General features: G+C 35.4%; 5 protein-coding genes across 6 annotated transcripts in view; 2 read left to right on the top strand and 3 right to left on the bottom strand.

The window, feature by feature from the left end:
• Window positions 1-2,143, top strand: part of LOC143545387 (BEL1-like homeodomain protein 11) — a 2,641-nt gene extending 498 nt beyond the window's left edge. Inside the window, exons 1-4 of the mRNA XM_077037303.1 lie at window positions 1-243; window positions 915-1,297; window positions 1,828-1,888; window positions 1,965-2,143. The exon at window positions 1-243 is cut by the window's left edge and continues 498 nt beyond it. Of these exons, the coding sequence (XP_076893418.1) occupies window positions 1-243; window positions 915-1,297; window positions 1,828-1,888; window positions 1,965-2,069 (792 nt within the window). The 3' untranslated portion in view covers window positions 2,070-2,143. The remainder of the gene's footprint in view (window positions 244-914; window positions 1,298-1,827; window positions 1,889-1,964) is intronic.
• Window positions 2,144-27,329: 25,186 nt separating this feature from the next.
• On the bottom strand, window positions 27,330-29,029 carry LOC143546496 (peroxidase 9-like). Its single transcript, XM_077038159.1, has 4 exons — window positions 28,696-29,029; window positions 28,424-28,615; window positions 28,180-28,345; window positions 27,330-27,749 (listed from the first exon to the last, which is right to left on the bottom strand). The coding sequence occupies exons 1-4, from the start codon at window positions 28,981-28,983 to the stop codon at window positions 27,337-27,339; spliced, it is 1,059 nt and encodes a 352-aa protein (XP_076894274.1). The 5' UTR covers window positions 28,984-29,029; the 3' UTR covers window positions 27,330-27,336.
• A 1,788-nt stretch (window positions 29,030-30,817) lies between these two features.
• LOC143546478 (uncharacterized) lies at window positions 30,818-34,644 on the bottom strand. Of its 2 annotated transcripts, none has more exons than XM_077038143.1 (13): window positions 34,291-34,644; window positions 33,180-33,322; window positions 32,975-33,091; window positions 32,777-32,891; window positions 32,547-32,684; window positions 32,379-32,474; window positions 32,172-32,285; window positions 32,006-32,074; window positions 31,859-31,929; window positions 31,670-31,763; window positions 31,436-31,564; window positions 31,259-31,348; window positions 30,818-31,172 (listed from the first exon to the last, which is right to left on the bottom strand). In XM_077038143.1, exons 1-13 carry the CDS (start codon window positions 34,636-34,638, stop codon window positions 31,044-31,046), a joined length of 1,653 nt encoding a protein of 550 aa, XP_076894258.1. In that variant the 5' UTR covers window positions 34,639-34,644; the 3' UTR covers window positions 30,818-31,043. The 2 variants fall into 2 exon arrangements, with proteins under 2 accessions (XP_076894258.1, XP_076894266.1); XM_077038151.1 differs by having other exon boundaries at window positions 33,180-33,294; window positions 34,291-34,387.
• An 18,974-nt stretch (window positions 34,645-53,618) lies between these two features.
• On the bottom strand, window positions 53,619-57,895 carry LOC143546469 (mitogen-activated protein kinase homolog NTF3-like). The gene is made up of 3 exons (XM_077038139.1): window positions 57,804-57,895; window positions 57,083-57,581; window positions 53,619-54,305 (listed from the first exon to the last, which is right to left on the bottom strand). The coding sequence occupies exons 2-3, from the start codon at window positions 57,503-57,505 to the stop codon at window positions 53,619-53,621; spliced, it is 1,110 nt and encodes a 369-aa protein (XP_076894254.1). The 5' UTR covers window positions 57,506-57,581; window positions 57,804-57,895.
• A 9,035-nt stretch (window positions 57,896-66,930) lies between these two features.
• Window positions 66,931-68,391, top strand: LOC143545377 (uncharacterized). The gene has a single exon (XM_077037292.1). It carries the CDS (start codon window positions 66,987-66,989, stop codon window positions 68,361-68,363), a length of 1,377 nt encoding a protein of 458 aa, XP_076893407.1. The 5' UTR covers window positions 66,931-66,986; the 3' UTR covers window positions 68,364-68,391.
• The last annotated feature ends 3,698 nt before the right edge of the window (window positions 68,392-72,089 follow it).

Genomic DNA, 72,089 nt, shown 5'->3' with positions numbered 1-72,089 from the left:
TCATCAATATGTGGTTCAAGATACTTAAAGCCAACTCAATCTTTACTTGAGGAAATGGTTGGAGTCAATGGGAAGGATCTTGAGTCAACCAACAAGTCATATGCTAGGAAACTATCAGGTTCTGATGAACATGGGTCGTTAAGGTTATGTTCTGAGTTAAAAACAGAATTATGCAGTGGGTTGTCAATGGAGAAACAAGAACTTCAAGCCACATTAGCAAAGCTCATTTCTTTATTAGAAGAGGTACTGTTTATTATTTATTAAGTAGTTTATATGTATTTATAAGTTTGATGATAATAAAAAAATTTATATATAGCAAAATGTGTATTTTTTTTGTTATTTTTCTCATATTTATGTAATAAATATATGTTAAATATGTAAAATAAAATTTATAGTTTTATACAAAAAATAGACTCATTTAAGCTTGATCGAGATCAATAAGTGAAGCTCGGGTTGGGCTATTTTATTAGGCAAGCTTATTTTTAGGTTTGATGGGCAGTGTATTATTTGTTAATTACTTTATATACAATATTTATATATATATATATATATATATATATGTTTTAAATTTAAAGTTATATATAGCATGGTATATATAAAGTGTTACATTAATTATTATTTTATTGATAATTATTAAAATTATAAAAAAATAAAATAAATAATAGATAACTTTATATAAATAATCTGCTCATTTAGGCTTGTGCGCTCGAGCTTGATAAATGAATCACGGGCTCTTTATTCAAACAAGCTTATTTTTTTGGCTTGAGCTCTTTTAAGCTCGGCTTGATTCGAGCTTTTAGCGAGCAGACCTCAACTAGCTCACAAGCGGCTTGGCTCATTTATACTCTAGGTTTAACAACTTAGTTACTGTTAATTAACTGTATTTTGGTGTTTAATTTTGGGTTATTTTTCAGCTTGAGAGAAGATATGAACAGTATTATCAGCAACTTGAGGAGGTGGTATCTTCCTTTGAGTTAAATGCAGGTTTAGGGTCAGGGAAATCATACACTGCATTAGCACTTAACGCGATGTCGGGCCACTTTTCGAGCTTAAAAGTAGCAATCTTGTCACAAATTTACGCAACCCGAAAGAAAATTATGCAAGATATGCCAAAAATTAACACAGGTTTTTCGCAACTAAGCTTGTTTGATAAAGAAACCAATAGACAAAACAGGATTGCCCTTCAACAGCTTGGAATGATCGGTTGCCCGAGACAGACTTGGAGGCCCATTAGAGGCTTACCCGAAACTTCTGTCATGATCCTACGGTCCTGGCTATTCGAGCACTTCCTTCACCCGTAAGTTCAATGGGCTTGTTGGCCCATTTCAGTATTGTGTCAAAACGGGTGGGTTGATCTGGCTGAGTATTGAATCAAAATGGGCTGGTTGGTGGGTTGAGTATTGGGCCAATCCGGGTCAGTTGGTCGAGTTGAGTATTAGGTCAAAACGGGTTGGTTGGTTGATTGGTTGGGAGTATTGGGTCAAATCAGGTTGGTTGGTCAGGTTGAGTATTGGGTCAAAACTGGTCAGTTGAGTATTGTGTTAAAAAGGGTCAGTTGGGCATTTGATCAAATTAGGCTGGTTGAGTATTGGGTCAAAAAGTGTTGGTAGGCCCGGTTGAGTATTGGGTCAAACGGGCCGGTCAGGTTGGGTATTGGGTCAAAACGTGCCTGTTGGACTAGGTTGTCTCAAAACGTTTATATATCATTGATGACGACTTTCAACCCGTTTGAAAACGTTTATATATCATTGATGACGACTTTCAACCCGTTTGACACCTCTGATAATACTTGTGCAGTCTTAAACGGGTTCTTGTAACTGGTGACAGGTACCCGAACGACAATGAAAAACTGATGTTAGCCTCACAAACAGGATTATCAAAGAATCAAGTAAATAGCTTAATAATAACTCATTAATATGCATGTGAATGGATTCTTGTTACTAATTTCGTCGAGCGTGTTTTAGGTGTCGAATTGGTTCATAAATGCACGCGTTCGACTATGGAAGCCTATGATCGAGGAAATGTACAAGGAAGAGTTTGCGGAATCATCGGAGGATTCAAATTTGTGACAGATCACAGAACTTGAAGATTGAAGAATGAAGGTTGTATCAATGTTGAAATATGTGTAGGGTTTCAATGGTGCTTTTGTTGTTGTTGTTGTCACTGAATGCATACTTATGTTACGTCATCAAGTTAATTGAATGAAACTGGCCTTAACTTGATCTTTCTGACCTCAAAAGGATAAACAAATAAGTGTGCATTAATAGATCTACAAGCATCACAGTTTTTTTTTTTTTTGGAAATTACCTGTATTTGATGAGTATTTTCACTTAAATGGATTTTCAACTTTTTGATCATAAGATTATCATGAAAGTTCACAAAACTATTGTAGTTGTAGTCTGATCTTACAGTTAAATCATCAATGTAACAATTACATGTTATACCTCTAAAGCTAAGATAAATGCTAGGGAAACTACAAAATAGAATGTAATAGAAAATACATAATATGTGTATCTTTTTATCATCTAAACAAATAAGTTATCATAGCATAATATCGAAAATGTGATAAAAGAGTTAAAGCAAATATTCATACCACATGCAAAGTATAGCTAAAGCAAAAAATCCAAGACTCACAACAATTATATAGGAATCAAAAATCAAATAACATAGAGCAAAAATGAATAAAGTTAATGAATGGTGCTTTTGAAGGCAATGAATGCATACTCATGTTATACCATCAAGTTAATTGAATCAAACTGTCCTTAAGTTGGATCTTTCTGACCTCAAAAAGTGTGCATTAATGGATCTACAAGCATCTCTCAGTTTTTGGCAAGTGGTACATGTATTTGATGAGTCGTTTTCATTTATGATGGATTTTCAACTTTTTTGAACGTAGAGCATATTGCCTTGGTATGTTCGTTTTGGAACTTTGCTAGTGTAGCAAACTAAGATCGAAGCATGTACACTTTATCACTTAATATGTCAAGTGGCAAGACTATGTCTTAAAATCAATATCACGTGTAAACTCGTTTGGCTAAAGTGGTTGTGTTCAATTAATCACGCGTTAAACTGCTTTACCCAATTGTGGTCCTTAACACATTCAAGCCATAAAAAACAGGAACCAAACAGGCTCCCACAACATCTTGCCGGTAAAGGCAAGGAAACCACCACAGCTTAAGTAATTTTAGCAAAAATCAAACTTACCGAAGGTCGATTTCAATTTGACTTAGAAATTACCAAAGGTTGTTGACATGATTGTCTATTGTGAGGAGCAGTGGGCATTGATCCACGCTATAAGCGCAGCTGTTGATCACCATTGGCACATAAGCTATTTAGTGTATGTTAATGCTTATGAGGCTCAGACATCTAAACAGTGGAAGAAACATCATAAAGCCACCATGGCTTCATTGTACCAGTGCTTCACAGTGGGTACTACGTCTTATATCGGAGTAACAGTTTTCCAAGAAGCTGCATCCGAGTAAACTTGCGCTTCTCTAAAAGCTACTCTTATTAACCGAATGCCATTCAAAATCGTATAGAAAACAAAGTTCAATTACAATTTACTTGATAAATAAGTTTAGGATGAATTTACCACAAAGAATAAGACACAGTTGTATATGTAATAGAAAACATGAATGTTATGATAAACCCTTAAGTAAAACATACCTGTTACAGTAGGGGAAGTAGTAACTGCCCGGAGAAAGATGTAGACGACATGATTGTCAGCTTGACCGAGTTCCCCTTTAGGATGTATATTAGTGATGGGAATTAGGGTTCCTAAGAAACCGAATTATGGAGAGATAGGGGTCACGAATTTCTTGATGTGAGAGTTAGGTTTTTCTTATTGTATGATGTTAATTAATCTCTTCCATATATTTATATACACCCAAGGGAAAACTCTTAATTAGCAAGTAATGGTAACATGGTCTATCAACAATTACCTAGCTAATTATTAATAAGGTATGATTTAATTAATTTTGATCTATTATTATATAAATGATAATGATGGCCACACATAAATATATATATCCATATATTTATTCTTACATTCTCCTACTTGGCTGAATAATCATTTATTATGAGTATTAGATTAGTCTGCGGATTTTAACACTCATTTTAGCTTTAAACTCAAACTGGAGCAGAGAAATACAGTCATTGAATTGAACATCAGCTCAAGACCCCCATTAATCATACTGCAGTCCTTGTTTAAAACCTAAGTAGTTATGATCAAAATTTTATAAGTAAGCCCTTCAAATATTTGATTTGTATATTAATTTGTCTATATGCCATTACGCATGCAGAACATATTAAGAGACATACAAAATCAAAACTGATGAGGAAAATTAATAATTAGTCAATAATAATTGGTCATTCATATAACGATATATTGTTATACATGGTCATAAATAATCCCGTCTTTATTATAAGCGCTTTCATAAGACTTATGGGTAATAGACCTTTAGTTATAGGATCCTTAAGCATATCATGAATGTATTCGATATGAGAATTTAGTTTCCTCAGATTCGTTCATAAACGAATAATTTATTTCATATCGAAATTTAATGCAGCACCTCTCGAACTGTCACTGTTTGAGAAAACATGGTAACTGACTTTATCACAATAAGTCTTCAATACATAATTTATATGGAGTTAATAAACTTATGAGTCTAATGATAAATTTCAACAACATTTATTGACAATTGCGTTGAGATTTCATCAACATATTATGTCATTAAAATTTATATTGTTGTTGTCAGTTTATTATGACTCCTCCATGAGATAGAAAATATATCCCAAAATTACATTTTCTTATTTTTGAATATGACGAAGTTTAGAGTAATTAACCGGTTTGAATTCTCACTTATTATTTTAAATTGTAGTCCCTCGTTTCCTTTTAAATATATTTTAATACTCTTTTAGATGCTACACATTAATCTAGACATATCTAGTGTGTTGCAATTTAAGTAATATCTGAACGAGTATAGACTTGTACCTAATAAGGCTTCTACTTAATGAAGCATAAGGAAATAATCTCAGTGATCCTATTATCCTCTAAAGGAGAGCGTTATTGTGTATTACATGCACAAAGACCCTTTTAAGTTAATACTTATAGAACAAAAATAATGTCCCTTCGGGTCTATCTCAGTATATTATGATATCTATCACGAAAGAGATATCTCTTGAGATTTATCGTATCAAAGTATGTACAAACAATACTTAGACTTATGTAACATATGCTTGTCAAAAGAATGTCATCTATATAAGGACAAGTTTGTTTTTAGTTGCTCCCACTCATCTTGAGGTAGGTACATTGATCCACTTAGTTGTTGATGAAAATTTTTGTATAAAGGTTTCATCACATTTCTAATGTTTGCATTAACCCATAAATGGAATATATTGACTTACAGACTAAGTGTTATTTGACCTTCAGTTTAGAACTTCAAGTTGCTTTATGAACATGTAAATATGCAAGCCAATTGTTAGGAAAAGTTGTTTAAATGTTCATGTAATGTAGCTCTTAAATATTATAAGCTACTTGAACAACAATGATGATCCTCAAAGAAATCTTTTGTAATATGGGAAAGATTCTTTGATGATTTATTCCCTCTTGAATATAACCTTTAATAATCAATCGTGCTTCTTAGTGTCTTAACATTTGTATTAGGATTTAGTTTAGTTATGAACACTCTTAGGTGATTCAACCAAATCCCAAACGTTATTCTGACTTATAGAATTTAATTTATATATCTAATAAGAGTTTTATTCCATTCAGAAGATTGATTGATATTAATGGTTTAATTAGAAAATGTAGGATCAGTAAACTTTTCATCATCCATTTCAACTTTAGTTAAGGAGGTTATATAATCATCAAAGTTAGTAGGTTTTTAAAACCAAGATGACCTCCTGAGTTAATTATTGGGTTTATTAGAAGTTTCAGCTTTTTATGGATTAGCTCTTGTTTAGGTTGCTATCATTTTCAGGATTCTAAGTGTATAAGAGTTGGTGCAGTATAGTGTACAAGAGGTGTAATCGGAGTTAAATTTGGAGTAAAATTTAATGACTCTTTCCCCCCCGCCTCTTGTACTTCTGATAAGTCATTTTAAGGACTTTTACTGCTCCCACTGACCTTAGAAACCTTTAGGAAATTAGCATGCTTAGGGTCAATATTTAAAGACTAATAGATTCTAATGGAGAAACTAGTCGTTGTAGTTTCTCTTGTTTTGAGGATTACTTTAGTTATGATAAGAAATCTGATTATGCCCATATTTAAGTATCAATGAAACTTTTGTAAGAGTATTGTTGAATTCTAAGGAGATAAGTTATGATGAAACAATTTTGTGTTGGAGCAATGTCTTGTACAAGAGGTGTAATTTAGCTAATATCAAGTTTTCACCCCCCCACCTCTTGCAAATCTTACAAGTTATGATTAAGACACTTAATGCTCCCACTGATCTTCGAATCTCTTTGAAAGCTACATGAGAAGTTTCAATGATGTACGTGACGTAGGAACATTTCATTCATATACTAGACTTGGTTTGATTTCCTTAACGTCCATATGTCATAAGAAACTTAGGGACATATTTAGAAGGAAGCATGTTAAGTATATATGAATGGATCTCTTTAAGACCGTGGACCATAGAAGTCAGATTAGATACAAGTAAATAGTCGTTAAATGACAACTTATGTCTGAATATTTCATTTGGAATAAGTTCTATGAATGTCAGTGAAATATAACTTTCGGTGGACCCATGCTTATTCCTTAAGCCTAGTATTATTGTTATGGCATTTAACACATGATTTTTATAAAATCACTTAGAATGAGATTATATGAAAATCATCCTCATCAACCATATCATGATTTCTCATGAAATTTTGGTTTCAATGGATGACTTTTATTGATCTCATTTATCTTTTGTAAAATTTTAATTTTCAGGATAACAAAAGTTGTGAAAGTATATAGTATCATCTAGTTCTAAAAAATTTCAATCCAAATATCGATAACAAATAATATGAGAGTTTAATGTAAGAGTGACTTTATGTTTGCTATGCAAACCTCACAACTGTCATAACGTAGCTTAAGTATTGATACTAAATTCTGATTAAACACCAGAATTTATAAGGTATTCTAAAGCATAACTAGAACAGTTTATTATGGTTTATGATAACTTGAACATTTAATTTTGTCACCAGCACTCATGTTAGTTATTCGTTGATTTTTGGTAAGGAAACATATAAAGAACTAAAATCAACTTATCATGTGTTAATTGGAATATAGAATTAGCAGACTTAAATATCATGAATATGTGACTACTGATTTTAGCTAACAGTTCTTTTAAATTATGGAAAATCTCGTTGCTTATGCCTAGTAAAATGGCATATATATGAAGTGAGGCTTCTCTTTAGAGAACTTAAAACTAGAAGTTATACTTGTATTTTGTCTATGAACCTTAGAATTGTCCTCTTTTAGGTTTTAGTGGTGGTGAGTAGAATAATATCTTATTTTCCAGTACTAGATATTTCTTTTCTTGTACATATGTTGCTAATCAACACACTCATTTTCCTTTGGTACTTCTGAGTGTTATAGTTGATTCTTAAGGCATCAAATTGTACTATTGAAAAATTTAGTGTATAATGTACTGGAAAAATTATACTTATTTTCATGTGTAAGCCCTGAATTTTATGGGTCATGTCATGATATTGTACATTATGATGTATTCAATAATGCCATTTAACCTTATAGTTAGAATTTAGAAGAAATGCATGCATCTTAGGAGTTATTTTGATTATATTCTTGATATTAGATTAGTTTTAGGGAAAACTAAATCTAAAATAACTCTATTTGATAGCATGAGTTTATTAATTATCATAAGAGACATTGTGTTTGACTGATCTCATTTATCATGCTCTAGGTTTCTTCTTTATTACTATTATTAGAAGGAGCAATTTGATGGTCATGTCTTGAGAAATAATAAAATGAGAAGAGCTAAAAATTAATTAAACTCTTTATGAGGCAAAACATATTGGGTTTGAAATTAGAGTGGATGATTTGAATGAGAGTAATTTCTAGAAAGAAAATTATAGTGAGTAATGTAATGGGATATTCAAAGTAAGATAGATTAATTAAAATGATCATTAAATTAATGAAGGATCATTAATTGTGAGGATCATTATATTTTGTTGAAGATGTGACATGTCTATTATTAACATCAAACTAATAGACAACTTAAATTAAAAGTTCTACTTAAATAAAAAATAAATAACCTTTGGGCAGAATTAAATTTTATTTAAGTATATGTGCAAAACAATTGTAATACATCACCTTTGGGCAGAAGTGAAACAATCATTTTAATTATGCACGAGTTAGTTTTGCTTGAATTAAATGTAACTCATCACCTTTGGGCAGAAGCGATACATTTAACTTATGTTATGCTAAACTAACACGACTTGTATTAAGACTTGAATGATATGCTAGATGTAATGCATCACCTTTGGGCAGAAGTTTATATCAACAATTTATTCAAGTTTAAACCTTTCTATGTTTTGTAAAATCAATCAATATATATATATATATATATTATAAGTGTCTTACAAAACATTAATTAACTAATAGCAAATCGTGTTTTTGGTTTTATGAGATCTCGAAAATTATGAGTTCTCGGTTAACACTTGAGTTTTCGGTTTTATGAGATCTCTGAGTTTTCGGTTTTAGGAGATCTCGAAAATTATGAGTTCTCGGTTATCCCTTGAGTTTTCGGTTTTATGAGATCTCGAAAATTATGAGATCTTGGTTTTTAATGAGATCTCGGTTTTATTAATGAGATCTCGGTTTTAACCAAGATTTTGGTTTTAATGAGATCTCGGTTTTAACCAAGATTTCGGTTATAATGAGATCTTCGGTTTTAACCAAGATTTCGTTGAACACTCAAATCCAAATTATTTAGGGTAATAATATTTTGGTTCAAATTCTTTAGGGATTAATTTTATCTCCAAGATTTGTTTTAATTTTGAAATTTATAGGTTCCATAATTATTCAAAATTTAAAATCATTATTCAATTATTTTAGGAAAAACACAATCATAATCCGAATCTTAACCAAAATATGTAATATTTTTCGAAAAACTCATGATTAATACGAAGAACACCACCGAAAAACCATAAAGTTTTTAATAGGTTTTTAATGTGAAATTGGTTATAACATTGTTTTTAAACAGTTTATATATAACCAGATTTCAATAAGTTAATAGAATTTAATGATATTAAAAAAACAGAATTCGGGTTTATCAGATTTTTGTTCATGTCTTCCGGTTTAGATCCAGATTTAGGGAAAACATAAAGAACTGATTAATCAACATCGTTCTGATACCACATGTTGATCAGTTCTTCATGTATGTAATAGAAAACATGAATGTTATGATAAACCCTTAAGTAAAACATACCTGTTACAGTAGGGGAAGTAGTAACCGCCCGGAGAAAGATGTAGACGACATGATTGTCAGCTTGACCGAGTTCCCCTTTAGGATGTATATTAGTGATGGAAATTAGGGTTCTTAAGAAACCGAATTATGGAGAGAGATAGGGGTCACGAATTTCTTGATGTGAGAGTTAGGTTTTTCTTATTATATGATGTTAATTAATCTCTTTCATATATTTATATACACCCAAGGGGAAACCCTTAATTAGCAAGTAATAGTAATATGGTCCATCAACAATCACCTAGCTAATTATTAATATGGTATGATTTAATTAATTTTGATCTATTATTATATAAATGATAATGATGACCACACATAAATATATATATATATCCATATATTTATTCTTACAACAGTTTCTACCATGAGGATTTTTATAGACATGAAAATCATTAAAAAAAAAGGTTTTACCATTTACTATTTGTATGAGAGCCTAAGATTAACTATTACATACCATAGCCCGAATTCACATTATGCCCATCTGAGTAAGTCAAAACCCGACCTACCTGACCCGTTCTAACCTTATTAAGCCATCATATATTGGATCAGAAGCCAGATAAATTTTGGCAAACACAAAACCTGAAGACCTCGATCCAAGAAACCCGAGAAAAAAACCTGAGAAAGTCAACCTTTCACTCTGACCAACTTTCATCCCGTTTGATAAATCTGTCGTGCAGTCAACAATGAGTCTTTACTCCCTCACCACCTGCACGAACCATGCCAATATCTAGTCATTTGGGCCCGATAACTTGATTAACCACTAATCATATCCCATGATTTAATAGTGCAATCATATTATTATAATTGCCTTGCTCATTTATGGTCGTTTGGTGGCTAAGTGTCGTATGTAGGCTGCAACCACTTCAATCATCCTAAGCATTTCTACCTGCACATAGTTCTTCCACAACCTCGGGTCTACCCTTCAAATTTTCAGCTTCAAGTTTACCATTGATTAGAGTTCTAAGCTAATTATATTTGAACAGTGTTTAGGTTTTGTAGTGCAAGAGTTTAAATGCCTTACATGCCTTTTTTATTTTGAGTGGGCATTTCATCGGACAGATGGTGGATGTTTGTAAACTTGATAATCTGTGCCCACCATAAATCAAGTAAATTTTTTTTCTATATATGTATAACTAGTAAATGTTTGCTAGCAGATTGATGATTTTGAGTGTTTGTAGGAAGGTAGTTTTAAATATAGCACAGTGGAGCCAATGCAAAACTGATATAATCAAGAACTGATCTTGATCAATTTGTAGAACAAGAAACTAAGATTGCTTCTTGACTTTGTTATCACAACCCAAAGATACCTCAGTCTTGAACCTACTGTTGTCTCCTAGTAGAACAAAAAGAAGCAGAGAACAAAACTTTTATTGGACTGCACAATATCAAATTGCAGGACACATGGATCTTTTCTTTTGACAAACAAAAAGTTTGATGATGTTTATTAAGAAAACAAACACACGAAAAAAATTAATAAACCTATGTGAACCAAGGGTTTATATAACACCCTTAATTCGAGTCCTACTCGTATTCAAATACAAAGTTTGAACCCAACTCAAATAGGATTTAGGATAAGACTAACTTATTAATAAATAATAAACGAATTGTTATTTAAAATCTCCGCCAAGCCACCCCATAAGATTTACCGAACCGCCCTTAAATATCGTCTCGTTTAACACTCCCTCTCGATATTTGCTCCCTTCATTCCCAAGCGAGTACAAAACTTCACAAGCTTCTCTATTGGCAAACTCTTTGTGAACATATCAGCAGCTTGCTCCAACGTGTAAACATATTTACAATCAATTTCTCCATTCAATACTTTCTCACGAATAAAAAGATAATGAACTTCAATATGTTTCGTGCGCGCATGAAATGTGGGATTTTTAGCCAACAATATCAAAGACACATTATACCCATACAAGGTTACCTTCTCGTTTTTACCTTGATTTAATTCGTTTAGAAACCAAACCAGCCACACGGACTCTTGCACAGCCATAGTCGCAGCCCGATACTCTGCCTCGGTAGTCGAAAGTGATACCGCTAGCTGCCTTTTGCTAGTAAGATCACACCAATCAAGAAAACATACCTAGTTACACACCGTCTCATGTCCGGATCTTTAGCATAATTGGCATCACAAAACCCGATTAGTTCCATACCCGACTCCCTCTTAAACTTAACACCATAGCTCGGAGTCGACTTCACATACCGCAACGCTAACCGAGCAGCTTCAAGGTACGATTTTCTTGGAGCTTGAACGAATCTGCTAAGCACACCAACGACATACGCAATGTCAGGTCGAGTATGTTGGGTTCGTAGGCCTTGGCCAGGTTTATTATTTAAGTCAAAAGAGGAGACGGGTGAGGGAGGCCGGGCCCAAGCCCAGCTCGGTTTAGATTTCTTGTTTAATAATTTATAAACCCTAGATCAATCTCTATACATATGATATTATGTACTTGTAATCCTTTGTCACTCAGTAAAAAAAAATATCTAGTTGCCATCCATGGACATAGGCCAGTTTAGAGCGAACTACATTAAATCCTCACGTACGTTATTTTTTTCGTGTGTGTGTGTTTAGTTTCGTGTGTGCGTTTAATCCTAACAAGTGGTATTAGAGCTTTGGCTTTCGATCGGAATCACACAAAGAACAGATTGAACAGCTTGTTACGCCACCACGTCACCACTAGCAGTCGCTAGATCCGACCACCGCAGGTAAGAGAAATAAAATGGATTGTCGACTAGGGTAGTGCTACCCAGCCGTCGACGTCTTGTGTTTAGGTTCTGTTTGGAAAGCTTTTAACCTACAACTATTTTGCATCTGCATTTATTTTTTCTTATTCCTTGTGCCCCACTCATAAAATAAAAGGAGATATATTGCAATTGGTTTTCTATCAGCTTGTCTCGTGAGAAAAAATCGCCAACACCCATTTTTGGCAGAAGAATATTTTAGGGCAGGAGTTCATCTCTACCATTGTGGGCCTTGAAAGCAATTTTTTTCTTTTGGGCCATGAAAAAGAAGTGGGTTTGAATTTATTTATTTATTATTATTATTATTTTGCAAAACAACAGGCAGGAGGCCCAGTTTTGCTTAAATTGTGTGGGGCTAAAACAGTTTGGGCTTGGGTTAAAGATAAGTAATTTTAATAAGTTTTGGGTTAACAAAGAACGAGCCAAGAACAGTTGAATCAAGACCCTATTTTTGAGGAATAGTTATCAAGTCAAAAGAAATTAAAAGAAACCAAGACCAATGCCAACCGCGTTTGTCAGGTTTTATTGTTTCAATTTAAAATTTCTGGTTCTGATTTGCAGTTCAATATTTCCGTTGCGTCGTTTAAATAGGTTGATTGTTTAACAGAGTTCAGTAGAACAATCGTTGAGTTCAGGCACGTGCCATTGTTGTTTCTATCTCTGTTTTTATCCAGGTATTCTTTTTAGTCATCGTCATGGAAAAAGACGGAAATGTTTCGATACAGAAGTTTGATGGATAAAATTTTGGTTGGTGGAAGATGCAGATTGAAGCACCGCTTTGTCAGAAAGACTTAGATGTAGTGCTTGAGGATGAAAACCAGAAAATTTGTCTGATGAAGAATTGAAGAAGTTAGACAAGAAGACTAGGACTTGTATTACTTTGTCTTTGTCGGAAGATATGGCGTTTAATATCATGAAAGAAACTACAGCGCGTGGTATGATGGAGGCACTATCTAACATATATGAGAAGCCTTCGACAGCGAATAAGGTCTATCTAATCGAGAGCTAGTGACAACTAGAATGAAAGAGGGTGGATCAGTTACAACACATATCAATAATCTTATTTCGATCATGTCTCGCCTAGTGTCAGTTGAAATTAAGTTTGATGATTAAGTTCAAGGCCTATTGTTATTATCCTCTTTACCTGACAAATGGTCTCAAACAGTGACTGTAGTTTGTAGTTAGTCTACAAAAATTACTTTGAGGGGATTCGGGACCTGATTCTGGGAGAAGATTTAAGACGCAGAAGTTCAGGTGAGGCAATATGTTAGTCACATAGGGTAGAGGTAGCGGAAAACAGCAGGCAGTGGGAGCAGGAAGAGGAGTCAGTCTAAGACTCGTAAAGATATTGAATGCTGGAATTGTAAAGAAAAAGGACACTTTTGGAATCAGCATCCGAAAAAGAGGTGAATGTTATAGAAGATGACACAGATGAAAGGGTCAGTAGTGATAAGGCTTTGGTTTGCAGTGTTGAGAGTAACGTTGATGCTTTGGGTGAAGGATTCTGGTGCATTTTTTCATGCCATTCATTGTAGTGAAACGATGAAGAATCTAAAGTTTGGGGATTTTGGAAAGGTTCGACTTGCGAACGATGATATTTTAGAGGTTATGGGTATGGGAGATGTTGATTTGATAACTTCAGTCAGTACTTCTTGGACTTTGAAAGACGTGAGGGTTATTCCAAGCTTGAAGAAACTTTTGATTTCAGTTGGGCAGTTGGATGACATGATGTTAAGTTCGGGAATGGGTAGTGGAAGGTAGTCAAAGGGAATCTTGTGGTTGCTCATGGCAAGAATATGAATTCATTGTATATGGTCGATATGCCACTGAAAGGAGTGGATCTAGTTTTGGTGAAAGACAAAATCCAGTTCACAGAATCTCGTGGGCAGAAAAAGGTTCGTTTTGCAAGTAATAAACCCAGAGCCAAAGTGAAGATTCAGGATGAACAAGCTAGGAAGGTTAAATCAGTCAGAGGACATCATGGCAATGGGAGCACAAGTCGTGTTTCAGTTATAGTTCCAGGTTGACAGTGGATTAAGAAAACCAGTATTGCAGCTGTAAAAGTCTCTCCAGTGAATTACTTGCCGAATATGAAGAGTGTTTGTTCTCAGGTTATCTCAAGATTCGGTAGTTCATTACAGTGGGAGCCGATAGGGACAGAGAACGGGTCAGGGGTAGTTTAAGCTGTGACTGACGTGTTGGAGCTCCGGGGAGCTTCAACGGGCCTTCAGGTTAATTAATGAGAAGGTGGTGGCAACTAGAAGATGTTTAATGTTCATATTATAGAAGTACAATCAGGAGTGCAGACGAGAGTACTCAGGCCTCCGAGTAGGAGATTGTTGAGTTCGTAGGCCTTGGCCAGGTTTATTATTTGAAGTCAAAGGAGGAGACGGGTGAGGGAGGTCGGGCCCAAGCCCAGCCCGGGTTAGATTTCTTGTTTAATAATTTATAAACCCTAGATAAATCTCTATATATGTGACGTTATGTACTTGTAATCCTTTGTCACTCAATAAAAGAATACCTAGTTGCCACCCATGGACGTAGGTCATTTTAGACCAAACCACGCTAAATCCTCTTGTTCGTTATTGCTTTCGTGTGTGTGTTTAGTTTCGTGTGTGCGTTTAATCCTAACGGAGTCAAGGTCAAATGAATAAGATGTAACATTTCGGATTTTCAAACCCATATTCGTCTGCGTATAACCCGACCCGGTAACACTTTTAGATCGTTATTATTCATCAAGAAAACAATATTTATAAGTATTAAAGATTACAAGTTCATTTTAGGCCCTTATACTTTATATATTGTTCAAACTCTTAAACTATGCATAAAAGATTTATTAAATGTCCAAATAACAAACTTCAAGGACCAATATCATCAAAAACCAAACTTCAACTCCTTGCACCCGGGGCCCCGCGAGACGGGGCTGCCCTCACTTGGCCGAGTAGCACTATGGGGTAGCTGCACCAGATCGTTAACTCGATTTCGTTTCTAAACTCGTTTAAGGTATAAAATCTTGTATATTAAGCATTATTGAGTGAATTAAGGTCCAAGTAATCATAATATAACTAAAATACAACTCCTAATTCGTTTTCCCCTGATCAAGATCATATCTTTTAGTATATTTCATTGATTCTTTCCTTAAATCGCATATACTTGCTTAAACGGGCCAAAAAGCCTATAATTAGTTCGGTTTAGCTATTCCTATATAAACACATCATAATTCCATGCTGTAAACTTTAATCTAAACCTAATACACCTTCTCCATCCATCACTAGCCTCTTCCATCTTGCAAAACCTTTGGTTTTTGCATATTTATTAAAGGTACAAGACTTGATCGTTGACTTTGCTTGCTTTAGGACCTTTGACTTCCGTTTCTCATCAATCCTTTCACTTTCCGGGTAAGTTGTAAATTGTAAAATCGTTCATACATATTCCCTAGTCAATAACCTTTCAATAAATTTCGGTGATTGAAGGGTGTTGACTGGTCAATTCGCTTAAAACCCGATAAAGGGTAAAACAGTCAACAAGTTTGACTTATCGTTTTCTCACACTTCTGGTCGGATTTAACGTTCGGTCCAGAAGAATTTTATTCTCGAAACAAAATTTTAAGGCTATTGTCCAAAACCCGACTTCCAACTCGCTGTTCGGATTCTGGTCAGTACCAGCTCGCTTAAACGTTTAATTCATCATAACTAGAGTTCTACTCATCCGTTTGGATTGATTCCAGCAGCATTAAGTTCATTTTTATTTATAGTTCATATCACAAAGTTTTAGGTTCTGATCTGTTATCTTGTTTGACGCGTATTGGACGACTCGCTTATCCGTTGACTCGTTTATTCTTAATTATACTCACTTGCCTATAATCTAAGGTGAGTTTTATCATTCCCCTATTTTACTCAATTTTCACAACGTTTTGGGGACATATGCGTATATCATACTATATATATACATATCTATACATACATATCAAAAATAGCAAACGTGTAATTGTGTGTGATTAATCAAATCTACTTGTTATGTGCTTATTTGTCTTTGTATGCAATCGCTTGACATATTCCCTTGGAGAGCGTTCACATACTCTTAACCACCACCCGATTCGCTTGGCAACGATCTTATTCTTATTCTTATTTGCTTATAGTTGATTTATCGGCGCCCGATTCGCTTGACAATGGTTTAGTCGACAACTTATTTGCTTATGGTTTGATTTCATTACCGCATTTATTACGTTTTGCTTATTTATTATATTAACATTATTTTTGGTGTCAAAAATTGATGATAAACTCACTCAACATGTTTGTTGACAAAACTCCATTTTCTACGCATATACAGGTTGCTTGTATTGAAGACTGAAGTTTGGACATTTAGAAAGACCTTAGGGTTATAATGAAGACAAACGTGGATTTAAACTTGTTATATTTATTTATTTGAATTGTTTTGTTATATTTGGATATTGTGTGTATTATTTGAACAGAATAATTAATTAGATATTGTCATTTATATTTATGATAGTATCTTCGAGCTGTGAGCAATCGGATCACGCCCGATTCCTCTTCACCTTGTTTACATACGAAGTCTCGGAATACTACATAAACCGAGTCTTTCTTTCTCCATTGAATCACCAGTATGGATTTATTTTCAAACTTATCGAAAGTGCTCACCTCGTTTGGCTCGAACAGAACATATCGTCCAGTTTCGGTGATTTGAGGAACCGACAGTATGCTCTTTTTCATCCTGGGAACATGAAACATGTTTTTAAGAACCAAACCACTTTCCTCAGAATCTGATGAGAGATCAACCTCACTCATATGAGCTATGCCGTGTCGCGAGTCACCGAATATAACTACCACATGATTACCCTCGTACTTAACCAGGTTCTTTAACCGCTCCTTTTTACCCGTTAGGTGATTCGAACAACCCGAATATGCAATTCAATCATTTAACAAATTTAAAGAGGGGTTTACCGTATCCGTTAACGCATGAACTTCTTCAATTCCGGCATAATTGGCCTCGTTATCCCAAGCCTCTTCAGTTCTATTTTGCGTTGTCGCGGCGCTTCCTTCTTCAATTGAACTCCTTGTACAAAACTTTGCGATGTGTCATCGCATGCCACAATTATAACACTTATAAGTTTTAAAAGACATATGTTTATCTTGTTTATTAAGGTTCCAATTCTTTCTTTCATCACAACATTCCTATTGGTTTCATTCCTCGGGTCTATTTCCTTTGTTGAAGTTGTTCGATCGATCCCATGGCTTCTTTTTGATGTAACCGTGGTCGGGTTTTAACTTTCCTTTCCTTTTCCCATAAACAACGCCTCGTTTTCTTGTTTCGATACAGTGGAGACCGACACATCGGCCATTTTTTTGGTTAAGGATTCTTGCCCGGATAATAAATTTTCAAATTCCGAGAGTGACGGTTGGGTCACCCAACCTTGAATAGTAGCGACAAACGACTGAAATTCAGGCATCAACCAGTGAATAATAATCCGTTTCATCATCGCGTCTCTGATCCTTGATTGCCGATCTAAATCGGCAATCTCACGACAAAGCGATTTCATTTTATGGAAGTACTTTGGAATCAACATATCTTTCTGGGATTTAGGATAAGACTAACTTATTAATAAATAATAAACGAATTATTATTTAAAATCTCCTCCAAGCCTCCCCATAAGATTTACCGAACCTCACTTAAATATCGTCTCGTTTAACAGGTAGGACCCACCCACAACCATTAAGTGGAGCATGCTGCTATGGAAGTCTAGTTTTCTACAGATCCTTGCAAACTCAAATGCAGATTAAACATGCGAAACTAAATCAAAGTTTTTGTGACATAAGTGACAATTTAGAGGAAGTTAAGAGATACATAAAGAATGGTAAGAAAGCCTCTTACCCCTACTTACCCCTAGAAAAATCACCATAGTAGCTCACGATACAACCTTAAAGACTACCATGATTGGTTCCAATGCGCATTGCCCTTCCATACTTCTTGCGTTTTTCAACCAACAGGACGAAAACCTTGTGTAACAGAATACATAAAATACATATAAAAATTTCATTAATTTTCAAGTTGATAATTGAGCAAAGATAAATTTCGAGTGTGAAACATACATTTTCGATATGCTCAAGTTCCCTTTGATAATCATCATCTGCATACCCCAACTGCTCAAACTTGGCACACCAATCAGCTGCAGGAAATAAAGTCAAATGATTGAACGTGATCGCAAAACAAATTCCAATTCCTAAGACGAAAATCAACCGAAACAAATAAGAAAATAAACAACACTCATCGAAAATAGAAAAGTACACCTCTTTATGTTTCTCTCTGTTTGTCTCTCTTGTCGTATGATGTGGTCTCATTTATACATATTATTATATAAATATTCTCTACATTTTTAAGTATTTTTAAGCCAAGTTTTTATTGAATATTATTATTATTATTTGGTTTATATGTGAGTTTTAAGATTTCATGAGACAATGAGATAAAATGAAGTATTTGTACTAAATTTGAGATCAAGAAGTAAATTTGAACGCATTTATATATTACTATTATTAGAGTAACGTATTTAACTTTGATGATTAATAATATTCTCTTGTTAAAAATTATAATAAAAGATAAAGGAGAACAAATACGTATGGATACATGGGATCTATTATTTGGAATTTTCAAGAAAAGAATAAATTATTAGTTGGGTTTATAGAAATGCCAACGAATTCAGTTTTGTAATATTGGGCTGGAAACTTAATATTTTTTTTTGATGTAGAATGGGCTGGGCTGGGCTGGTTTTATGTATTACTTGGAGAGGCGGTTATGAAAAAAAAAACTAATATAAGAGGTTGACTAGAACAGGAGCCGGCCCTACGAGAAAAAGAGAGAGCCGAACAGGAGGAAGCAGCAGCCGTAAGAAGATTAATTCATTATTTGAGTTGAGGCACTTGGGTTCACACCTATTCATACAAACATCATAATCTTTGGTTTGAATTAATTAATATCTTTATGAATTTAATGTTTGAACTTATATATTTAATGTCTTTGAGCGTGGTTAATGGCTAAAACCTTATTAGTTGTCTAGGTTTTGAATGAATATTTGCTGAGTTTTGGATTGTTTGTCGGTATTGGGTTATTGGTGTTGAACTAATATTATTGTAACAAACTTATTGTTATTTGAAAAGATAAATATGCATGCTTATTTTTAATTTACTTTTATTCAATAGTTCCATATGTGTCTTTGTGAATGTCTTTCATTGTGTAGACACATATTAGGTTACCTACTGTGTGTTCGTAACTAGTTTATGGTTTATAGTCAGCATAATCCATAGGAACTATTGTTTGAGGGTTTAGAGATTTTAAGTGTTCTTCCTATCTTGAGACTGAGAGGTAATAGATAGTTGGGGTTGTCTTGGTCATTAGGCGGTTTGGGTATAGATTACACGAGAGTTGATTTCCCCCTTATTGTCTTTTGGTTTTTTCTATCCTAAGTCTTTTTGAGCATCTTTAGGTTACTCATTACGTCCCTGACACTCCCGAATGTATTGTGATTAATGATACTAAGAGGTGATCTAGTCATTAGAGTACTTTAATATTATTGGAGAGACTGAGAGGTAATCCAACCAACCGGTTTGCGTCATACGTCCCGTAGGTTTTCCTTTTTGGTCACACCCAGAGAATGATCAGGCATCCACTAGGATATCTAGGGCGTCGTATCTTTAGATCACGGTTCCATCACAGTTTCCATAGCCGATAAGCATCCAAGATTCACAAATAGGATTTCAATCCTAGATAACGCCTTTCTCATTACTGTTTTCGTCTAAGTCTTAGAGCTTTAATTTATTATTTTTCCTAGTTTAAAATTAGTTTAATTAATTATAAGTTTTAAAATAAAATAAATAAAAACCTAAAAATAATCTTTTTCTCAATTATATTAATTAGTTAATTGTCAAATAAGTAAAATCATTAAGTTTTAAGTCAGAGTCTAGTTTTAGGTGTCGTTAGTGTCCTTTGGGTTCGATATCCCGGACTTCATTAGGCTTTACTACAGTCGATTGGTACGCTTGCCTGTCTAGGGGTCTAGCATTAGAAGAGTCTAGGTTTATAAATTTAAAACTAGAATCTCTAGGTTAGGTTAGTTTTTATATACCACTTTTAGTACATCATCGTAGGTCGTAACCGCCATAGACGACCAGACCCGATGGAACCACACACAGTCGCCAGAATAATCTAAAATAGATGCTGACAACAGTGGCATATTGATGTACAACAATTATACATCTTTTCAGAACTAAAATATCTCCAAATAAGCGTAATATCGGCAACTATATTAGAATAAATAACCACTAATACTAATAATTTCTATCTATAGGTAAATATAGTCTTAAAGAATAAAACGAGCTGATATGCAAAGGAAAACGAAGAAAGACGGCGAAAACAAACTCAACACACCCCTTGGTGAGTCAAGGCATGGCCATGACTAGATCGCACGAAGAAAGACAAAAATTCAGGAAGACATAATATGGCCATGTTGACCAAAGCATACCCCATGTTGAAAGTACAAGAGTAAAATATAAAATAGAAGATTCTGAAGCTAAACATGGCCATGTTTTACCAAAACACACCCCATATTGAAAGTACAAGAGAAAAAAGATAAATTTGGACTCTTTTGGAAGTCACCATGTTCGTGCCCAACAAAGCACGGTCGTGTTCCCCTCTGTTGTGTCTCCCTAGGAGTTTAAATGGACAACAATTTTTAACACTACCAGTACGCCTGACCGCGGCCTTCAGTTTCGGTTCCCCTCCACGGTTGCATGCAAGGTCCACACCGTTTTTCCTTGACCGTTGGACCACAATAACACACCCATGCTCGCATCCCCTCCTCTTGGCCCAATCCTCTAACTCAAAAATGGTACAACCGGTTGAACCGGGTTGTACCGGAAGGTTTAACCGACTTATGTAGTTTACCTTGTAAATTGATATAATTGCAACTTCAACTGAAAAAAAACCCAAAACATATAATTCCATTAATAAAATATTATCCAAAAGTTAATATATAATTTGTTGGGAAAATGACTTTCAAATTAGAGCAAAAATTATTTTACAAGGAAGAGATTTGGAAAATAAATTATGTTCAATTTTCATGTGACAAATTGATATGGATGAATGATAATGAAACGTATTAGTGACTGATCTTTCAATAAGAATCATACATTTCGTTGGACCTTTCCATGAAAGAAATAGAAAAATAATAACATATATATACTTATAAAGTATATAGATATATATGTGGAAAATGGAATAAAATATGAATGTTTAAAATACATATACATGCAATGTCTAAAGCAATGCATGGCATTTATTATTATTTAATAATAATAATAATAATGTGTGCAATAGACACTCATAATTTAAGTGAAAGGTTGCTTTATTTTAATTGGTGCCTCGCTTTAATTAATATGGAATATCGCATATTTTATCTTATAACCGTCATGAAAATTTGCAACGGTTTCAAACGACGCAACTTTTCAACTGCAGGGTCCTCTATCGCATATAAATAAAGAGAAACCTCATTTGTTTTTCTTATCCAATTTTCTCACAACAAAAATACTCTCCAAATTCTCTTCCTTTACACACTAGAAATTACTTGTAATTTTGTTGCTATAGAAACAAAATTCTTGTAAACCGAAATCCTTATAGTCTCACTAGTTCAACCAGGTTGTCTTCTCTTTGTGCAAGAGTTAGATCAGCAAAATCTACAAGCCTTGCTTCATTTTATCTTGGGAGGCAATTCGCTAATAGCCGTAGCACACAAGTTGAACGACCGAAGGTGGTGAAATTGCTTTAAGGGTGGAGAGCACTCGCCTTGAAGCAATAAGCGGTGCAACACACGTTTCGTAAACTAGAAACAACATAATTAAAAAATAATACAACACTACTCGTTTTTTAAAAAATAATCCAAAAGTATACTCGTTTCAATGTTAATCGTTAGGTTAAAAGTAATTTTAAAACATATAGGCAACAAAATATCAAAAAACTCTTGGGCTTTAAACCGGTTTGCCGGTTTAAACCGGTATTTTTAGAAAAAACGCAGGTTCAATATTATAGCAAACCATCCAAAAATACCGGGCTCAAAATACCGGTCTGATATGCGAAACCCGGTATTACCGGTTCAACCCAAAAATGCCGGGCTCAAAATACCGGTCTGATATGTGAAACCCAGTATTACCGGTTCAATCGGCCGGTATAAACCAGTATTTAAAACACGGGTCCTAGGTTAACTGTACCCTATACGTCGCGTATAGCACTATACACGACGTATTATTGCGAAGCGTATTATGGGGTATTCGGTCCCCAGCAGGACCCTTTTTATATATGATTTATGTTTGATCAATAAAGAAATCAATGAATCTTGGTTGGTTGGCTCATGGGGTAATTATTAAAGCTTACCGGTTGACCCTCCGGGTCACCGGGTCCGCGCCGACCGCCACACGCAAAACAATGCCAGGTTTATAGAAAACAGTCCAAATACCCTTACCCGACCCGGTATAGGGACCGGGTCCCGGTCTGATCGAGCGGGCCAGGTTTCAAAACACTGATTCTAAACTTTTAAGAAACTAAAAACCTGTTTAGCAAGTGCTCAATCAGTATAAGGTCTGAATGGGTAAGAGCATCTGAATGAATAAATACTGACGAGTAAGTTCTGTTTGGTTGGACATCTAAATAACTATACAGAATGACTATTTTACCCTTCTGAACTATTAGCAAAAAGGCTGTTGAACAAGCAATCTACCCAATACGTTGAACCAAATTGAACCAAACTACCAACAAAATAAATATTGCAAAATAGCAAACCAACAATTTATATTGAACCAAACTACCAAAATCACGATCAAATAGATTAAACAACACATTAGAAGGAAACAATACAAAAATAAATTAAAGAGATAACTAGTATTGTGACCCAAATTTGATATTTGTGTTATGCTAGTCTTCATCTAATATCATAGTGAACCAAATAGCACACAGTTACATGAAAATGAGAATGTTATAAAACAAAGCATAAAGCAACTCCGGTGGCCGGGTGGTCTAAATTCATAATAGCAAAACTATCTTTCTTTTCATTCAAAACCAAAATAGTATATGTTTATGATATTTGTGTTATGCTATTATTCATCTAATATCGTTGTGAGCCAACCCACTACCAAAAAAGTCACATACAACCAAGAATAGTTGGTTTTTAATAATAACAAATTTTTTGACCCGCGTGTTGCGCGCAGTTGCTTTTGGTTGATCTCGGAGTCGTAGTCGAACATAGATGGCTATGTAAATGTGTGTCAAAACTCTTTTACATGTGTATATAAGGAACATAAGTACATAACGTCTTTTTACACTTGTGCGTATAAATAAGAACCAAGGCAAATTAACAGAAATGTAGTTTTAACCAAAGTGAAAATAACGAACAAACAGAAGCAAAGTTGTGCATGTTACAGTATTTGTGGCAAAGTTTTAGCATGACTCATACATAACATACTACCTTTGATATGCCGCCTAATATGCAAAAGATTCTTGTTGATGGCGTTTTCTAAGCATTCACTACTGCCATGAGGATGCCCACATATAAATAGTTGCTATTCTGAGAGGTATAACCTGTGTATAAAAAAAGATGGTTACATTAAATGTGATGATCGAATCTATAGCTTAAAACTCTAATATGCACAGAAAAAAGACAACTTACAAACCACTATCGACAACTTACACTACATTCAAAGAAATGAGTAAAATGAAACCTACATAATCCAAAGGCAATTAAGCAAATAACTTAAATTAAACCGACATTACCCAAGCACATTCAAGCGAATGACTAATTTTAAGCCTACATTATCTAAGCACAATCAAGCAGATAACTATAATTAGAGACTTTAAACCTAACTACACTAACACAATTAGTAATACTAAATACAACAAATATTAAAATAGCACAATCGTAATTAGCCTCGAACTGCTGCAATATGTAGCTTTAATAATTCATAATATGCTTCTAGACTTTTATTGCCAAAATTACCCTTGCATACCAATTTTATTTTCTTTAACTATCAGAAAAAAGTTGTAGTATGTAGTTTTCAAAGTTAAAACTCACACCTTACTAAAAATGCATACCAGTTTTATTTTCATTAACTATCGGAAAAAAGTTGTAGCATTCAAAAGTTAAAACTCACACCTTGTTTTCTTCAACTTATGTATACCAAAATGAAAATCATACACAAAATATATGTGTACAACCTGATTTTCAATCTTTTGCTGAGTTTGACCAACGAACCAAGTCAAATGCAACATTCTGCAAATAAAGCAACTTGTAGTCAACAATCAGATAAGATGATACATAGGGCTATAAAGGTGACTAATAGAGTCCTAATTAACTAAATTAAACAAAGTGAAACAAAATTGAATCTTTCCTGAAAGAAAATCGGACTTGAAGGAAAACTAATCAACCAAAAACGAACTAAGAAGTAACTCTCAGATAAGCGTACAGGCATCGTTACCGCACCAACAACAAAAACTATTCAAGAGGTACAAATAACGTTAACAAACTTATGTAAAAAAATTATCACAAAAGGAGGCTTAGATAATAAACTATCATCATAGCGTTAAACATACGAAATGTATCATCATTGACTCGAAAACAACCGATGGTCGGTCGACAGGCGTTGCTCTCGCCGCCTATGGTTCCTAAATGGAACCCAGCAATGGGAGACCATAACTCGTTTTGTTTGTTTCTTTCCATCGACATAAACAACGGCATATGCCGATCTCAGAAACAAAAGAGACGTCGTTAGAATCGCCAACCTTCGCCACCATAGACTGTTGAAAGGGCCTCCGGTAACAATAGGACAATACCTCAGAGAATTCTACAAAACGACTAATAATCCTCTATCCGACAGCGGTGTCATACCGGAGATAGAGACATCGTCGTTGAGTAAAGATAGTTTTGTGAAAAGCCACTGATTTAGAATCGCCATTCGTTGCTGCCATAGATGGCCGCAAGAGCCGCCGGCAACAACAAAATCATATTGTACAACACATGATGGTATTCTCAACACTTGTAACAAGGTGCAAAATAAATGGATCAAACACTAGAAATAAGAGAATTCAAATACAAAAATTTGGGCTCGGCATTTTATCGAACACCTTGTCTACACCTTTGTTGTTGATTACAACATCAATTTTCCAACACTCCAAGGATTTAGTAGTGATGTTGTAAAGGATATAGTAGTGTTATAGACTGTCAACCAAACTCCCCAGTCATCTATGCAGGAACAATACTCCTAATTTTGTATATCAAAGCTACATTTCAATCAACATCAACCAAAACACAAAAAATTTCTCATTACCCTTCTGAGTTGACCTTCTAACTCTTTATACTAGGCAAGTATTAAAAACACAGTTTTTTCACATGCATTTAACAATCATCAATCAGTTGACGAAAATTTCAAAGCTCACCCATACGTATAATCTCTATCAGGCATTCAACCATTACAAATTAGAAGAATAATCATTAGCAATAATTGATACCCGACTGTGAGGAGAGGAGGTCGTACACCGGATCGACAATTGAAGGAATTTTGGCAGCAATACGGTATAAAGCGCCAGTCTAAATCGTCCACGTTCCATTGAACAAGAATTAAACCTTTAAATTGAGACCGTCCCTTGGGTTTATACTCGCAAATTAAAAGAACCGTCTCTAGGATGTTGAGATCCACGGTGCTGGTGAAGGAGCGACGGTGATCATCTTGTGGTCGGTTGGATGAAGCAGGAGCGACGGTAATTAGGACTGAATGATTCGGCTTTAACCAAGAAGAGGTTTAAAAGTTCCATTTTCTAAACAACCCAAACACTCTACTTTACATCTGACCGAATAACATGCATATGTCTGACATCCCTACTCTAACGGGACTTGAAAATAAAAATAAAAAAAGAAAGCAAACAGTTAAACTGAGCATTCTCCAACACCCGTCTTTATAATTACACTAAAAAACGTTACAATTCTCTTTTCTGTTTAATTAAATAATATATTTTTATACTTTTATCATTACACTTTTCTCCCTCCACCCTATAATTTACACTCACAACCACTTAAACCTCGTCCTGTAATTTCCAAACTTCTCTTATAAAAATTTGGAGGATAGAATGAGAATGCTCTGTATATGCTGTACAAATATGCTGTATGACCATCACGCAACCATCACGCAACCATATGTAGTACTTATTATATAATTTAAATCATAATAAAGTTTACATCAAGACAGAAGACAAACGGACAACAATATATATATATATATATATATATATATATATATATATTTTATTATTTCTTTGAGAAGTTTCACCCTCAGAAAGAACAGGCCCTGCACGGTGGTACGCTTTGCACGTGCCCCCGGTCAGCCATGAACCCACATTTCATAAGTTTGTACTTTTTAGTGGTTCACTAAAATATAAAATAAAAGAAAAAAAAGAAAGAGTTGGTGATTGGTTAAGTAGTGAACTCCATCTTGCCTTCAACACTCATGCCCGTTTAAGGGCATGGCAGAGAAGCTCTTGGCGCCCCTATTTAGCTATGGTGTAGTGGTGTCAGCAACATTTGTTGGAGGTGACTTGGCATGGTGGCAGTGCCTCCATCATCCTACACTATCATAGTCTTAGAACACCTATGATGTTGGACATTCACAAACCGTCTCATCGGTGTCACATTTGATTCCAATTTGTTTTTAAAAAACGTCCACTTTCTTTCACAATGCAAAACTTTCACATACCCTATTAAAATATATAATGTGTATTATGCTAATGATGTATGTGAGAGAGAGAGAGAGAGAGAGAAAGAGAGGGTGGCCTGCCTTCACAAATGTATTTCTTTAATGACCAATTTCAATATGTATTTTTTGTTTCATGATCGGCGGGCCTCTTAATTTTAAATCGTGACATATTTTTCACCCATAACAAACCAATTTGACTTAATAACTAATAAAATAGTTCATATTATCATGAGTTAACAGATTACATACTAGTTCAACAGCAGCCCATTAGTTCCTTTTAAATTTTAATCATAAACAAGCACAACATCTGGATATTCATATCATTAGTTAACCCTTCTACAATTCTTCCTCACTTCACCTTTGTTACCCGTAAGCGGGCGGATATTCCCCATTTTAACCATAGACCGCGCAAAATGGTTAAAGAAAAGCGTGCGATCATCAGCAAAATCCTTCACTAACTGCATAGGTTTTCCAAGATTACCCGACAAAAGCACTTGGTCCGAAGTAAGAAGACCTTTCCCCGACATAATGAGCTTGAAATACGTGTTGTCAAATGTTACGGGTGATGCAAGGTCCAGTGGTGAAATGTTATTGTCACCTCCGGTTTTTGGGCATACGGCTTTTAAGTCATGGTAGTAGCTTCTTTCTAGAGTTGAGTCGGGCTGGTTGTTGCCATTTTGGTTGTATAGTCGTTGTTTAAACGTTGTGCATCGTGCCATCCCTAATGTATGAGCGCCTGCAAAAATATGGATTTTATGCCGTGAACCACACGGTATGAAAAGAGAACCGGATTAACCGACGTATGGGCTTCTTTCTATGTTTTCTAAAAGCGATTTTTCGGCCTTCGTAACAACCAAAACCGAACCGATTGGAACCAGAACAACCACTTTAAGTGGTTTATAAGAAAGTAATAAATTGTGTAGCCAAAAAAACGTTATATACAAATGTATAATAATGAATTCTCGTTTAACTAATAAAAATATTTAGGTACAAACTCCAAAGTTTCAATCTCAAAATCTTTATTTGTTGAATCCTAAATGGTAAACCAATAACCAAACTGAACCGAATCCATCAAGAATACTGAAAACCGATAAAAGCGTATTCGTTTTGAGCCCAAAACACCGACCCATGCTAGCGCATTACTTATAAATAAAGAACTAACTAACCAGAAAGTGAGACTAGATCAACTTCATTAAGGCCTTGACGTTTAAAAAACTTTACAAGATTTTGAATTGTCGAATTTGGTGGAGGAATGTTGTTGTTCGACCCATTAAGACTTGCTTTCTTTGAGTCCCGTCTTCCTAACGGTAATTCCCAATTCGGTCCACCACTCTGGTACATTTTTGACAGTTAAATTAAGTTAGTTAATACTTGAAACGAAAAGGGTACTATATGTTCCCTAGTGCCTACCAGAACAGTGGAGCCACGAGCCGCAAGGGCAAGAATGTCTGCACAAGAAACCGTCTCAGGACATGCTTGTTCGAGTTTAGCCTTGATTTGATCAATCACTTCAAACCCGCGAAGAGAGTTCTTGTTCGGGCCCGATTTCTTTTCGCTTGCAAATGTTGGATGATCATCCAATAGCACCGATGCATCACATCCCTGAAAGATCATAAACTTTATAGAGTATATCGCGATAAAAACATATTTAGAAAGTAATACAAGATTAAAAACTACTTAACCTGAACAAAGCAGTCATGAAAATGAAGCCTGAGCAAAGAAGCAGCCATTCTTGGGTCCTTGGAGATTGCGGTTTTAAGTACCGACATGATAATCTCGTTCGCTTGTGGGCAGGATTGACTGTAGAAACCTGGGGAGAGTCCCGAAAACCTTAGACCGCCACTAGGGCGGGTTGCACCACCACCATGACCCCACCCGAAACTGAAGCCTGGGTAAGCCGAGCAGAAAGTGGAGGATGAGAGTAGAGCTACAAGTGTGAGAATAGCATTCATAAGTTTGAAAGAAGCCATTGATGTGTAAGTTTTTGTGATATGATTGCATGAAACATGGGGAGATATATATAGAGGTGGATCATGTGAAGAAACCAACCACTAAATAAATAAGCAAATGGGTCCAGTAGCACACGAACAGTTTGGCTCGTTTACACCCCTGGACGGAAAGGTTGCTCCTCCTAAGCCAAGCTTAAACGAGTTCGAACCTAAACTAACCTTGTTTAATAAACGAGCCTAAGCTTTACTTAAATTACTTAGTGAATCCAATATGCATATAATTTTCATTTAATATATTTCTATAATATATATAAAGATAATAAATAAATAACTAAATCATATATATTATGTTATATATAATTTATTTTAATTGTAGATATATATAAAATGTATTGAAATGTATATAAGTTAATTAATGAATATAACTGGCCAAGCTCGAGCTAAAGCTCATGTAAGTTAAACGACCTGAGCTCAAGCATAGCCAAGTTCTGGCTCGTTTACAATGCTAGTTTCCTCTATTCCTAAACACAAAGAGGTTACTCTTGGTTGCAGAAACCAACCACTATTGTTACCAAATCCTCCTGATTGGGAAGTGGTTTTGGTTAACATTGTACCTGCTATACAGAACACACATGCATGTGCATCCTGTGTTAATATGTCATCATCATTGACATAATCTGTTAAACAATGATGGAGTAGGTGATCAACATCTTGTTTTTACATCAGTACAAGGTACCACAATAACTGAATCTCCTGGACCAAGTCTATGATGTGTTTTGAGTAGTCAAAAACGAGTTGTTAGGAACTTGGGGAACTCGGTCTTGTTTGACCAACGACTAATTCGTTTTCGCTAGAATCTTCATGTATTAAAATATGAATTTTTCGATCTTTGCAATGTGGTTATAAGGTTAACACTTGTTTGCTAAATATTAAAAAGCCTAAAATCTCTTTCGGCCCGTCATTCATCCTCAATACTTCCTGCAATTGCAAGTCAGTTCACGTCAAGAACCTTTAGGCGACCATATGCTCAAGCATCATATTTTCGCCTCTCACACTTTATGGTTAGCCTATTAACTCCCCCCTAGACCGGAATATGTACGTGGGTGATAAATGGGTTGTGGTTTGTAGATTGATTGGGTGAACCAGTGAATCTGAAAGTATAACACGAAACTGAAAATCTTGTCAGACACATGTACCCAAACACAACATGAGTTTTACAGGGTAACACGAACCCGACCTGTTTAACTTGAAATTATATTTTGTTCTGCTTTATTTGCATAGTAATACTCTAATATTACAAATTTATACGAAAAATACAAATGTATACATAATAAATACAATTAAACTATAAAACCATCAATATGCGAAACCTCTAGGTCGGCCTGTTTAGGTTCGGCACGAAACCAAGTTGTACACATTTAGACCAAACTCAAACCTACAAATTTAATGGCTAGTCCATACCATGTCAGATATTTGCATCTCTAGGCCACAAGACACCCAAAAAATTCATTTTGAACAAGAGATGTTTTTCGCATTCAACTATAACGAGCAACTTTTAATATTCACCTGTGGCCACAAGACAACTTTAATATGAGCCAAGATTGTGCTTTCATTTTGGACTGACTTGGCTATTTCACCTCATTTCCGTAGGCATTTGACGCGATCAAACCGCCTTTTTAACTGCACAGTTTGGGCCACATTGGTATTTTGGGCCAGGCCCACTAGCGAAAAAGCCTGATCACCAAATCACAGACGGGCCTATACTCTATAGTATTGACCCGTCTTTGTAGTACTAGTCTACAAGTACAGTCAGCGATGATACTATCATAAACTAGTTACAAATTCCATAATGCATTTAAGCTTCAATCATTTCTAAATAATTAATACAACATAATGATACAATGTAACTTCATGATGACAAATGTCAACACTATACACGAAAGAAAGCTACAAAGTCAAAAGTCAAAGCATGGGATTACCGAAAGAAACCGTTGGTTTACACAAGCCAAGGTATATATATACAGATCGTCTTCAACTCTTCAAGGCTCTCTCTGCAATACATATTACTGTTTTAAGTAGCTTTATAACAACACACCGTCTTCCAAAGAATCTGGAGATAGCGATACACACGTTTGTCTCATTGGTGTCAAAAGCCTCGCGTAACGAAGAGGAACATGCCCTCTAATTAATGTCCCGTTCTCTGTGTATTCCTAAAAAAAATAATTTCAAGAAAAATATTTATATGCCGGAAATAGCTTTTTAAAAAAATGTTTAAACGTAATGCACGCACACTCACAGTCCGTTCAACCATACCGACTTGATGTATGGTGCTTAAAAGTTCTCCTTTATCAAATGGAACCAAAGCTTCCACCCATACCATACTATCCTGTTAACATACACACACATTATATTCAGAAACTTAAATATACAATATCATAACCGAGAAAAAAGTCAAGTTTAATAAAGTCAACACCTTCAGTTTCTCCTGTACTGCGCTACAGAACTCATCCAAACCACTGCCTGTTAGAGCTGATATGCAAATTGTATCTTCTAGATCCTTAGCTTTTAATTTTAATTCTTTCGGATTGCTAGCCTTATCCACCTGTTTCAAAACATATTCTTAGCATCTAGATCTTCGATAATTAATTGGAAAAAAAATATATATAAAAAAAATAAAAGATAAAAAGAATATTCAGCTAGAATTCACCTTATTCCACACCATCAATTTGGGAATCGAAGAAGCATCTAGTTCTGATAAAACCTTTTCTACCGCCTCAATCTGCTGTTCCGCCAGTGGATGACTGCAATAAATAATAATACTTGAGTATAATTCATAATACAATACATGTTTTTTATAATAAAAACATAAATAATAATTGATGTGGTGATTACCGACCTTATATCTATCACGTGCACCAAAAGAGACGACTCTGCTATTTCCTCGAGTGTTGCTCGAAATGCAGCAACCTAAAGTGAATATATTTTGAAATTAAATATTAAGAGATTAATATAATCTAACAAAAACAAAAAAGTTAAAACTCACTAGAGTTGTTGGTAGCTTTTGAATAAACCCAACAGTGTCGGTAAGCAGAAACTCCTTTCCGTTCTTCATCTACGCATTAACAAATATTGGAAATAAACCTTAACACTACAACTAATCACTTTATAAATATATCATATGAAAAATAGAAATGCAATAAATTACCAACCTGTACCCTCCGGGTGGTCGGATCGAGTGTTGCAAACAACCGATCTTCAGCGAGAACATCGGCCCCGGTCAACCGATTCAAAAGTGTACTCTTTCCGGCATTCGTGTACCCAACCTATATTAATAAACAAAACGTGTCACGTAATTAAAAAATAAAAAACAAAAAAGAATAAAACTACGGAATTGGATTTTAGTTTTTGGTTCTTACCAGTGACACAACTGGCACGGGTACCGAAAGACGCCTTGTACGATATTGCTTCCTATGCTTTCTAACAGACTCCAAATCTTTTCTAAGAACACCAATCTGTTAAAAAAATCATGTCAAACTAAAAAACAATTTATATTTACTAATATTGTAAAAAGGAATATTCCTTACTTGAGTGCGTAAAATACGTTTATCCACTTCAATTTGTTTCTCTCCCATACCTTTGACTTGTCCTCCTGATTGACGTTCAAGATGCGTCCACATTTTTGTTAGTCTTGGTAACTGGTACTCCATTTGCGCCAATGCAACCTGAATATTAATTTAGATAAAAAAAACTTATAATACAATATTTATTAGTTAGTTTAAAGAATAGTTTTCACTAAATTAAATTATATTATTACCTGTAGAGAAGCTTCACGCGTTGCTGCTCGCTGATCAAATATATCAAGAATGAGAGCAGTACGATCACACACTCTAACATTTCCACCAAACGCCTTTTCCAAGTTTCGTAACTGACTGCACTTTTAATCAAATATAGCTATTTAGTCGAATAATATGGATTCAAGGAAAGAGTTTTGCCCGCTGGCATGATCACTAACCCTGGAGAGAGTTCATCGTCAAATATTACAGTTTCGACACCGTGAGCATTAATTGCAGCTTTAATTTCTGCAACCTTGCCGGATCCGATATATGTCTTTGGGTTTGGAGTAGATAATCTGCGTCATATATTAAAAAACTGTCATATGATATGGACATACATACGCCGACATAATAAAATAGTCATTAAAGCCAAATGTTACTGACTTTTGATAAGTGGAATCAACAACCATGAGTCCAGCAGTGTCGGCTAACTGGGCCAGTTCTTTGAGTGACTCATCAATGGTGAATAACTCCTCAGTTAAATCATTACGTGCAACACCTACAAGGTAGGCTTTCTCTTCAAAAACCTGATAATAACGTTAATTAACGTTCAATAATTTAAAACTAATTAACGCCAAGTAGAGCCAGATCATGATGAAAGTTGTGGGCCAAACCACTAGCTACGGTTTTGGAAAATGGCAAACCAAACCAGACGAGTTGGGTGGGTCAACTGAACCGGCCGCTTTTAGCAATTTGGCAGTTCAGTTATGGCAGTTATTTTTAAATTCATTAGCTTGTACTACAACTTTTAAAATGATAAGAAATGGTTCATGAATATAACACATATACATAAATTCATATTCCAAATAAGTCAACCAATCAATTCACGTCTACCTAAATAAGCCAACGGGTCAAAACGGGTAACTAATAGAAAAGCTTGTTAACTTAAAAAGATCCAAATGAGTTAGCACCACCCATTGACACCACCCCACCATACAAAACATAATGGGTGGACCTATTTTGGTAATTGTTTCTAAAACGGCTCATTTCAACCTGGCTACTTCTTTGTCAGAACCCGTTTTAAATTACCCGCTTTAACCTGAACTCATTTTGCTCAAAACTCATATTGACCCGAACCCGTTCTGACCCAAATTCACCCAACATTAAAGCAGCAAACCACATACATCTCAAACCAGCCGAAGGTTACAATAGTTAAAGAACACCCTTACTCTATAGCCCCAAAAGTCGGCAAAAGAGCATAGTTAATCAAAAACCACCTTCCTTTCTGAACCCAAATTTAAAGATACATACTATAAAGTCAAGAAGTGATCAGTTCTAGCCCGTTTTGCATTCATGTCATGTGATCAATTCTCAACACACCCAGATAGATATAAATGTAAAGTTCCCTTTTTTAACAAACAAAGAAAGATATAAGTTTGCCTACGCCTGCCTATAAACGAACACAAACACTTAACCGAATGAGTCAATATTTTAAACAAACAGTTTACAAACATAAACCGATAATAAATTATAAATTATTAATAATATTGCAAACCTCTCTTCCGTTTCGCAGCTTGAACCGATTATTATTATTCTCTCCATCCTCCTCACCATCACTTACTCTCTTCTTCACAAACTTCTTCGCCGGAGCAATTCCGGCGTCTTCAACCACGCCGTCGTCGGCATCCGGCAACTGGGTCCCTTCCGTGACGTCATCAGCGGGTGATAAAACTCCGGTTCCTTGCTCTAAAACCCTAACTGACGGATAAAACCGACGCTGACGATTATTATTGTTGTAAGTTTGGATAGATAACCCAGTTGTGAAATTAGGGTTCCAACGATTGAAGTCGAACTGGGTGGAGAGTGAGAAGGGTTTAAGTGCCGAGTGAAAGCATAAACTCATTATGGTGTCAATCTAATGGAGGATTTTTATGGGTTTGGTTTAGCTTTATCGTCGTTAATGGCTTCCGGTGACAGTAGAAACATGTTAACGCCGTTAGTTATTGGGGAAATGTGTTTTGCCTCCTTGAAGTGTTTGTTATTGTCCTTTACAGCCCTTAACGTTTTCGAGTTTGTTTTGTATACGGTTTGGGCGGGTTAGATAGCTGGTGACTTGAAATTCGTTTGGATCTGCTAGAATCCCGAAGAGGCATCCATGAACATTAGAATCTAATGTCCATTCTTCTTCTGCGCTACCACCACGTTAGCCGGCCATCTCGGGAAATTTACCTCCCTGGTCATTCATGCTTTCAACAATCTTTCAACTTCCTCTTGGATAATGGCATTCCTTTCCGGTGCGAACTTCCTTCTCTTCTGCTGGATAGGTCTGAAATTTTTTTCCAAACCTAACTTGTGGGTAATAACATCTTTAGAAGTACCTGTCATATCCTCATGGCTTCCATGCGAAGGTGGAGATTTTGCTTTTGAAGAACTTGATCAACTACTCTTTGATATCTTTGGGAATCCCGGTCCCTATTAACACTTTGATGTCGAGATCCCGATCCTCTAAGTTGTACTTCTTTTACTTCCTGCTCAGTCACTTCCAAGACATGATGTGTTTTGTTCTTTGATTTCTATGCCTAGGTTTGCTTCGTTGTTGGTTTCATTGACGAGGTGTAGCAGTCTTTTGCTTCTTGTTGATCACTTTGAATGTTAACAATTTCCTAAGGTGTCGGCATCTTGATGCACTGGTGAAAAGTTGAAGGAACCACTTTCTTGTCATGTGTTCAGGGCCTTTCTAAGATAATATTAAAAGAGGTTAGTGCATCAATAACACAAAACTTTTGAATTGAATTGCCACCCTCGATGTAGACAGGTAGTTTAATTTCTCACATGGTGCTTTTTTTTCACCACTGAATCCCACCAAGACTGAGGATTTCATTATAATTTCAGATTATGGGATATTCATTCGCTTCAATGTCTCCAGGTGGATGATATTTACTGAACTTCCATTATCCACCAGAATCCTGGGTTCAAAACAATTAGCAATATAGAGGGTGGTAACCAAACCTTCATGATGAGGATCCTGAACATTATCCCAGTCATCATCATCAAACAGGACTCCTAGTACTTTGGGCATGATCATCGTCTTGGTTGGCCCTTCTGTCTTTTCTGCTTTAGCCACCTTAGCATTCTTTTTGGCTGCCAAATAAGATGTTTCGCATATATCCGAGCCACCTGAAATAACATTCACGATTCTGGCCCTTGGGTGGGGATTCCGCCATTTTAGGAGCTTTCTCGGGATCTTGAGTCATGCTCTTCTTTCCTAGCAATTCCTTTAAGTGATCTTTGCTGAGCAAATAGCTGATTTCCCTTCTTAAAGCAATGCAATCTTCCGTATGTGGCCAAAATCTTCATGAAAAGCACACCACTTGGATTTGTCTTTCCAAGTAGCATTTTTCTCGTTCTTGCGGGGCCATCTCGCTTTTTCACCAAGATCCTGCATAGCATACATCAGTCCAAGGATATCAACTGGAAAACAATAATTATTTAAATTAGGATGACTTTCATCATCCTCATCGTCATCCAGCATATTGACCATGTCATTTCTGGAATACGGTTTGGATCTATATGGTTTGGATGATGAGGATACTGACTTCCTGTTTGGATGGTTGTAACTACCGGAATCGTCCAGCCTTGCTGAATCATCTTATCTTTCTCCAGTCTAAATGAACCTCAAGGCCCTATTCCTTGCTTCGTCTAGGTTCCTGCAAAGATTCATAACCAGATCCTCATAGAAAGAGCTATCTTTCTTGAGTCCCATCTTAAAGGCTTGCACTGTCGTTGCTATATCAAGGTTAGGGATCTCCAAGGCCTCTGTGCTGAATTTGCTGGCATAGTCCCCGAGAGATTCATTACTGCTTTGGGTCACCCTATACTAATCACTGGTTAATCTTTCGAAGCTTATGCTACAAGAAAACTGATTATTTTAAATAAATTAACCAAATGAGAAAAAGATTGAATAGAGAAGGGAGGCACACTTAGGAGCCATTTCAAGCCTACTCCAGTTAAGGTTGAACCAAATCCTTTGCACAAGTAATCTTCCTTAAGATCCTACGGTATAGCGTTGATCTCCATCCTCTCATGGTATTGGGCGACATGCTCCTCAGGATCCGTAGTTCCATCGTACAGCTTCATATTGGGAGTTTGGAATCTCTCCGGGATCTCGGCGTCGCATATGGGGTGCACGAATCTCGAGATCCTGTGACTGCTCGAAGCTACTTCGAGAATTGGTTGAACCATCCCAGGGACATTGGAGATCAATTCTTTGAGTTTTGTAACTCTTTCTACATCATTGGACTCATACCGGTATCCTATGAAGTTTCAACATTAGTCACGGACATATTAAGATTTTTATTAAATTTACCAGCATCGGATTCCTGGCTATTGATCCCGAAACAATGCTAAAATCCCTAGAGGTAGCGGCTCTTGTATCCTGAACAGAATCACGTGTTCCTATTGCTGGTTGCATGGGTAGGAAATCATTGTAGCGATTTCCCAGAGATCCTGACTCCTCGAAATTCAATGCTCTTGGCTGCAATGAAGTGAAGGAATCCTCCACCGGTTTATTTCCTTTCGCTCAGGTATCTCAGAGTTCCCTCACGACGTAATTGTTAGTTTCCTTTTGAGTTTCCATGTGCTCCTTCATCTGCATTAAAATAACAAATATTTCATATTGTTAAACATGAGAACAAGTCTCTTGTTGGAAGATCCTGATCCTTGAGTTTGCATGCTAGTGGGAGGCCTTGTTGTTGGAGCAGGAATGCCACTTGAACCTCCAGATCCTGAGATGTTAATGCCGGTGTTGGTCGTCTTTCTCTGGGCAGCAGGTTGAGGAGGAAGTAGTTGAGAAACTCCGAAAGTTACGGACGGCATGGAAGAAGAGGTAGGCTTGGATTGAAATGTCATTTTTAGAAAAGTTTTGCAAGGTAATGGTTTAAAACGAATTTAAGTATGGATTTGAAGATGAAAAACACCACTTGCCCATCGGTGTGCGCCAAACTGTTTTGGTCAAAAATTGTCGAAGCAATTTCGTTAACAAATTCAATGAGTGAGGTAGTCTGTTCTTCAAATAAATGGTGAACAATTGGGGTAAAAGTAAATGGTAGGCAAGCGATGTAGCGAGGAAACACCTTTGATCCTGGTGAGGATCTTCGGGAAAAAAACTCGGGAGGGGAAATTATCCCTTGCCTCAATTTGTTAATGACGAACAAAGATTATAGCTCGAGAACTTTGATGATAACGATGACTAGAATACAATAGTGAGTGTTGTGAGTATTTTGAATGTGTCCTATATCGTTTCATCAAGCCTCTTTATATACAAGGTGAAAATAATTAAAAGTCCGACTAATCCGGGAACCCTAGCTCTTGTGATCGTTGATGGACTTATTCTTCTTTCCCATGTGTGCTTCAACTAGTCCTTCGAAATCCAGGTGAGAATTAGTCATATTAGCCGTTATGAGCTGTTATCCATTTGAGTAGCCTGCAAGCAAAAAATAAACGCAACTTACAGCTGGTTAGTTCAGGACACTAGAGCCTACTAGGAATCCAACTGCCGGAATACTTGTCAGGATCACTCTAGAGATAAAACGACCCTTAACAACAGCGAACACTTCCGTCATGCCACCCTCAAGTTTATCAATGATTCTAACTTTTATCAAATTTGAAATATTTGTGTCAGCATTAACTTTTCCTTCAATGATGATCAGAATGCTATATGGGAAGCATGTCATGCAAAACTATGCTCAAATGAAGCAAAATATTCACAAAGTTGAATGGGTTAGCATGTTATTTTTTATATTGTCATTATGGCAAAGTCGAGAAGCCCCTAAAACTTATCAAAATCTTTTTTATGGTGTAGCTCAAAAAAAACATAGTTCTTGAAGAATATCCATGGTTACAATTTAATGTCCTCATTACCTTTTATGGTTGGTAAATTGATAATTATATCACCAAAGGTAACGTACAATCTGTATTTAGGCTGAGTGATCAAAACTACTATTGTATGAGAAGTCTTCTTCCTGAAATTGGCCCATAACCAAAATTCTTTCAATACATATATATATACATACATATATATATATATATATATATATATATATATATATATGTGATACTGAGAATAAAATTTTCAATAGAATGAGCGTTTTCGGGTACGTCTTTTGCACATGCATTTTTTTATTAAATTCATTTAAAAAAACAAAATCAATTTATGTACATATAATATAGATAAAAGCATAGATGTAATACATTTTTTCATATACGTTATGTAATTATTGGTTTTACTTGTAATTTTATAATTTGAATCATCCCGTATGTTACACGGTCTCTAAAGCCAGCAGAATAATAAACGTTGGTTATGCTATTTATAAAAATTTGTAACAAAGTTTGCATAATATATTTTATGGAGAACATAAATTATAAATTACGGTTCTAATGTTAACTAGATATAATTAATTAGTTTTTCATACGCATAGCTATCACTTAATCATAAACTTTGATATCTAAAAAGCTTATGAGTAGAAACGATAATTATGATGCGATTTAATTTGATTTTGCCACTAGACGTCAGATACGAATTAGTTGTTTGTGTATTGTCACTATTTCTAATTGAACTTTAAGAGTTGAGTTATTCTACAAAGGCCAACAAAAATAAAAAGTGTGTGAAGCCATAGTTGATTGACATGTGTCAATTGGGGACCAAAGGTAAAAGAATATAAAAGTAATAGTACATATTTTCTCTCTCCACATGCAAGTCATATGTCAATTCCCCAATCATTTTAAAGCGTTCATAACTTTTTCATGCAACATTATTTTTTTTTTAAAATTTCACCATAATAACAAGCGTTTTTTATCTTTAATATGAGTACGACTTTGTTATATAAAAATGTAACATCACGAAAAATATGGTCCAATTTTGACAAATAATAAAGATGATGGACTAAAAATATTCATGGTATAAATAATAGGTAAAATAAGACAAAACAAATGGAAGTAGCTTGTGTTAGGAAATGAAGTAAGGAGACTCCATCTCACATGGAAAGTGGTAAAGAAAATAAAGCACTTTATAAGGAGAGAACTTTTCATGATAATGTTCTTAAAGGGCTAACCACTCTCCCTAGTCCTAGCGGAGGGTGCTTCGCACCCGATGAGCACGGGCTCGGGTGAAGGGCGATGGGCACAATGTGGCGCTTTGATGCACCATTTCCGCTATAAATAGGGCAGCCATGGGGGATTTCTCATTCATCCCTCACATTTCAAATCTCACACACATAATCTCGATAGTCGTGCCACAACCCCGATATGACAATATCTCGACAAGTTTTTCTCGAAGTGCGTGCCGTAACTCTACCTAGTTGCCTCCTCGACTTTCCTCCAAGTAGAAGTGCGGTCCAAGTAGAGCATATGCATTTCGTATAATAAGCCATATAAGGTAGGGGTTCAGGCCGATTATTATATTATAAATGGTTTAGACCCTAGTCGGGGATATAGCTCATACCTTGATTATATAATAAAGTGAGAAAATAGATTTTTATAAGTCAAGATTATAAATGAAATATTATTTCTCTATTATAAAGATTTTATAAATATTTTTTATGACAAAAGAAATGTGAAATGTACGTTTCTTCATGAAGAAGAAACGTAGTTTATAAATGATTAACAAAAGTAGGGACTAGAGCTCCTCATATTTTATAAAGAGATAATGTCAAGGTAAAGGTTATGCAAACGGACTAAAGGTCTGAAGCTGGACCGTTGATCTAGTGCTTATAAAACGTTATTCTCGTAGTATAGGTTCGAGGTAACAAGACTATACAACTCAAGTGAGAAAAAACAAACAAGAAGAAAGGTGAATACGTCCAACGTTTATAAAACAAGTCTTAAAATGTTTGCATGGGATTGTATATCCCTAAAACTTTATAAACAAAAGTAATTACTGGCGCTCAGGCTATTGTATACGTTTGTTTGGATCCTTATATATGTGGATAGACGGTGGGCACACCGCACCACACTTGCTAATGCCTCCGCCACGTTAGGCCGGACCTAAGTAATGTCCGAGAGGGGATTATCTCGTGTATATTGATACTTGCTAAGACCTCGATGCTGCGGTATCGCTGAGAGGTTTCAAGTAGAACTGGATGTTTATAATAGTAAATTTAACTTGGTTGTTTCCTAAGCCACGATGGGCCGGGTCATAAGATACCCGAGGGGATAATTAAGTATTAAAATATTTTGTGTCAGCGTATTCACCAGCATGTGTTGCTGACGTATTTTTATAACTGTTTTACAGGTAATGGAGAGTAGGTGTTTGGAGATGATGAATAGCCGTTAGACGATCTGATGGCTCAATTGATGTTTTATTATTAAAATAATGTAAATCACGGTTTATTATCCAAACACTTTTGTACAAATTAACGGGTGTTTTAAAATCCCGTCTTTTAAATATAATAATATTTTATTAAGTCTTCCGCTTTACAACTCTGATATGTTTACAAAACAGGTACCAACTTATGAGTCACACGCCTAGGCCCTAAGCCAGAGTGTGACAAGTGTTGGTATCAGAGCCATCGATCTTATCAAATTAGGTATATAAGTATACCTAAGCTTTGATCAAAGATAAGTTTCAATAATTTATTATATATAGGGATAAGATAGGTTGGTATTCTTTCCTATCCCTTATTTTTCTAATCCTTATAGATGTCGACATTCAAAAAGATGATGGAATCCTTCTATGAAGAAATGAGGCAGGCAGGCTGTCCGGAACCCATTATTCCTCTCGACGGTGAAAGTGATGACTACTACACTGACTTATTCAACCAAGACAGGCCCGTCATACCAGTGGTACCATATGGAAGCCAACCCACTCACTTCTCAGTCACAGAGCAAATGCCTATCAACATACCAAGTGACCCACCAACCCCGGAGAATCATCCTTCCGATAAAATGCAAGTTGATGAGCCAGCTAAGTCTAATCCTAAGGATAATACCCCAAGTTGGATGCAGATATATTCCGACCCAAGATATACAAGAACTCCAGCTTATAACCCCACAGATTCTCCTAATGATTCTGTTTCAGATCCATCAAGGAAACCCAAGATGAGAGTGATGCAACCTCTCGAAAAGGTGACCATTCAGGTTGATGTAAATAAAGGTAATATAGAAGTTGAACCAGAAGAAGATCCTGAGGTAGAAGAGGAATCAGAGGAAGAAGAATCAAAAGAAGAAGATCCAGAAGAGGAATCTCCAAAAGAGATGAGCATTGATGAGAAAAGCCATGAGGTGCAAAACCACCCAGGATGTGACTGTCCACCGAGTATGGGCTGTCAACAACCGTTGTTTCACCTGTCCCCTCATTATGATCCGCAAGATCCGTATGTCCAAGCACTTACAGATGGTTTTCCACCCTACATTGGTATTGTTCCTACCATCTCAGAACAAGCAGAGGAGATCAGGCAGCAAGGAGAGGCTACGAAAGCTTTTCATAACATGCCAGTTGAATCCAGTCCACCACCACCGTATCCAAGGAACCACTATGACATAGTCATGATGGGGTATCGTGATCCACCGCCTCAATACGGATACCCAAGTTTCATCCCTCAGTCGCAAGAAGAGCATCTTGATCGGGCGCTTCATGAAACCGATGAGTTGCGAAAGAAGATGGCTACGGAGAGTAGCAAGAAGAAGGTGGAAAAGAAGTTACTACACAAGTGTAGTAAGTTGAAAAAGATGATCAAAAAATACATGAAGGATTAAGAATCCCGCTCCATTGTAGTTGCACCGTTTGTTTCCCGTTCCGTTGTAGTAGTACCGTTTGTTCCTCTAATAAGTTCGTTGTACTTGTGCTAAGTATCGTTTGTTCTAAGTCAATAGTAGTAAGAAGTGGTCGATGATGTAAGATATTCTCGTTGTATTATGAATAAAAACTCTTAGTAATGAGTCAATTTCCTTATAATTTCAGAATGTCAAAACAAAGTAATCCCTCCTAAAATAAGGAAGCTTAAACGCTAAAAGCAACCAATCAAAAACTGAGCCTGCTCAAGGAAACCATGAGCAGTTGATAACCAAAATGCAAGAAATAATTAATGCCATGAATACCTTATTACTCGCCATGAAAGAAAAATCTGTCCATCAACGTGAAAACCGATAACTCAGTAAGTCTGTCAAATCCAAATGTCGTCCGAATCCCACACCTCAAAAGGAAGAAAGTGATCAAGGATCGACCAATGGTGAAGAGTTCCACCGAACCTTTAAAAAGAAGTTGAGGATCAAAGGCTGTTTTTTCAAGGGCTTTAAGAATTGTGGGCCAAAAGAGTTATATGGTGACAAGGGTGCCATAGCAGCCATAAGATGGCTTGAAGAAATGGAATCAATTATCATAATAAGCAAATGTACTAAGGAGGAAAAGATTCAGTACATGACACAGATGTTTAAAGGAGAAGCCTTAGAGTGGTGGAACACTCTGTTGATGGCAAGAGGGAGAAAAACCATGTATCAGTTGACATGGGAAGAGTTTAAGATCTGGTTCTGCAAAACTTCTGTCCGATGCATGAGACTGACTTAATCCAAACCAAGTTTCTCAATCACAAGGTAGTCGGGACTAATCTGAGAGACTATAATACCAAGTTCCAAGAGTATTGTAGACTTGTGCTCCAGTTGGTAACACCCGAATCAAGCAAGGTAACCCGCTACTACATATGGGGTTTACCGAGAGAAATACGAGACATGGTGATGTCTCATTTGCCGCAGACGGCTGAATCCACCATGGAGTTGGCTGGTTATTTGATGAACGGTCTGATCCGCAACAAGGAAGAGGATAAGAAAGAATATACAACGAATGAAAAGAAGGGAAAAGGAAATAACCGTTTCAAGGGAAAGGATGTGGATAGGAGGAGGGGTGGTTTTAATTCCAACTGCCCATTGTGCAAGATTTGTAAGAGGCATCATCTGGGTCAATGCCGGTTCGCAGTATCTACATCTGCTATCTGTGATACATGCAAAAAGCCAGGGCATGCCACTGCTGATTGTTGGAAGAACACGATGACTTGCTTCAACTACAAGGAAATGAGACATCTTAGATTTGAATGTCCTAAAAGAATGTTGCTAGTAGTAGAGGTGCTGGAAGTGCTGGAGGTAGCGGCACCAAGAACGAAGGAAAGAAGGGGGATGCTCGAGTTTTTGTACTGGACACCCAGAAGGCCGCCAACATACCGGAAACCATCAACGGTACGTTCTTAGTTAATAACGTTTACGCAAGAGTTTTATTTGATTCTGGTGCAAATCAAAGTTTTATAGATTATAAGTTTTGTAGTCTATTAAACGAACCTTTAAGGAAATTGAATAAAACTATAAAGGTCGAGACGGCCAGTGGTGAGATAGTTAAAATTTCCGAGACCTTAGAAAATGGAATGATCTTGTTGGCAGGCTATGTCATTCCTGTACAATTACTGCCCATGACATTAGCGGGTTTTGATGTAGTTCTAGGTATGGACTGGTTATCCGACAACCATGCCCATATCATTTGCAATAAGAAAACCATAAAACTCCAAGCCCCTGACAAGCAAACAATTCAAATCGCGGGCGACAAAGACGCTGGTCATGTTAGCATAATCTCCATAATAAAAGCTAACAAATGCTTAAACCAAGGATGTTTAGCATTTATGGCTTATGTGACGGAAGAATCAAAACCGAAGGAAATAAAAGACGTACCCATAGTATCCGAATTTTCCGACGTCTTTCCAGATGAACTTCCAGGAATCCAACCTAATCGAGAAGTCGAATTCAGAATAGACTTAATGCCTGGAACAGCTCCAATAGCCAAATCCCCTTATCGTTTGGCTCCGACGGAAATGAAGGAATTGAAGAAACAACTGGATGAGTTGTTAGAGAAAGGGTTTATTCGTCCAAGTTCATCACCTTGGGGAGCACCGATATTATTCGTCAAGAAGAAAGATGGTTCCATGAGGATGTGTATTGATTACAGAGCCTTGAACAAAGTAACTATTAGGAATCGATATCCGCTACCTAGAATTGACGACCTATTCGATCAATTGCAAGGAGCGAGTTTCTTTTCGAAAATAGATTTACGTTCTGGATACCATCAGTTGAAAGTTCAAGAAGAAGATATTCTGGAAACAGCTTTTCGAACGAGGTATGGACATTATGAGTTCACCGTAATACCATTTGGACTCACTAATGCCCCAGCCGCTTTTATGGACTTGATTAACAGAGTTTGTAAGCCTTATTTAGATAAATTTGTAATCGTATTCATCGACGGCATACTTATTTACTCTAAATCAGAAGAAGATCACAAGGTCCATCTTAGGATCTTACTTGAGATACTCCGAAACGAGAAGTTGTATGCTAAATTTTCCAAGTGCGAGTTCTGGCTGCATGAAGTACAATTTCTTGGCCACGTTATCAATGCAAATGGAATTCGAGTAGACCCTACAAAGATTGAAGCAATAGCTAAAAGGGAGATTCCTAGATCGCCAACCGAAGTCCAAAGTTTCTTAGGTTTGGCTGGATATTATAGAAGATTCATCGAAAATTTCTCTCGTATAGCAGTTCCCTTAACTTCGTTAACTAGGAAAAATGTTAAGTATGAATAAGGAACCAAGCAACAAGAAGCATTTGATTTAGTTAAACAAAAGCTTACGAATGCACCTATACTGGCCTTGCCAAAGGGCACAGAGGATTTCGTTGTATTTAGTGATGCATCACATTCAGGTTTGGGTTGTGTACTAATGCAAAGAAAGAAAGTAATAAATGTTTCTCGTCAATTAAAAGTACACGAAAAGAATTATACGACTCACGATCTTGAGTTAGGTGCCATAATTTTCGCCTTGAAATTATGGAGGCACTATCCTTATGGAGTCAAGTTTATCGTTTACACTGATCATAAGAGTTTAAGGCACATCTTTGATCAGAAAGAACTTAACAAGCGTCAAAGAAGATGGATGGAAACCTTAAATGATTATGACTGTGAAATCATCTATCATGAAGGAAAAGCAAATGTGGTAGCTGATGCACTAAGCCAGAAAGAACGTGAGAAACCCAAAAGAGTTCGAGCTTTGAGATTAGAGCTACAAATAGATCTAATTGAACAAATGAAGAAAGTTCAGAAACAAGCGATTGAAGAAAACCATATCTCAGAAGAAAATCGTAACGGCACCATTGATTCTTTGGTCAAAGGAGATGACGACATACTCAGACTTGGGAACCGAATCTGGGTACCGATTATTGGTGATTTGTGTGAAAGGATCATGAATGAAGCTCATAAATCAAAGTACATGATGCATCACGGTAGTGATAAAATGTATCAAAATCTTAAGCCAAACTACTGGTGGAATGGGATGAAAAGGGATATTGCTTTGTACGTTGCTAAATGTTTAGCTTGTTTACAAGTCAAGGCAGAGCATCAAAAACCTTCAGGTTTGCTTCAACAACCTGAACTTCCTGTATGGAAATGGGAGATGATAACAATGGATTTCATTACGAAACTCCCTAAAACTACCCGACAGCACAATGCTATTTGGGTTATCATTGATAGGGTAACTAAATCCGCTTATTTCTTACCTATCAATGAATCTTATTCTATGGATAGATTGGCACGGATTTACGTGAACAACATTGTAGCATTACATGGTGTGCCATTATCTATCATATTTGATCGAGACAGTAGATTTACGTCTCATTTCTGGAATAGTTTCCAGCAAGCGTTAGGAACTAAGTTGAATCTTAGCACTGCTTATTATCCTCAAACTGATGGGCAGAGCGAAAGAATAATTCAAACGCTTGAGGACATGCTTTGAGCTTATGTGATCGATTTAGGTGGATGTTGGGATGATCACCTTCCTCTAATGGAATTCTCGTATAACAACAGTTATCACACAAGTATTCAGGCTGCACCATTTGAAGCTTTGTATGGACGAAAATGTAGAACGCCTGTATGTTGGTCCGAAACTGGCAATCAAATATTTGGACCCGAAGTAGTCCAAGAAACCACGGATAAAGTGTTACAAATCCGTGAACGACTTAAGACGGCAAGAGACCAACAAAATAGCTATACAGACGCCCGCCATAAGCCGTTGGAATTTCAAGTAGGCGATAAGGTCTTACTAAAAGTATCACCGTGGAAAGGAGTCGTACGATTCGGCAAGAAAGGAAAGTTAAGTCCTCGTTTCGTGGGACCATTTGAAGTACTAGAACGAATCGGTACTGTTACTTATCGCTTACGTTTTCCAGAGAGATGAAAGGGATACACGATGTATTCCACGTCTCTAACTTACGTAAATGTCTAACTGACGAAACTTTAGCCATGCCTTTAAAAGATGTTGAAGTCAATGAAAATCTAAAATTTGTAGAACAACCTCTATAAGTTGAAGATTTCCAAGTCAAGCAACTTAAACGTCGATGGCTAAAGTTAGTTAAGATACGATGGAATTCTCGAAGAGGAACTGAGTTTACTTGGGAGCTAAAATCAGAGATGAGAAGAAAATACCCACATCTATTCTAGCGAATCTCGAGGACGAGATTCATTCTAAGGTGGGGAGGATGTAACATCACGAAAAATATGGTCCAATTTTGACAAATAATAAAGATGATGGACTAAAAATATTCATGGTAAAATAAGACAAAGAAATGGAAGTAGCTTGTGTTAGGGAATGAAGTAAGGAGACTCCATCCCACATGGAAAGTGGTAAAGAAATAAAGCACTTTATAAGGAGAGAACTTTCCATGATAATGTTCTTAAGTGGCTAACCACTCTCCCTAGTCCTAGCAGAGGGTGCGAAGCACCCGACGCGCACGCGCACGCGCACGGGCTCGGGTGAAGGGCGATGGGCGCAATGTGGTGCTTTGATGGCGCACTTTGCACTTCGCATGCTCGCATAGCCAAGAGCCGCCTTTGTATTTTTGGATGATGAAGTTACCAAAAGATCAGGGACCAAAAATGAACAGATTTGAAGTTTTGCATCTTCGTGCGTCGCGAAGAATCCAAGTTGCATCTTCGCGATACGCGAAGTTGCAGGACACGTCATGGGACATGTGTCACCACACGGTGACACGTGGCAGGCCGTAGTGACACGTGGCGACACGTGATAAGCCTACGCGGTGACTCATTAAAGCTAGTGCAACTTCGCGATACGCAAAGATGCACCATTTCCGCTATAAATAGGGCAGCCATGGGGGAGTTCTCATTCATCCCTCACACCTCAAATCTCACACACATAACCTCGATAGTCGTGCCACAACCCCGATATGTCGATATCCCGACAAGTTTTGTCTCGAAGTGCGTGTCGTAACTCTACCTAGTTTTTTCCTCGACTTTCCTCCAAGTAGAAGTGCGGTCCAAGTAGAGCATAGGCATTTCGTATAATAAGCCATACAAGGTAGGGGTTCTGCCCGATTATTATATTATAAATGGCTTAAACCCTAGTAGGGGATATAGCCCATACCTTGATTATATAATAAAGTGAGAAAATAGATTTTTATAAGTCAAGATTATAAATGAAAAATTATTTCTCTATTCTAAAGATTTTATAAATATTTCTTATGATAAAAGAAATGTGAAATGTACGTTTCTTCATGAAGAAGAAACGTAGTTTATAAATGATTAACAAAAGTAGGGACTAGAGCTCCTTATATTTTATAAAGAGATAATGTCAAGGTAAAGGTTATGCAAACGGACTAAAGGTCTGAAGCTGGATCGTTGATCTAGTGCTTATAAAACGTTATTCTCATACTATAGGTTCGAGGTAATAAGACTACAACTCAAGTGAGAAAAACCAAACAAGAAGAAAGGTGAATACGTCCAACGTTTATAAAACAAGTCTTAAAATGTTTGCATGGGATTGTATATCCCTAAAAGAGTTAAGTGCCATTTTAATACCTGTGGTTTGTTCAATTACGCAACTTTAGTACCATCTTTGAATTTATTGCAAATGACTACCTCACTTTTCTAAAACTTGCAATTTTAGTACTTTTTTCTAACCCTGTCTATTTTTTCCGTTAAGTCAAGGGTAAATTAGTAATTTTGATTACTTTATTTATTTTCTCTTTTGAGCTAAGTGTCATTTTCATACCTGTGGTTTGTTTAATTATGCAACTTTAGCACCTCTTTTTGAATTTATTGCAACTTGATACTTTGATTAGTTTTGGATAGATAGACCAACCAAAAGAGGCATTACATATTACAATTAAAAGATAACTAAATACATGATAGAAGATGAAAAACAACCATGAAATGTATAACATATTTTTTAGCATGTTCTTGATTGTAAATTTACTTTTATTAGCTCAAGATCCGAGTTCATCTTAGCCATTTTTCTTGCATTTTCTTTATGTGCATTGATTTTTATTTTTTCAAATGTTCAGGTATGATAATAGTAGCTCTTTAACACATCGAAGGATCAAGCCAAATAACAATCACACAACTTCGCACCTCTTAGTATAACATCGATAGAACTTGCAGATAAATGACGGTTGACGAATCACATAGACAAAACAATATATCGTAATTCATTGAACTTGAAGATGAACAATGGTTAGGGTTTGAATGATCAATGAGTGCGCGGATGGGTGTTGATCTGTTTATTTAGGGTTAGAGATGATCTTTTAATTGTAATATGTAATCCTCTCTTGGTTTGTCTGTCTATCCAAAACTAATCAAAGTATCTAGTTGCCATAAATTAAAAAAAAATGTACTAAAGTTGCGTCATTGAACAAACCATAGGTATGAAAATGGCACTTAGTTAAAAGAGGAAATAAATAAAATAATCGAAATTACTAATTTGCCCCTGACTTAACGAACAAAATAGACGGGGTTAGAAAAAAGTACTAAAATTGCAAGTTTTAGAAAAGTGAGGTACCCATTTGCAATAAATTCAAAGACGGTACTAAAGCTGCGTAATTGGACAAACCACATGTACTAAAATGGCACTTAACTCTCCCTAAAACTTTATAAACAAAAGTAAACGCTGGCCCTCAGACTATTGTATACGTATGTTTGGATCCTTACATATGTGGATAGACGGTGGGCACACCGCACCACACTTGCTAATGCCTCCGCCACGTTGGGCCGGACCTAAGTAATGTCCGAGAGGGGATTATCTCGTGTATATTGATAGTTGCTAAGACCTCGATGCTGCGGTATCGCTAAGAGGTTTCAAGTAGAACTGGATGTTTATAATAGTAAATTTAACTTGGTTGTTTCCTAAGCCCCGATGGGCCGGGTCATAAGATACCCGAGGAGATAATTAAGTATTAAAATAATTTGTGTCAGCGTATTCACCAGCATGTGTTGCTGACGTATTTTTATAACTGTTTTACAAGTAATGGAGAGTAGGTGTTTGGAGATGATGAATAGCCGTTAGACGATCTGATGGCTCAATGGATGTTTTATTATTAAAATAATGTAAATCACGGTTTATTATCCAAACACTTTTGTACAAATTAACGGGTGTTTTAAAATCCCATCTTTTAAATATAATGATATTTAATAAGTCTTCCGCGTTACAACTCTGATATATTTACTACACAGGTACCAACTTATGAGTCACACGCCTAGGCCCTAAGCCGGGGTGTGACAAAAAATTAAAAAAAAATTACGTCATTGTGTCTTTTCATCATTGTGTATTTCTGTTTGTCATTGTGTTTTTTCGTCATTATGTATTTCAAATCATCATTGGGTTTTTTTTAAATGGTAATAATACGATTATGTAATAATAATACGTAAATATAATGATAAAATAACAACAAATTATCTAATACATAAAACACAATGATGAACACATATTACACAATTACATGAAACGTAAAAGACAATGATGAATACATATAACACAATGACCTGAAACGTAAAACACAATGGTGAATACATATAACACAATGACCTGAAACGTAAAACACAATGGAAAATTGGAAACTATATGTTACGCAATGACATGAACGTAATACACAATGACTAAAACACAATGATAAGTAGAAAGACAAATGTTGATCACAAAGACACAATGACAAACAAAAGACACAATGACGTAATCTTTGTTTTAATTTTTATCTTTAGTATGAGTACCAATTTATAACACAATGACCAGAATCTATAACACAATACATAGAAAACCCAATTTAAAAACACAATAAACAACCAATAACACAATATAAAAACCCACTTAAAAACCCACTATTTTTTTTATTATTGTATAACAATATGGTACTCGTATTAAAGATGAAAAGCGCTTGTTATTATGGTGAATTTTTTTTAAAAAAATAATGTTGCATGAAAAAGTTATGGACGTTTTAAAATGGTGGGGAATTAACATGTGCATTACATGTGGAAAGAGAAAGTCAACAAAAGTGAGTTATTACCTTTATGTCGTTCTCATCAATTTATTTTTTTAAATTAATCTCCACCATTCAAATCTAAGATCAATGGATTAGATTTCTTCTCACCCTTCTCATTTTTGTTGTCCTTTGTATTTTAACTTTACCTGAATTTTAAATATATTTTTAATTATTTTGTCTTTTATACTTTAAAAAATATATGTATTTATAAATAATATATACATTTAAAGTTAAAAGTAGTAATTTCATAGAGTCAGGACCACATAATATTGAGCCACTCATGTCCTCCCAAAATGTTGAGAGGATTGAACTTGGGTTTCCATTGAAAAATTCAAGCTTCCTACCACTACACCATATCGGGAAGGACTAATGTCGGCAATTACATGACCCAAACACTGAAATCATTCAAATCATGGTTCTCATTCACAATGTAAAAGTGTGTACAAGCTAATATTTACAGACAAACATATGCGCTAATCTACTAAACATATCCGCTAACATCGGCAAGCGTATATGTACATATACGTTATCTAAACATATACGGCTAACTAAACATATACACAACTACTTATACGCTACATATCAAAAAAACACCACAAAATAAATAAATAAACACATTTTGGGCAACTAACTCGACACGTTTATTAAATAGGGCAACTCAAATACGCCATGTTTAATAAGCAGGCCCTGTTAAATAAATAAGTTTTGTTAACCTATTTAAGGGTTTCGAAAAAAAATTTGGACTTAAATCTAGAGAGAAAAGCCTTAAAATTTAAAATTAGATGATGAATTTTTCACATTCGACTCTAATAGTGAACTAACTATATATATATAACCAATTTGACTTCTCAAAAAATGTTCAATACAAAAATGTACACTTGGGCTTGAGTTATTGGTTGATTAAATTAATACCAAGTCACTAAGTATTGTTCAATGCTAATTTTTTTTTGCAAATAAACATTAAACATGACAACCCAAAACACAATGCAAATAAATATATGGATAACGTCAGGGCCGTCTTCAAGAATTTATATGCCTCGGTCGAGTCGAAATAAAAAGGCTCGTAGACCCTAACGAGTAACGAAATATAAGCAAAAAAAAAAATTAGGCCTTATGTAAATGGTTTTTTTGTTTGGTTTAAACAATTAAATTTTTAAATGGGCTTACTTAGTTATGATTTAGGTTGTGCTAAAAACTTTTTGTATAAAAATAAACTTAAAAATGTCTTAAGTAAGACTAGGACCTACAACCTTTTGGTTAGGAGTCATACACTTTGCCACTCTACCAAGCTAGTTATTGTATAATTAGGGTAAAGCATTAAATATACATATTTTTTCATAAAAATATTTTATATATAAAAAATATATATGTGTGTGTGTGTGTGTATGTATAATATTCTCAATATTCGTTTCATGTAACATTCGTTAATTTATGTTTTTGTTCGAATTTGAATTTGTATTTGCATTCGTTAAACAGACCCGATTTGTCGTTTCAATGTATTCGTGTTTATCGTGCATCATTAATATTTCAATCTTGATTATTTACGTTTATCGATAGCTCATTTTCTATTCGTTTGTCCAATTCACGAAACTACGGGATTTAATTTCTTAATTAAACGATCTTCAAACAATACGAGTATAATATAACAAAATATCCAAGTTTATAAATTATTATTACATTTTTTTAATATTTCAAAGTGCAAGGTTCAAATTGTAATTTTACTTTAATTTTCTTTCTTAAAACAAGTTGATTTTGCAAGGGCCTTAAGTATAAAATATTTAAAATAATATATAATATTATTCTTTTTACCCAGCCCAAACCCACCCGTCACCCCCTACCTCGATTTTCCGGCGACAGCCGGAATCCGGCGAGAAAAGTCCGGAGAACATAAAAAACGTCTTAAAACGTACGTTATAAATCAATTAAATCTCGTAAAACATTTAGACTATAACGGAGAAACATTAATCATCGTTCATTACGCGTTATAACAACATATTATGTGCGTTTCGATCCCGAACCCGCCGGAATTTTTATAAAATCGCAATAATGATTTTTAAACCTTATACGCTTCAATTAATTTTGTGCCCCTGAAAATTAAGTGCCCCGGCCGGTCGCCCGCATTGCCCTACGCCCCGGCCGGCCCTAGATAACGTTCGGGTCTAACACCCCTAGTTGATATTTTACCCACCTAAAGGCTTGGGTTAAAAAAACGAAGACTCACCCAACAACAATACATTCTAAAGCATATTTCAACTTTCAAAAGCATATGCCATACATCCCAACTTCAAAACACACATAACTCAAGATCATTATTGCAATAGCACAAGCATCTAATCATTCTTAAGTGTCCATAACTAGTGTACAAGTACAACAATGACAAAAATCCGGAAACCAAAGCATGCGTATATACAACAACATAACCTTGAGGCGATGACAACCTCGTGGAATCGAATCGTTTATAACCAACAACACATTTATGACGCTTATTTGAACAAAAACAGCATACTCCAAACACAAAAACCCAATAATAATAAGCAGCATTACCTATGAATCAGAACTAGCAGCCACTTCAGGATGATAATGAAGCATCTCTTGCCACATCATTTCCCTTATCACATCTTCCCCTAAATCCTCATCTATATCCATATCCAACGGCATATTAACCGTCGGATCACATCTCGGATCATAAAGTGCTGACATGTATGGATGAGTCAGCGCTTCTGTCACACTGATCCGCTTTGAAGGATCAAAAACCAACATTTTTTGCAATAAATCAACCGCCAACGGGTGCGCGTGCGGATACAAATGAGAAAAAGAAGTCCCGTGAGAAAAAGGCAACGACTTTATAAACCTTCTTGCTTTTGGGTTATCAATAAACTCGATTTCTTCTTCTCTTTGGCTTCCAAGAATGTTGATTATTAATCTTAATTGGTTTAAACATTCGGTACCGGGAAATAACGGTTTTCTGCCAAGAAGTTCAGCAAAGATGCACCCGACAGACCAAACATCGATTGAGGTACCGTAATCATCACAACATAGAAGAAGCTCTGGGGCCCGGTACCAACGGGTGACGACATATTCGGTCATGAATTGGTCTTTACCACTTCGCGTTCGTGCGAGCCCAAAATCGCATATTTTTAGGTCGCAGTTTGCGTTTATGAGTAGGTTTCCGGGTTTCAAGTCTCGGTGGAGGATGTTTGCTGAGTGGAGATACTTGAGTCCTTGCAATAACTAAGAAAAAATATGTGTTATGTTAAGAATTTATGAAACTAATAATTCAATGATCTGTTCGTGAACCATTTGATGCAAAGTTCGTTTATGTTCGTACATATAATAAATGAACGAACATGAACAAAATTTTGTGTTCATTTAGTTATATAATGAACATGAAAGCATGTCTCATTCACTCATTTACGCTCGTTTGTTAAAGTTTGTTAGTTAAGATTCTTAAGTCTAGTTTGAATAACTTTTTAGGCCCAATACATTGTTGTTCACATTGAATTTTAATCAGTTTTACTTCACGTGTATTCATTCATTTACGTTCATGAGCAGTTCATTTATATTTTTAACGAACGAACATAAATGAATAGGAACGCGTCCATTTTCTTAACAAACGAAAGTGAACAAGAAAAGCACATTTGTTTATTGTTCGTGTCCGATCGTTTGTACGGTCAAATTTAAACAAATGAACACGAACAAGCTCCGTTTGTGTTAGTTCGGTTTGTTTATAAACCTAACCCCAATAGAACCTAGTTTTAACCAATAGCGATTCATACAAGCTATATCCCCTAATCGATAATTAGGCCAAAGAAAGAACGTTGTTTTAATTAATTCATTTTCTTTATATCAAAATTTTCACTGTCATTCAAAAATTAAGAGTAAAACAAAATTACCAATTTAACAATTGTTTACTTTCATTTCACATAATGTATCACTTTTTTAGGGAAAATTTCACTCAATAGTGTTCCACTGAATCTAATCATATGCAACTTTTTTATACATACAGATAATAATGGATATGTATGCTAGGAGTGCAACAAGTGTTCGTGCGCCCGTGGGAGATACTGACTTCTTCCCAGCGGAGGTAGGCCTTCATCAGGGGTCAGTATTGAGCCCCTTTCTTTTTGCAGCAGTCTTGGACGAGTTGTCAAAGTCGATTCAGGAGGCAGTCCCATGGTGCATGATGTTCGCAGATGATATTGTGTTAGTTGCTGAGAGAAAACAAGATCTGAACATGAGATTAGAGGAATGGCGACAAACTTTAGAAAGGAAAGGTTTAAAGATCAGTCACTCTAAGACCAAGTATCCACTGTGACTTTGGAGGGGTAAACGACGATGAGGATGCCCAAATCACCATTGGAGGCCAAATAGTTCCGCAGGTAACGAAGTTCAAGTATCTAGGATCGTTTGTCCAGAGCGATGGGGAATTAGATAGTGACGTGGGCCACCGCGTCCAGATAGGATGGTGTAGATAGAGAGCAGCTACAAGCGTTTTGTGCGAGGTTCCCAACTAAACTAAAGGGAAAATTTTATAGGTCGCAGTTAGACCTACAATGTTATACGGAACAGATTGTTGGGCACTTGGGCCATCAAGAAGGTACATGCATGTAAGATGGAGGTAGCAGAGATGAGAATGCTAAGGTGGATGTGTGGGCATACAAGGTTTGACCGAATAAGAAATGATGTTTTCCGAGAGAGATTAGGGGTGGCTAGCATATCAGATAAAATAAGAGAGGGAGATTGAGATGGTTTGGGCATGTGAAGAGAAGACATATGACAGCTCCTGTTAGATCTGTAGAAAACATTACTAAAGAGGGAAAAAGAGGTAGAGGCCGACCCAGATTGAGTTGGGATGAGAGGATCAGGAATGATTTGCTACACATGCACCTCTCCAAGGACATGGTCGAGGATAGGAATTCTTGGAGACGAATGATTAAGGTTAAGGAGTTTTAGAGAGAATAGTTTTTGGTTACACATATCTTAAAGGTTTGTTTTTACCTTATTTTTGTCACGTGTCATTCTGACGATTCCTTTTCTTACCCCCCCCCCCCTTTTAATTCTTCAAGCTTATCTATTTTGTGTGTGTTTTATTTTTATTCTATATCCTTATTTGTACTTATTTATTAATTTTTAATTGATTATTATTATTATTATTATTATTATTATTATTATTATTATTATTATTATATTTTTTATACTTACTAAACTTAATTAAATTTGTTTATGTGTTTATCTAGCTCTAGTGTTAAATAATAAATTATTAATATATATTTTTTAACTATTATTATATAATTTTAATATTCAATACTATTATCACAACCTTTATTTATATATTTTATTACGACTAATGTTTTTATTATTTAATATTAATTTTATTTAATTTTTCTATTTCTCTAATATCTAAAGGTGTTGTGTTGAACTTTGTCTTTTTATATTGTCTAATGCTTATGGGTTTTGGAGCTGAGGGTCTCTCTGGAAGCAGCCTCTCTGTTCTTTGAGATAGAGGTACGGCTAGCGTACATCCCACCCTCCCCAGACCCTACTTATAGCATTGCTATTTGTGGGATCTTACTGGGTATGGTGGTGTTGGTTGGGTTTTTTTTCCCTTAAAATTGAGGCAAATGAAACATATATGAATATTTGTTACTAATAAGTGATAATTTTTGTTAACTTGAAGTAGGAGGTATTTGCAAATAAAAATTCCACTATACAATAACCAAGTTTCATACCTGTTAAATTAAAGTTAAGCTTGGAAAAAAATCACTAAATAGTAACCAAGATTCATATATGTTCCATACTTTCATTTGCCTCACTTAATTTCAATTTCTTTTACCATTCATAAATTACTTTTTGCATAGGACTGGAACAACTAATAAAAGTTGAGCGACTTAAGTGTGACACGTGTCAAACTTGGTAACTATTGAAACCCTTTTTTTTTTCTATCTAAAACTATTTAAAAAATAACAATTCCTCAAACATTTATACATATATCCAACAAATCAGCATACCTGAAATAGAAAATACTGGCAATGATCATTTGTAAGCGCTTGAGATGATTTAATAATCTGATGCAAATCCGTATCCATAAGCTCATAAACCAAATAAACATCCTTAAAACTTCTTCTATTAACCGGGACCATGACATCTTTCAAAGCAATAACATTTTCATGTCTAAGATGTCGAAGAAGCTTAAGTTCGCGCAAAGTCCTTAACGCATCAATCCGATTATCAAACGCGTTATGAATCTTCTTTATCGCAACCTTCTCGTTTGTTTCACGGTTAACAGACGAGCAAACGATACCATACGCGCCTCTACCAATCGGCTTGATCGGCACATACTTAGTGTCGATTTCAAACAACGCCTGCCACATGGAAAAGTAATGTTTTCCTTCTGATCCGACCCCGTTTGGTGGTTCAACCGGTGTTGCCATTTTTATACAAACTCGCAATAAAGTTTAAGATAATATGCAACAGAATCAATCACTCGATAGTCATGTATGATATATCCTACAACAAGATCAAAAATCACCAAACCCATAATTAAAGTCAAAGACTTTCAGATTGTACAAACAAATATTAATCATTTGAAACAGTAATAAATCATATAAAGATACATCAAAAATTGCTAATTTTAGGTGAAAAAAATCCAAGTAAAAAAGCACATAAATAGACACCATCAAATTACTCAAAATAGCAAGAAATAAAATTCAAAACTCAATAACTGCGTACCAAAAAGCCCTCAATTTGATGATTTGATCCTCAGCGGCATTTCGTCGAACACTTGGTAGGCACCGCCAAATTACCGAATTTTTCACAAACCCCACTTCAAATAAACTCAAAATTAACGAACTTTACACAAAACCCACTTCAAATAAACCAGAATAGGAAAACCCAATTGGGTATGAACCCTAATTTAATAAGACAGTGGGAAGAATTGGGAGAATCTTATAGGCAGATGAGATCTGATGTTATAATTTAACGTATTGTCTGTCTATCTTTGGATCTGTGTAGAAAATGTTTAACACGCGCATAATAGAGTGTGATTCGTTATGTTGTCGTGTTCAGACAGGTGATGGGTGAGAGTGAAGAATCCAGCAGTAAAATTATAATAATAATAATAATATAAGTAGTGGGTGAGGTCAAGGAAGGAAGGAAGCAAGCACACCAGACAAAATGTAAACGCAAACCCATCCATTGATATTTTGGACTCGTTTTCTAGAGACCAGATAGATATTTTGACTCATACAAAACACTTGCATATTGGAAACTATGTGACTTGTTTCGTAAATAGTTTGCGCGTTTAAGTTGGGCTGAAATTAGTTTTTTTAATTAAGCAGGTTGTGTTCTGGTTGACATGTTTTACATGTTTAAGTCAATTGTATGATTTGTTTAGATTAGAGATGAAAATGAGTTGGGTTCAACACCCATTACTTATTTTATTATTATTATTTTAAACAACTTTTATTAACAAAAAAATCAACAACCTCTGCTAACAAGCAACTAACATAGACCAGAAACAAAGACAGTAAACAAAATTACAAAACACATTTCTTTCACTTAATCCAATCAATATCCAAGCATTTAGACTTGTTTTTCATCCACGGGTAGCTTAAAACCTTAATGTCACCAAGAATGTTATCTATTTTCAACGGCTTGTTGGCGAAAATGAAATGTTCTGTGCCTTTCAAATACACCAGCACGCGACCATGACAATGGATTGAACTATCTTTCTCTTATGCCCCAAGTCCGGCACCTGTTTATGGATGACAAAGATGTCATAATTGAGAAGGCAGTAATAAGAGAAATGTTACACTATAAACTAATGATTTGGCAAACGACTGACATAATAGAATAAGATGTGAACACATGATTGAAAGAATCACTCGAAGCCATACAACAACACCCATTACTTAATACCCATATGATCTTTAACTTGAACCCCCACTGCTATGCTTGAAAAATTGAATTGAAGTATTAAAGACTAACTAAACTTCTAGCAATTCTATCACTTTAATAATTGTAAGTTTCTAATAACTTCAATAAAATATTTGTTACGTTTTTATTTATATAATATATTAGCATATTCAAGTGAACGGGTCACTTAATTGAATGGATATCACCCAATATGCTTTCCTTCCAAACCTGTAAAAAAATTTCTAAAACTAATCTCATTCATGGTTACATACCCAAAAATCCTTTCTAAAAAATTCGGTTTGGAAGTTTTCTATCAGGTTCAGATTTCTTCATCATTCCTAGCTTTAGATCATGTAATATCCGAGATGTAGCTTCAATAAAGTTATAGGCCTTAGTATATATTAAGGAGACTACTAAGAACTTGAAAGGATATGGATAAAGTTATGGGCTTTAGTAACTTGTCCTTTAAGCTGAAGTAAAGTTATACGGCTTAAGTGTGTATGTAAACGAATAAAGTGATTGTGAAGAATTTGAGTTGGGGACCTGGGGCTAGGGGGATTCCGATTATTGGTTTATTTGTTTAATTGGGTTAAAGGAGTAAAATAACGGTATTTTTTATTTATAAAAGATGCTATTATTTTTGCTTATATTAGTTGTTGTACTTGTAAATGGTATTTTTAATGTGTATTTCTTTTTCAACCAAGTTGATTTGTTATTTGTTATTTGTTATAAGGGTTGTCAGCTTCAACACATTTTTCCATCCCAACTTGTCAACACGAAAGAACTTATTAGAAGGAGACCAGAGACCGGGGTCTCTGGACTACCCTCCGACGCTCAACATTAGTCATTTGTATGAAGAATATAAGTAAAATACACAATAAAGATATGTAAGTGTAGAGAGCATGGAGTGAGATGGTCGTAAGGCCGCTCGGGCTCGCTGTAGACAGCTCGATCACTTCGGTTAAACGCCTCAGTAGCTTGGGAGTTACTTCAGTTCAAGTGTAGAGAGATGGATAGTATTTCTAAAGAGAGTGCGATGTATTATGATAAGAGAGAGAATGGATATGGTTGAGCCCAAGTGCTCTTTATATAGTGGAAGGGCTTTGGTTAAGCTGAGCTAATATGTCAACTCACTCACTTGATCAGGAAGGTCTTATCTTTCTCTTCATAGGGTGCAGGATTGTGTCTTGCCATTTTGGTGAAAGTGTCTTTCACCTTATGTTTGGAGGATACTCGCCCAATAACATGTAATTATTTCATAATTCATACCATAAAGTAGTCAACTTCTAAGAGTTACTACTGTACACGTCACATCAGATGGTGAGAAAGTAATCGACACGGAAATGATCGAGCTCTTGAAGTGCTTGAGCCAAATCATTTACTATTGCTTCAGCTCTAGGGATTGGGCTACCATCGTGATCATTATTTTAAAAGTCCCTAAGATAGTTAAAGTACAATACAAAAATCGCCAGTTTTCATATTATTGTAGTCGAAAACAGAGTAATTTACAAATAATGTATGTCTCACATAAAACAAGAGAGAAACAAAGAAGCAATCTTATTCATTCTTTTCATTTCATTCAAACATTACAATTTATAGACTCATACAATCGTGAACCCTAAAGCACATAAAAATGAGGTTCAACCTTAGATATGTTCATTTTTAACAGTTCCATTCATACTTTTAAATTATACACTATTAACATTATACTAATTCATAATGTTGGTTCACTTCTTCACGGGCGACATTAACTTATACTGCTAGACAATTATGTTACGTCGTTAAAACTTTACTAAGAACACACAATGAGACAAAAGTTAGCTAAGTGAAAAGTGTACATCGTGTATACCCCCCCCCCCCTCTCTCTCTTTTCTCTATGGGTGAATTTCACATATATCTCTCAGTTTGTGAAATCCAATCTTCAATTATGACAACTAGACTTGATTTCTAATGTAGTCGTTTCTAATTCAAACTATGTAGGTTGCATAATCTTCATATATGGTCTTTGAGTCCTACTTGATTTGGTCTACACCGCATACCTCTTGTATGTGTTGGATTGTTGACCTATATATAATACCTAGATTGAGATCAAGCTATATGCAAGTCTAATAAATATCCTAGATAATAATAACATTTGGCCTCCATATTATTGTTATGGAGCAATCCATGTCTCGAATCCCTTTTAGATATCAATTTATCATTTAATAATTGTAATTTTCTTACAATTTCAACATAATATATTTATTATATTTTCAATTATATAGTATATATTAACATATATATCCGGATGAATGGGTTTACATAATTGAGTAGATATATCACCTAATATAGTCCCCTTCAAAACCCGTGAAAATCCTTCAACTACTCTCATACCTAATTACATATCCATAAAAATAGTACTTATCATGTAGCATTTGAGTTACAAGCTTAAATAAAGTTATGGGCTTTCCTATATAGTAAGGGACTGATCTTGAGTTGTGGCCAGGGAGGATTATTGGTATATTCAAATAATTTGTGGGGTGATTATGTTAGGCTCATAGCTATATAATTGGGTAATGGTTATAATTACCTCGCTTTTATTTATATAAGATGTTACTACTTTTGTTTATATCGTCTCACACTTGTAAATGCATGGTATTTTCAATGTGTTTTGTTATTCGCTTTATTTTCCTGTACACCATATCTTACATTACATATTGTATTAAAACTAATTCTTGATGTTGCAATGCTTTGATCGGACCACGTGACGTAACGAGATTATGCTTACTAATTTCTATTTACGATTTATTATTGACACTGACTGAATTTGCGTCAGCTAGTTGCCACATCATGTCGTGTGTGTTAGGCCGGGTAACACATAATAACGGTGACATTAATGTGTTGACCTTTCTATAACCTGAACCCGTTTGCCCTGAAATCATTTAACTTCATGTTGAGTCATGTTATGCTAGTGAGCTATGTTATGAACTCCAACTTCTCTCAATAGATCAGATTACTGCAAGGCTACCGATATATTTCCAACTATTATAAAATAAACACATATCCCATAAACTAAATTATAAGCAGGTAAACAAATGAATTATAATTTGCTATATAACTCATGTTAGAAACATCGTTCTCCGAATTAATAAGGTGAGCATTTTATCTTTTAGACATCGTCTTATTGTTTGACAAAAGAAATACATTTATATAGAGTAATAATGTGAATGGTAGAAGAGGGAATACATTATTTGTGTATAAGGAAGGTTTTAATATTTTTATTTAATTTTAATTTGAAATATTTATGAACTAATGCTTCAAAGATAGAGTGCCACATGGCAAAATATTAGGCTAATTAGGGGTGATGTGCTTCAATCACATTTTTATTTATTATAATAGTAGATATTTCAAGATAGTAGTAGTATAAGCTTACCCTTAACTAGTTTTCCACGGTTTATGTATTACTCTAAATAAAAATGAGTTGTTTTCCAAATCGATCAACCAGGAAGTAAGTCGAGAACAAGGTTAGTAGCATTGTGTGGAATCATCAACCCATCTACCGCGGGTACGGAAAATGACCAACATTCCAACTAATCTAGTTTAAAAAGATTCAAGTAATCTTATCTTATCTTACTCTACTAATAAACAAAAATAATTTTGATAATGTGTCATAACCATATTAAATCCTAATTTCTAATCTCTATTCTCCTTAATCCATGCTATCCATGGGTTACGGGTTGAAATCATTTTGACAATTGAGTTATAAAATAATCATTTTACCATTCTAATATTCCATTTCATTCATACTAGCTTTCAATGGGTAATGATCCAAAACAATTTTTAAATTTGGGTTATAAAAGTCACGAAATTGAAAGTAAAATATTGATTGACAGTCAAACAAGTAGAATATGAAAACAAGCAGAAGAAATAAAGAACAATTTTTTTTTCTAAGGTTGTTTTGTTCATTCAATATCCAGTTTTTTCTCATGAACATTATATGTTGCATTATTCAGGGTAACAACAACATGGTCTAAAATTGTTTATATTGGATGACGATTTGAATATTTGTGATAAAACAGCAAATGTTGTATGTAAAAAGATTTTATCAAATTTATAAATTTAAGATTCCAGACTTCTTATTGTTTCTATAATATATTTCATTTCTTTTTTACTTTTAATTTTGTTCATTTATTTAAAATAACAAACCTTTACATTAATTTTGTTCACTTTTAATTTTGTTCATTTAATTTTGTTCATTTATTTAAAATAACAAACTTTTAATTTAAGATTCGAACTCGTATTCGTTTACACATAACCTGATACGGGAACATTTTCAGATCTTTAAAACAATTCTAAGTAATTAAGATTTACATTTTCATTTTATACCCTTTACATTTTCCATAATGTCCATTTCTTGTTTTAATCATCAAATATTCAACATTTAGCCTTTTTAGGAAGTTCTGGGACCAAAATTGTCAAAAAAATGAAAGTTATCCTCTTCCTTGCCGGAGCGCAGCACGGTGGCACTCCCCTAGGGTGGTCATGCGCCGCTATGAGACACCTACACAGTTTGTTTTTCGTTATTTTCTTCCTAGTTCGTTTTTAGCATCTAAATCGCTTATTTTTGTACAAAATCAAGTAAATTAAGTTCCAAGAAAACTCATATAGCCTAAGTACATGTCCATGTTCATTACCCCTTGTCCAAAAACGAATTTTACTGGTTATTATATTGATTTGATCATTAAAAGCCCATTCGGTTTCTTAAACGAGTGAACTAGCCTTATTTGGTTCGTTTTAGTGTTTCTTATTTAAACAACATATATAAACTCTGCCACAAACTTCCCTAAACCCTAAATTATTATTCCCAGCCAGCGTCACATACTTCGCTCTTTCATTATCTTTTTCGGCTTTGCCTTATTGTTTGAAGATACAAGTTTAATCGGTTGATTTTGCTTATACAATAACCTTTGACTTCACTTTTTGGTTGATCCTTTCACTTTCCGGGTAAGTTGTAAACTGTAAAATCGTCCATACATATTCTTTAGTCAATAACCTTCAATAAATTTCAGTGTCTGAATGGTGTTGACTAGTCAATTTGATTAAAACCTGTTAAAGGGCAAAACAGTCAACAAGTTTGACTATTCATTTTCTCATACTTCTGGTCAGAACCAACGTTCGGTCCAGAAGACTTTTATTCTTGTAATGAAGTTTTAAGGCTACTGACCAAAACCCGACTTACGACTCGCTGTTCGAATTCTGGTAAGTACCGATTCGTTTAAATCTTTAATTTAACATAACCTGAGTTCTAAACATCCGTTTGGAATGATTCCAGCGGAAACAAGTTCGTTTTTACTCATAATTCCTTACCTCAAAGTTTCAGGTTCAGTTGGTTTGTTTCGTTCAACGTGTTAGTAGACGACTCGCTTAATTATTGACTCGTTTATCTTTATATTTATTCACTTGCCTTCGATTAAATGTGAGTTTTATCATTCCCTTATTTTACTAAATCTTCACATGTTTTTAGGTACATATGCGTATTATCCGTGTTTCGTATTATCTATATATCACAAAATAGCAAACGTGTAATTGTGTGTGATCTATCAAATATACTTACTACATGCTTATTTGTTTACTTTATCGTATTCGGAGAGGTCCAACATATTCTCATTCATAGTATGATCATACTATTGACCCACGCCTGATTCGTTTGGCAACGATCTTATTACTTGCTCATGGTTTGATTTATTTACCGCAATTTATTACGTTTTGCTCATTTCTTTTATTTATTATATTAATATTATATCATTGCAAAAACTGGTGATAATCTTACTCGACATGTGTTATTGACAAACTCTATTTTCTATGCATATGCAAGTTGACTTTGAATTGAAGTTTGACGTGAAAAGGACATCTACAAAAGACCATATGGAATTTAATGAAGATTATATTTATCTTGATTGGATTATAAGGAAAATTGGATTTTAATAATCCCAATTTTCTGTTATTGACTGATAATGATCTCAACTTATTTTATTCCCACCAGTGGTCCCAGATTTAAAAAAGTTGGCTCTCAATGGTCCTCTGTTAAAAAAGACCTAACGGCGTTAAGTTTTTTCCAAATTTCAAACTTATTTTTTAGAGATTCTGATAGGAAGGAGGATACGAGTCGATAAATGTAAAACTTAGCACGAAATGATGCTTCAAATGGCTTGATTAGTGCTTCAAATAGGGTGTTTTAACTTCAAATTAATAAAAATTAAGTTGTTTGGAGTATCGTTTCGAGCTAAGTTTTACATCAATCGACTCGTATCCTTCTTCTAACCAAAAGCCCTAAAAATCAGTTTGAAATTCGGAAAAAACTTAACGCCGTTAGGTTTTTTTTAACGAGGAACCATTGAGAGCCAATTTTTTTTTAAATTTGGGACCACTAGTGGGAATAAACTAAGTTGTGATTATTAGGCCATAAACAGAAAGTTGGGATTATTAAAATCCAATTTTCCTTTGTTTTAAATTATTTATTTGTGTTGTGAATATTTGTGCACTGTAATTTGAATGAAATAATTAACTTAACAGATATTGTCATTTTTATTTATGCTAGTACCTTTGAGCTGTGAACAATCGGCTCACGCCCTGACATTTCCACCTTACGTTGGGGTGTGACAACATGCATGCTTATTATTTATATACTTTTATTCGATCGTTCCATATGTGTCTTTGTGGATGTCTTTCATATGCAGATGCATTTTAGGTTATCTACTGTGTGTTTGTAACTTGATTAGGTGATTAGGAACTTGATTTTATTGTTTTAGACTAGATAGCGACAGTCTAGCATCGCTACCCATAAACAAACAGACCTAAGATCCTAAGTCATTTTCATTAAGGTCAAAGTTGATTGTCAAATTTATATGAATTTTGAAAGAAGAGGACTAGTCATAAATTGTGTGTCGTTCCAACACACAAATGGACACATGGTATCCCCAGGTTGGTGTGTGGGGCTTTTCAACACTCCACAGGTAGCTTCACAACACTTTCTACCAAAAACACTTGAAAGACCAAAGACTAAATTAATAACACAAGTGTTTCAGCATTAAAGAAAAATAAGTAAAAAGAATTATTAAGAACATAAATACATCAATTTACTAAACATAAACCATTAACTTACACTAGGTTTCATCTTCACCCAAACCACACAAACAATTTAGCCTATAAAGGCAAACTTTGGGTGAATCAGTTAAGTTAGTTATCTTATCTCTTCTGTAATCAGATTTTGGAATGTTATGGAGCGACACTAGGTATGTGCCATATGGCCATTTATAATTCACGCACATAACATTATTCGTCACATTTATTTTCACCAAAATATATTATTAATTTATTCTTCCCGTCGTTATTTCTTCCGTCAATAAACTGTAAATATTGTAAGATTACTGGCGAGAAGGGTGATGGTGGAAAATTGTAGTTGTTTTATCAGTTATCAACATCAGATTCAAACACAGGTTTCATTTCTATCATACGATTTGATTCGATATATCAGAAAATGAATGGTGTATTGTATTGAAGTAGTAGGTTTTAATTAAATAAACAATTTGTGCCTTACACATACTCGATTAGGTCAATTCGTAACATGTATGGGAATTAGTGATCTGTTCCTGTAATGGTTATGTATTCACCATCTCTAGGGCTGTAAACCAACCGAACCGAACAAGGCCTTGTTTGTTTCGTCAATTATGCTTTTACCAACGGTTCACCAACAGCTAACCGAACTAAGTTTCTTGTTCGTGTTTGTTCAATATACTTGAACAGTTCACCAACACAAATAATGTTTTGCTTTTTGATTTGGCTAACCGAGAATGGTCACGGTCAATGGTTCGGTCACAGTTCACCAACACAAATAAAAACCTTGTTCGTGTTCATTCATTTATCAAACAAACGAACATAAATTTATGTAACTCTATTGCAGGTAGTAAATGCACTCCAACCTCTAGATTAACCAGAAAGCACAAGCTCCACACATTCTCAATGATCCTCTTTGCAAGATCGATTGTTGCAGAACGAATAATTGCTATTTCCCACACCTGCGCTGCATTTAGAACCCTAAAAACCACTGTATCAGACCACTTGGATAATAGAGGGGTAACGAATGATGATTATTTTGCCATGATTCATCATATTTCCAATATTGTTCGTCGTGACATCTACTTAGAAAGAACTCTGAATAAGATGTGCATTTCTCGTATTGTTAACTCAGAGCTCGTTTATCGTGTTCTTCGAAGCTGTAGCAGTTCGGGTATTGAATCGTTTCGTTTCTTCAACTGGGCCCGCACCCAACACCCACGATACGAACCCACAACCGTTGAATTCGAAGAACTTCTTAAAATCTTAGCGAAAATGCGTCATTGGGAAACCATGTGGAAGGTTGCACACCAGATGAAAACCCAAAAACTCCCTATTTCACCATCTGTGGTTTCGTTTATAATCGAACATTATGGTAAAAACGGTCTAATCGATCAAGCGGTTGAGCTTTTCAACAAATGTAGCAACTTCAACTGCACGCAAACGACTGAAATACACAACGCTTTACTATTTGCCCTTTGTGAGGTTAAGAATTTTCAAGGCGCGTATGCGTTAATTAGACGAATGATCCGTAAAAACGTGGCTATTGATAAGAAAACGTACTCGGTTTTAGTCAACGGGTGGTGCTCTGCTGGAAAGATGAAGGAAGCCCAAATGTTCCTAGAAGAAATGAGTCAAAAAGGGTTCAACCCACCGGTTCGCGGTCGAGATCTTTTAATAGAAGGGTTGTTAAGCGCGGGTTATCTCGAATCAGCAAAAGGGTTAGTTAGGAAAATGACAAAAGAGGGATTTATACCCGATGTGAGTACTTTCAACACGTTAGCAGATGCTATTTGTCAATCGGGTGAGATTGATTTTTGTATCAGTTTATATCATGATGTATGTAGATTAGGGTTATGTCCCGATATCGAGACGTATAAAGTCATGATCAGTGCATCTTCAAAAATTGGTAAATTTGATGAGGCGTTTAGTGTTCTTTATAGGTCGATTGAAGAAGGAACTAAACCGTTTCCGAGTTTATATGCACCGATTCTTAAGGGGCTTTTTCGCAATGGAATGTTTGATGAAGCGGTTAGTTTTTTTAGTGATATGAAAGTTAAGGGGCATCAACCAAATAGACCTATTTATAGTATGATTTTGAAGATGTGTACGCGTGGAGGTAGACATGTTGAAGCTGCTAATTATCTGATGGAGATGGTTGAGTTTAAATTGTCACCGATGTCGCGACATTTTGATATGGTGACTGATGGGTTAAAGAACTGTGGGAAGCATGATATGGCTAAGAGGATAGAGCAGTTGGAAATATCTATGAGGGGTATGTGAGATATAGCAAAAGTCACTACCTATACAAGACACACAACAGACCATAATTGGTAATCTTGAGTCAGGTTGAAAACGCTCATTTTAAGCTGGTTGACCCTTAGAAAGTTTTGTACCTTTTTTTTTTTAATGTTTTTCGCATTAATTGATGTGTGTTATGATAGAAAAAACCCTGCTAGTTAGAAAATAGAGGTGGCAAACTGGGAGGGATGGTTACCAGATTTGGGTTTGAAAGGTTTATTTTTAGTCCAGTTTGTGTAAACACTTTTGACCATTTGTATTAATTTTATCCATTTTTCATATATAGTTGATGCATTAGTAATAGCTATCAACAAAGAGTTAATTAACAGTCTAAATCTTGAATAGAACAGTTTATGGTATTGTATGCATTAAAAAGAAGACTTAAAAAGTAATTCTCAACATGTTTGACCCGTTCTCATTCTAGCTTCAGCTTTTGTATTTATCCGGTTCGAGATAAACACAACCTTAATCATCTCAATCATATGCAAAACATACAAGAGATCAAAGTCAGTAACTTGTGTTAGAGGTGGCAATTTGGGTTGAATATCCATTTTTAGCCTGGGTTTGCCGACCCATAAACACATTTTCCTCATGAGAGCCTTTGCATCTAGTTTTCTTTTGTTTTAAATGGTCCTAGTAGTTCTGACCCTGCATTTAAGTTTGGGTAATGTTACAGGTCATATTGGGGTAATGTGTTGTTTTATTAGCAATGGGTCATACCGGGCGTGAATGAACAAGAAGCGGAATAACGAAGACAAGAATGGGCGCTTGTATGATTCTCGATTTTTCTAGCCTACTATCAACAACTGAGTTCACCAATAAGCCTCCACGGCTTGTCTTCTTCGTCGAATCATCTTCAGGAATCAGGTTAGGATTTCTACTCTCTGATGCTTTTATACTTAATCTTGTTTGCCTAGAATTTATGTTTATATTTATGTAATAATGTTTCCCAGTTCTTTGTTATCATTTCTAAGGAATTTTACAAATTTGGGTGTTGATTTTCAGTTCATTCATTTCTATATGCTCGCTGGTAACTTGTTTCGTGCATTAAAAGATTGATCAAGAAATTTGGAGTTGTTGTGTATCTTGGTATACCAGAGCACCTTTGATTTTAAGCATAAAAAACGTGTTGAGCAAAAAATTAATCATGCAAGTATGAATTTTTAAGATGGCAATATTTTTGGATGACTGATCCTAAGCATAAAAAACATGTTATTGAAACTTTGACAGTGTATTTTCTGGTGTAATCTTCACACTGATTATTCACAAAAGATTAAATGAAGAAATTGACTTTTTTTAGTTGAACTGTTAAACCCATTTTGATCAAAAGACCATTTTGAGTTGAACACTGATTTTGTATTTGCTATTTTGAACAAAGCCCATTCTGGCCTGTACCCGCGCATGTCAAAACCCGTTTACACCCAACCAAAATGACCCCATTTTATTAATGACTTGTTATGGCCCGTCACCCTGTCGTACCTGACCCGCCTGTTTTGCTGGGCATAACAACAAATTGTTAGCTAATATTATATGTAATTCGTTAAATGACATGCATGCATTTTTTATCCAGTTCGGCTTACTTGGAGCAAATATTACCATGAATTTGTTATCATAAAATTATTGGTGTCACAAACCTTTTCCTTTCTGGAAGGAAATGATGCAAGCCCACTTGTATCTAACGTTTTAAGTTCAGTTCATGCGAGTCTTGATTTTATGCTGGATCAGTTTGGGCAGTAAGAATGTAGGATCGTGGTGACCTGATCGATTTTAATAACGTAATTGATTTCTTAGAATAATCGCAGTGGAATAGTTGCCAGATCAATTTAAGGTTTACTATTGCATTGAGTTATCACACGAGTTCAATACGAACAGATGAACGTAGGGTTATCTGAATCGTTGCTTAATTTGATAATTAAATGATCGTAGTAACACCACGTTTCGTGTTACAGTTGAAGAATGATTTGATTCCTTAGCTAAACTCTAGCTATGAACACGGTCAACAGAGGTAATTTGTTCTTAAATTACACAGTAGTTACACAGAGTAAGTTTTGATTAGACAAGATCAAATTTGACAGTTGTTTTAAATTATATTCGAGAAACTTGACTTGTATAAAATGACACCTGTGCCCTCTGACGCATCAAAATATTCTCTTGTAGGAATGCATTTTTTGTTATATCAATACTTGGAGGATGGAAATTATAATGTTTTTGCTGTACTTAATTTGTATTCCCACTTTGGAAACAGATGCTATAAATAGGAGAGAACAAATATTAGATATAGTTGCTACAATAAATAAATTTAGTCATCTGATAGTTCTTTCAAAATGGCCCGTTTCAGTGAAGTCAGAGCCTATCTTGGGCAGAACCTATTGATCCAACTTGAATTGATCAATTGTCGAACGACCTATTTCAATCCGAACCTGGTATGGCAGTATGGCACATAACCGAACTTGTTACGACCCATTACCCGACCCTTCGGTTTGCCATGTAATGGACAACGTTTAGGCCACCATGTGACCCGTTAATTCATTAGTGGGTTGCTTTGTTATTTCGTTTGTTTACGTTTTTGGGTGTTTAGTGCGTTCGGTTAGTTTGCGGCCAGTTGTGGTGTTAGTCAAACTGGGCCGTAGGCCAGGGTTTGGGTCGCTAAGATCGGTTTGTTTGGGCCTTTGGCCAACAAACACGATAAGGATGGATGGGATAAGTTTGCTTGATTATAGGGACAATTGTTTAGTATATTTTATCAATATCCTTTGTCACACCCCGACTCATGGCTGGGCGTGTGACTCGTAAGTTGGTACCTGTTTTGTAAATACATCAGAGTTAAAGGTTGTAAAGCGGAAGACTTTTAATAAAATATTATTATATTCAAATCACGGGGTTTGAAACACCTGTTAAGTTATACAAAAGTGTTTGGATATTAAAACCATGATTTACATTATTTTAATATTAAAAATCCTTTGAGCCGTCACATCGTCTAACGGCTATCCTCTATCTCCAAACACCTATTCTCGATTACCTGTAAAACAGTTACATAAAAAAAATACGTCAGCAACACATGCTGGTGAACACGCTGACACAAAAAATTTAAGTTACTTAGTTATCCCCTCGGGTATCTTGTGACCCGGCTCATCGTGGCTTAGGAAACAACCAAGTTAAATATACTATTATAAACCTCCAGTTATACTTGAAACCTCTCAGCAATACCGCAGCATCGAGGTCTTGGCAACTATTCAATATACACGAGATAATCCCCTCTCGGACATTACTTGGGTCCGGCCCAACGTGGCGGAGGCATTAGCAAGTATGGTGCGGTGTGCCCACTGTCTGCCCACATATGTAAGGATCCAGACAAACGTATACAATAGCCTAAGGGTCAGTATTACTTTTGTTTATAAAGTTTTAGGGATATAATCCCATGCAAACATTCAAGACTTTGTTTTATAAAAAGTTGGACGTATTCACCTTTCTTCTTGGTTGGTGTTTCTCACTAATTTGTTTCGTTACCTCGGACCTATAGTACGAGAATAACATTTTATAAGTACTAGATCAACGATCTAGCTTCAGACCTTTAGTTTGATTGCATAGCCTTTACCTTGACATAAGGACCTCTAGTCCTTTCTTGTTAATCACTTATAAACCTTTGTTTCTTCTTCGTGAAGAAAACATATATTTCAAATTCTTATTATAAGAAATATAAAATCTTTA

The sequence above is a fragment of the Bidens hawaiensis genome, unplaced genomic scaffold (genome assembly GCF_021521415.1).
Source record: "Bidens hawaiensis isolate Kalapana, Puna unplaced genomic scaffold, B.hawaiensis_p1.1 tig00000904_1, whole genome shotgun sequence".
Classification (NCBI taxonomy): Eukaryota; Viridiplantae; Streptophyta; class Magnoliopsida; order Asterales; family Asteraceae; genus Bidens; species Bidens hawaiensis.
Note: the sequence above shows the minus strand (reverse complement) of the source record. Positions and strands in the feature narration are given on the sequence as shown.

Bases quoted from the DNA above. Each gene is read 5' to 3' on its own strand.
- LOC143546496 (XM_077038159.1), bottom strand. From the start codon at position 28,983: ATGGCTTCTTTCAAACTTATGAATGCTATTCTCACACTTGTAGCTCTA. The intron at 28,616-28,695 runs GTTAAGTAGTTT...ATGATCTTTCAG, and splicing joins TTCATGACTGCTTTGTTCAG to GGATGTGATGCATCGGTGCT. The intron at 27,750-28,179 runs GTTAGTTAGTTC...ATATTTTTGCAG, and splicing joins TGATCTAGTCTCACTTTCTG to GCGCTCATACATTAGGGATG.
- LOC143546478 (XM_077038143.1), bottom strand. From the start codon at position 34,638: ATGAGTTTATGCTTTCACTCGGCACTTAAACCCTTCTCACTCTCCACC. The intron at 32,286-32,378 runs GTAAGAACCAAA...TTATTAATATAG, and splicing joins CCGTGCCAGTTGTGTCACTG to GTTGGGTACACGAATGCCGG. The intron at 31,565-31,669 runs GTGAATTCTAGC...GTTTTGAAACAG, and splicing joins AATTGATGGTGTGGAATAAG to GTGGATAAGGCTAGCAATCC.
- LOC143546469 (XM_077038139.1), bottom strand. From the start codon at position 57,505: ATGGCAACACCGGTTGAACCACCAAACGGGGTCGGATCAGAAGGAAAA. The intron at 54,306-57,082 runs GTATGCTGATTT...ATTTTTTCTTAG, and splicing joins GCCAGTATTTTCTATTTCAG to TTATTGCAAGGACTCAAGTA.
- LOC143545377 (XM_077037292.1), top strand. From the start codon at position 66,987: ATGATCCTCTTTGCAAGATCGATTGTTGCAGAACGAATAATTGCTATT.